At 41.9% G+C, this 72089-nt stretch overlaps 1 protein-coding gene across 1 annotated transcript; it reads right to left on the minus strand.

The window, feature by feature from the left end:
* Positions 1 to 24782: 24782 nt before the first annotated feature.
* IRS2 (insulin receptor substrate 2) lies at positions 24783 to 54179 on the minus strand. The gene is given in 4 exon segments (XM_019644823.1): positions 24783 to 27254; positions 38144 to 38367; positions 49676 to 52471; positions 52474 to 54179. Coding segments are annotated over 3 exon segments (4167 nt in total). The 5' UTR covers positions 53636 to 54179; the 3' UTR covers positions 24783 to 27254; positions 38144 to 38158.
* Between the last annotated feature and the right edge of the window lie 17910 nt (positions 54180 to 72089).

Below are 72089 nucleotides of genomic sequence, written 5' to 3' on the forward strand. Positions count from 1 at the left end.
CTGCCTTTCATACCAACCCACAACTCTACAAACAATCACTTTTTTTAAGAGATCCAACTCTATTGGTACAAAAACTTCAATCAGTGAGAGACCAACATCCCCCTAGATCTCAAGCTGTTTGCTCCTCAGTACCCACATGGCACACCTCTCAGTTCACTCTTTTGGAGTATTTTCACATTTCGAAAAGGATTATCCCTCAGTAATAAAACCATAGTTACCACCATACTCTTATAATCATAACTTATTATTTTGAGTCAATTTTCTAAATCTTTACATCCATGAGAGTCAAGTTTCATGGTAGATGAGACAGTCACTCATTCCTACACTAAAGGAACATACATTTTAGTAGAGGAATCAAACGGCTACCCTAATTCGGGGGCAAATATGGGCCAAAAAAAGTGTTATGGGTCAGTCATGTGTTTGAGAGGATCACAGAAGTCTTCATGGAGGAGGTAACACTGGAGAAAGACCTTCAATGATGGGCAAGCCTTTACCAAACAGAGTTAGGGGACAAGAGAAAGTAGGATGCATGACCATACAGAGGTGTGGTCACCTGATTCCTTCCTGCCACCAGGCTGCTGCAGAGAATGTGCAGATGAGCTACAGGAGATAAGGCTAGAGATGAAGCTTGAGCTGTAAGGCCCTGGAACACTAAATGTGTAGAGTTTGGACTTCATTTGGTAACAACAGGGAACTGTTAAGGTTTTGTGCTTAGAGAGGTGACATAATCTGAGCTGAGCATCAGAATCATTAATCTGGCTATGTGCAGACGTAGACTAAAGGCGAGATAAAGAGGGACAGGAAGTCCAGGTGTAATAAGTAATGTTATCACTGGGAATGGCAAGGAGGGGATGAATTCCAGTGACCTGTCAAAGACAAATTGATTGGATGTGCGAGGGAGGCTGTCAGAAATCAGCCACCCACTCTAAATTTTAGCCTCACTGACTCAGGGAAAGTGGTCAGGAGGTGGAATTGGTTTTCAGGGAAGACAATGATCCAATTTTGGACATGTTGAATTTAAGATACCATTAGGAAAACCAAATTAAGGTATCCTGCAGGCAATTGTATGCATGCGAGTACATGCAAGTTTGTGGCTTCTGGGATTTGAGATGCAGCTGCAGAGAGATGGGAGTAGAAGCCAAATAGCAAGGCCACAAAGGAAGGAAATGAAAGGTCGAGAAGGTCATTGATGGAAACTTGGGATTGACAAGGTTTAGAGAGCAGAAGAAACAAGAAGGGGTGAAGGAGGAGGATAGCTCAGCAATCAGAGACCAAGGAGGGAGGGCACAGTGGCTGTGTGTGCAAGTTTGGAAAAAGACAGACTGAGGTATGAATCCTGCTGCTTTTCTGTGGTCAAGAAACCTAGAGAAATTGGTCTCAACTCTCTGTCAGCATTCCATCATGTTTTCCATGAGAGTTGTTATGGCGGCGAAATGAGATTTGAGGTGTTTGGTGGGAGGTCTAGCCCACAACTAGCACTCAAGGAATGGTGCTGTGACTTCACTATGTAGGGATAAGTCAACAGAGGGAGCTTCTCAAGAGGAGCAATGAGTTATTGTTTGGGTAACCAGAAGGTTGTCAACACAACGGTTTCACTGGCTGGCGTGTCTGCAGCCAGATTGCAAACCTGCAGGGAGGGAGGGAGTGACTAGGGAGGAAATAGACGGGCATTCCTGCCTTCCCTTCTTGACCTAAAAGAAAGCCTTTCTGCCTTCCTTCCAAGATGTAGCTGACAGTTTATCTCTTGAAAGTTTTCCTTCACTCTTGAAAACAGAATTAGCTGCTCCAGCGTCTGGTGTCTCCACGGGTCTTTGTTCTTTATATTAGGTCCCAGTGATACAATCCAGTCATTCATTTTCTGACGTGTTTGTTTTCCACCAACCCACCCACACTGATTAGTCTGAGTGTGACTCAAACAGGAATGATGTCCTTGTCCTATAACAGGTTCAAATTAAGTGCCTGTTAAACAGCTGACTGACTATGGATGAGGCAGAAGGAAGGAAGAAAGAGTATATGAGGAGGAGGGAGAATTTAAAGAGGAGTGAGAAGGGAGCTTCACTTGGTGAATGCAACCGTGTGGAAATAAGGATCACTTGTGCAAAACCAAGGCCACTGTCAGGTGGTTAAGACAGAGGAGGTGGAGTGAGAAAGCTCATGCAGTGTTCTTGTCATGGAACAGGTTCAAATTAAGTTCTATGGCGTCAATAAAAGAGACAAAGAAATAGGAATAACAAAACATCAAAGAGACCAAATTGAGATGAGAAATTATAGACTTGACTTGGATTGTCATCTGCAACCCAAGGTCAGGAATGCCCCTAACAACAGGATGACCTGGGGTCAGGAATCTGAAATCTGTCAGGCCTTTCTTGGCTGATCTCTTAACTCACCTGTACTTAAATATCTGCTTCAGGGTAAACGTGCATAGAAAGGCATGTGAAACCATGGAGAGAGAATGGGCTGGGATAATAGAGAGAAGTGAGTGACTAGTGGTAACCATTGACTGGTGTACAAGTCCAAGAGGAATACCTATTTTCACATGATACTGGAAGCTAAACCACAGAACCTCACTGGGAGACATCAATAAACCTTTACTTTTGCTCTGGAGGTTTTGCTTTGAGTTTGTGAGTTAGTTGGGCGACTTCTAATCTAGACTGGGCTCTCTGATGTGTTTGGGACAACCAGACTGACTGGTGTCTGCACTGTGTGATCTCTCCTCAGCCAGCAGACTAGCCAGGGCTTGTTCTATCATGAGGGCAGAGTTCCAGGAGAGCAAGCAAAGGTTGCCAGGCTTTGTGAGAACTAGGTTTGGGACTAGGACCTGTCATTTCCTCCACAGCCTACTGGTCACAGCAAGTCACAGCCCAGCCAGACTCAGGAGAACTAAACAATTTCTTGATGAGGTCAGGATCAAAGTCATTTCACAAAGGGTCAGAGAGGGGAGTATGTGGGACCTTTTAAAAAAAATTTTTTTTTACTACGTGAAGCTTGAAGAAGAGAAAGAGAACAAAGAAGATTGGTGGAGTAGCCAGGCAAGGGACTTTGGAGTTTGAAATCTTGGCGATGGATCACTTTCGACTCCTGGTGAGGCCCTAATGAGTGGCTCTTGGAGTTGCTAGTTGATAACTGTAATCTGTCATGCAGAATGTCACTTAGTGAATTGGGTAAGAAATCTTTAGCATTTCTTATATGACATTTTTTAATGCTTGTGACCTGTATTATAAAATTAATGAACTTCATGAAAGGCTTGTGCCTGATACAAGGTAAGTGATTAGGATAGATATTTGCTGAATGAATCTAATTTAGTCACCTACAAGATTCACCTATGAGGAAAGTGCTGCCCAGAAAAGTAAGATAATCTGTTCAATGTCACACAGGAGAAGAATCTTTTTCCCGAATCCTAGTTTTTCCCATCTCCTTTTTACTTAATAAGTTTTTTATAAGTGATAAAAAAGAGAAAATGATTAAAGTCACAGTAACATTAAGTCACATAATGATTTTTATTCAGCCCATCTTCCCCAAGAAGTATTGTGGCTAACGTGATATATTATGTGGTATGAAACAGATTATCCTATCATATAAGGAACCAGATTCTATGCCAAATACTTAACATCATGACTTGGGAAATCAAACCCAAGAATGTTGTTCAATCATTTATCATACCCTATTTATTTCAGCCTCAAAACTTCCTATGACAGCCAATTCCATATTTATTCAGAAAGGCTTCTATAAAAGAGGATCTTTGTGTTTATATTCTTAATCTGCTTGTCAGTGTTTCCTTTTGTCAAGAAGCAAATGGGGATTCCGTTCCCAAATTGCATGAGGGCCTTTGGCTAAGAACAGCTCCAGACCACAGAGGAATCGTGCTGCAGAAGATAGTCAAGAAAAGAGGAAATAGCTCAAAGACAAGTTTTAGAATGAGCATGCACTATGGGAAGTAACTGGTAGACAGATGATTTGACTAGAAACATCTGTTGCAGCAGCAGAAGTGATCAGCAAGTGATAGCTGAGGGTGCTAGAATTGGATTTGTGGGCATAAAATTATTAAGAAAAGCACGGGTTGCTGTTTGTTCTATAATGAATCCTATTCTTAATTGTTGATTATATAAATTCATATATTGGTTGTATTTAAAACTTCCATGTCTGTGTGAATATTCAGATATGTATCTATATATGTTTAATTCAAATGAATGGGTAAATATTAATTATCTAATAATAATTAGATCATTTTTTTACCTTTCTCATTTTCAATTGCTCCCATATCTCTAAAACATTTAAAAGTAAATTAAAGTTTGGTTACATAGATCTGTACTTGTATGGATGGCTATAACAAGTGGCCAGCCATTTGTCAACCATGGAAAGGAGTGTGGATTCTGCTTCAGATGTGCTGGAAAGCCACTGGGGAGTGATCTGATCTGATTTACAGTGCATACATCTCACTGGGATGTATGGAGAATGGGATGGAATTGGGGGAAGAGTGGGACAGGGGAGACCACTTAGAAGGCTATTGTGTAGCCCAAGCAGGGAATGATGGTGACTTGAACTATGAGGGGAGGTGGTGAGAAGGGGTTGGGTTAGGGACAGAATATGCTTTTAAGGTGAAGATATCATGATTTGCTGAAGAGTTAAATGTGGGGTATGAGATGGCAAGAAGACACCAAGATGATTCTCAGCTTCTTCTTGGCCTGCAAGTTTGGTGGTGCTCTTTACTGAAGTGGGGAAGACCAGTGGGTGGGGTGGGCTGTGTTAAATAAAGAGGTCTTTTTTGATCATGTTGATTTCGAGGTATGTGTTAGACACGCAGGTGGAGATGTTCAGTAGATTTGAGTCATTGGCATATAGATGATATTTGGGGCCATATGTTTTTGTGAGATCGCCATCCAGATTTCACGTTTTAGAGGGAGGTGATAATGAGGAGGCTGGAGAGAATATTTGGCAAGAATAGCTGAATGGGGGATTCAGGAGGAAAAGCAGGTCTAGGCAAAAATATGATTTGCTTTTTTGACATGTCGAGTATGAGGTGCCTTTGGTACACTCTTACGAGTTATTCTGCTGGGAGTTAAGAACTCATGAAAGTCAGAGTTGAGGACTGGGTATATATAGGACAGGATATAGATTTGAGACTTGAAGTGATGAGGGTGCATGAGGGTGCCCAGGGAAGGATGTTGAGTGAGGCCAACAGTGGGACAGATAACACTGATTGATAGAAGAGGGAGAAGAAAATGCATAATGAAACAAGCTGTGTCACACAAACTCTAATCAAGAGGAAATTGCTTCCCCACATCTGGGATAGTGTCAGCGTCCTTTCTTACCAAGCATGAAAATGCTGGCCATCGAGCAGTACAGAAATAAGAAAACAGGGTTTGATTTAGTAATCACTCCGGAGGTACTTTTGAGTAAATATGTAGAAAGGGAGAAGGTAAGTCATACTCTGACCATAATGGAGCAGGACCCCAGGGATCAGCAGGGAGAGGAAAGAAGTTCTTATCATGACTTTGCGTAACTTCTCATCATTTCTCCCCAAATGCCAGAAAACAACTCTTGTGTGAACCTCTGTGAGTGACATAAGGAGAGGCTTAGGGAAAAGGCAGTTATTCATGGTGGAGGTTCCTTCCTGTTTCAGGGTGCTTTTGCACAGATCCTTTCCACTCCGTGGTGTCATTAGTGGAACAATTGAGTGATTTATGCCAGCAGCACCCAGGCCATCCTGCCTTAGAGGCTACCCAGTAGGGCCAAGGCCCTCAGCATTTCAGTCTCAGAGGAGAGACACTCAGATTACCAATTAACAGTTATCCTAATACCATGTCATGAGTTGACCTCCCAATTCTGCTGTAGTTCATTAGCCTTATTATTATGCCAATTGGGGAAGGCAGATTTTGAGGAAGAATGGAATAAGGTGGAGGACACTAACTTTTAAGAATTAGCTCCTTTGCCCAGTGTGCATTTCCCACTCGTGCTATGCTTCACATTATATACCTTTCCTATCCAAAGTGTGGTCCCCAGACCTGCAACATCAGCATCAACTGGGAGCCTTAGAAATGCAGAGTTTCCAGTTCCACCCCAGACTTACTGAAGCAGAATCTGCATTTGATATCTATGTGCACATTAGTGTTCGGGAAACACAATTATATAATATGAAATGACACTGCACTTATGCATTTCCAAAGAAAAACTTCCAAAGAAACTACACAACTCCTCACCTTTCAGTAAAAGGCTCACATGAGTTATTTCAGGTGCACACCAAAGCAGAACAGTGAAACAATGCAGATTGCTGATGTTCACCTTAGTGGCTGATATGGCCTTAATACTTACTTGTTACAGCACTCTCTCACTCTTTAAAGAGCACCCGTATGTACATTCATTATTCCCCAGACCCCGCAGAAGTCTAAGAGAGTACCCCTCTACCAGCTGCTGATGAGAGCGAAGCTAAGTGATGTTGGCTGTTTGCCCAATGCTGTGCAGGACTTGGACACAGGCTTTGAGTTTATACCCCAGGCCCTTTGATACTGTGGTTACCTGTGATCTTCATGTGCCAGAGAATGAGAAGACCAAACTCTATCACTTTTTGCCACCTAATAGTTATGACTTTTACTTATCTGTGTCAGTTTAGCTACTTTCACGTACTAGTCACAAGTGGGTACTTTACAAATGTCTTAGTTCATTTGGGCTGCTATCACAAAATTACCATAAACCAGATGGCTTCAAAATAGCAGAAATCTATTACTCACAATTCTGATAGCTGGAAGTCCAAGATCAGGGTGCCAGCCTGGTGAGGGCCCTCATCTGAGCTACAGAGTGCTAACTTGTCATTGTATGCTCAGGTGGTGGAAGGGGCGAGGGAGTTTTCTCAGGCCTCTTTTATAAGGGTACTAATCCCATTCATGACCTAGTCACCACCCAAAGGTCCTACCACTGTATACCATCACCTCAGGAGTTCAAAAATGAATCTGGGGGAGACATGAGCATTCAATCTACAGCAACAAATAAAGACTAGAAACTATAGACAACACAAAAACTATTTCAATATATATTCTAAATTTACATACATTTGCATCTTGGTGCAGTTCAAGAATTAAGTCTTACCTTTCTACCTGAACTCAAATACAAAGGAAACATTATTAAAAGTTTTAAATTCTTCCCCAAGATAATAGCTTAGAAAACAGAGTAAGATCTGGGACTGGAGAATGATCCAAGGTGCTGAAGTAGACAAACCCTGTGCCAGTCTCATCCTGTGAACGTATCAAAATTACAACTAAATTATAGAATGATCAACCTGGAGAGCCACCTGAAGGCTAGCAGAACAGAAGTTTTATAACTAAGAATATAAAGAAGAAGCCGCATTAAGACTAGTAGGAAGGTCGGAGACGCAAAATGGGCTAGCCCCAAACCTCTGTGTGGTAGAGGAAAATTGGGAGGGATATCTCAGCCATGGAAGTTCCCCATGGAGAAGCATGAAATCCCAGCCACACACCAGCCTCCCTAACAGAAGTACTGGTGCCAGGAAGAGGAGCCTCCACAACATCTGGCTGTGAAACCATCCAGGCGGGACGAAAGGCTACAGAAAACTCAACCATCCTCCTAAAAGGCCCACACACAGATTCACTCGCTTACAGGTACTCACCTTGAGCTTCAGTGGAGGGACGGTGACTTGGGGGCACTGGAAATATCTGGGGGGCAGATTGAGGAGTGTGGCCTGGGGGGATGCCTGGAGGATAGTCAGCGTTTTTCCTGTGAGGGAGTCTCCTTTCCTGCAGTTGGCAGGCAGGTGTCATCTTTCCTGTGTTGAGCCTGTTGCTTACACTTATGACCAAAGCTGAATCTGACTGGTCTGCTGAGCTCTGCAACTCTGCTGCTGACTCACTAGGACCCCACTCCACCCAACTCCGTACCACAGGAGGCTTTATCTGCTGCCAAACCTTACTGGAGCAGGAAACAGGCAGCAGGCGGCAGCAGGCCTAGCTGTGTCCTGGCTTTTTGTGGAGCTACCCCAGGCCCAGTATTAGTAGCAGACATCCTCAGTTCGCATTTGGCTTCTCCACATGCTTCCAAGAATAGCACAGGCAGTGAACAACTGTGGATCACTCTGTAGCTCCTACAGACCCAGCCAGTCACAGGCAGTGGCTAACCTGGCCTGCGTTGGAGCCCCTTCCAAGAGGCCCCAGAACTAACACACTTAGAAGTTGGCTTCAGACCACAGTAGAGTTCTGCCCAATTAGTCCCACAAATGACACAACCAAAGGGCAGTCTCAGTAAGCACCAGAGCCCAATGGGGCAAATCCTGCTCATATGGTAAGCTCCCCAGAACAGCAGCCTATAAGCTGTGGACATGGCCAAATCCCACAGCCAATCAGCCTGAGGGTCATTTCCACCCACTGATGTATCAATAGCAATCAAGGCTCAAATATAACAGGAGGCCATACACAATTCACACATGGGACACTCCTGGAGGACTCAGAGCATGTGACCAGGAAGACTGTCCCAACTGGGCCCCACAGGGTACCTATTACATAAGGCCACCCAGCAAGAGACGTAACACATCTACTTAATACATAGAAACAGAGTGGTAGCCAAAATGAGGAAACAAAGAAATATGCCCCAAATGAAAGAACAAGAGAAAACTCCAGAAAAAAGAACTAAACAAAATAGAGACAAGCAACCTACCAGAGACAGAGTTCAAAACAGTGGTTATAAAGATGCTCAATGATCTCAGGGAGAACTTCAACAAAGAGATAGCAAGTATAAAAATAGACATAAAAACCATAAAAAAAAAAGAACCAGAAGTGAGGAATACAATCACTGAAATGAAGAATGCACTAGAAGAAATCACTAGTGGACTATTGAATCAGCAATTTGGAAGACAAGGTAGCAGAAAACATTCAATTGGAACATCAAAAAGAAAAAAAAAATTCAAAACAATGAGGCTACTTTAAGAGACCTCTGAGACATCAAGTGTAACAACATTCACATCATAGGCATACCAGAAAGAGAAGAGAGAAAGCAAGGGATTGAGAACTTATGTGAACAAATAATGACTGAAAACTTTTCTAACCTGGTGTAAGAAATAAACATACATGTCCAGGAAGTGCAGAGAGTCCTAAAAAGATGAACCCAAACAGGCCTACACCAAGAAACATTATAATTAAAATGGCAAAGGTTGAAGACAAAGAGAGCATCCTAAAAGCAGCAAGAGAAAAGCAGTTAGTTACCTACAAGGGAGTTCCCATAAAACTATCAGGTGATTTCTCAACAGAAACTGCAGGCCAGAGGGGATTGTCACGAAATATTCAACATGATAGAAAGCAAGGATCTACAACCAAGACCACTCCACCCAGCAAGGTTATCATGTAAAATCAAAGGACAGATAAAGAGCATCCCAGACACGAAAAAGCTAAAGGAGTTCATCACTACCAAACCAGTATTACAAGGAATGTTAGAAGGACTTCTTTAAGAAGTTTATATAGGGGCCAGCCAAGTGGTGCATTGGTTAAGAGCTGGCTTGGGACGCCAGAGGGCCCTGGTTCGGATCCCACACATGAGGGTCAGTGACACTGCCCTCTACAGCTAAGATGTTGAACAACAGCTCAACTTGGAACTGGGCTGCCATGAGTCGCCAGCCATGGCATAGGCTGCAGCCCCTGCTGCAGTGGGTTGCCATGGGCTACCATGTGTAGCCAGCAGCTAGCGTGAGTGGCTGTCCAGAAGCCAGCAACTGATCTGCCTCACCCGGGAAAAGCACAATGATGGTGCCAACTTGGGCCAGTGAAGCAACGTCCTCCACAACTAGACTGAAGAACAAAACGACAGCAACTCTAGCCATTATTTTCACTGTAAATGGATTAAATGCTTTGATCAAAACCACAAAAATATAGGGTGGCTGAATGGATAAGAAAACAAAACCTTTACATATGCTGCCTACAAGAGACTTGCTTCAAATTGAAAGACACACAGACTGAAAGTAAAGGGATAGAAAAAAATTATTTCATATAAGTGGATATTAAAAAAAAAAGCTAGAGTAGCAATATTTATACCAGACAAAATAAACTTTAAAACAAAGGCTATAAGAGACAAAGAAGGTCCCAGTAATCCCACTTCTGGGTATTTATCTGAAGAAACCCAAAATGCTCTTTCAAGGGAATGTGTGCATCCATACGTATTGCAGCATTATTTACAATAGCCAAGATGTGGACTCAGCCTAGGTTTCTGTCAATAGATGAATGGATAAAGAGGAGGTGGTACATATATACAATGGAATATTGCTCGGCCATATGGGAATGGATTCTTTCCATCTCTTGCAGCATGGATGGACCTGGAGGGTGTTATGCTGAGTGGAGTATGTCAGACAGAGAAAGTCAGATGCAATGTGATTTCACTTATATGTAGAATCTAAAGAACAAATAAATAAACAAAACAAAAACACACTCATAGGTACAAAAACCATTTTGATGGTTGCCAGATGAAATAGGAGTTGAGGGGGTGGGTGAAAAATGGGATGGGATTAAGAAGTACAAATTGGTTGTTACAAAGTAATCATGGGAATATAGGTTATAGCAGAAGGAATATAATCATTAGTATTGTAATAACTATGTATGGTGGTAGACGGGTACTAGATTTATTGGGGTGATAGATGGGAGGGGTTTAAGGCCAGGGTGAAAAAGGTGAAGGGATTAAGAAGTACAAATTTGCAGTTACAAAATAGGCATGGGGATGTGAAGAATAGGGAATATAGTTAATAACATGGGAATAACTATGGAGAGTGCCAGCTGGGTACTAGACTGGAAAGGGAGATCACTTCTCAAATCATATAAACGTCTAACCACTATGCTGTACGCCTGAAATTAATATAAAATAATATTGAACGTCAACTGTAATTGAAAAATTAAAAGCATGGGAGAGGTCAAGGGGAATAAGAGGTTCAAATTTCCGGGTATAAAACAAACAAGTCATGGGGATGTAACATGCAGCAGGGGGAATATAGTCAATAATATTGTGATAACATAGTACAGTGTCAGGTGGCTGCTGGACTTACGGTGATCACTTCTTTAGGTATATTAATTTTGAGCATCTATGGTGTATACCTGAAACTGATGTAATATTGTACGTTAGCTATATTTTTTTAATGAAAATCTTTAAAAAAAAATCTGGGGCTACAGAAAGGATGAAGAGGTTTGAAACCCTTTTCTCATATACTTACTCTTAAGCAATCAAAAAGTGCCCATCAGCCTTTTCAATCTGCCAACCCCCTGGCCTCTGTACCCTGCCTGAGTCACCAGGTAAATAGCTACAGGTTGCTATAAGTACTAGGTACCTTGCACAGGCTGTCTTGCTCTGCTGATCACTGCCCTTAGGTGTAGATATTTACTCCCAGAGTTGAGCATATTTTCAGCCACACCTGGATGCCTCCAGGTAATTAGGAGAAAATTTTTAGAGGAATGGAAACAACATATCTTTGAATAGCTGGTATGTGGGAATGTCTGTGCAGGGGAAAGCTAAGTGTGAGAGAGGGGGCTGCTTACTCTCCTCAGAATGGAGCAGCTTTGCTTCCTACTGGAAAAGAGTGCAATTGAAAAAAGTAGTAGATGTGCTACAAGCCTCTTGTGACTGCCTCCTGCAGTATTCAGTTAGGCTTCTAGATGCCAGCAGGGCGCTCCATTACCAGAGCAACTCGAGGATTTAGAACACTGGAAGACAAACCCAGGGGGCTGCCATTTTGCAAACATGTTGTGAAACCAAGGTGGGATGATGGCATGACCGAACCAGATGTAGATGTAAAGTAGTCCTCCTTCATCCACGGTTTTGCGTTCCGTGGTTTCAGTTCCCAGTGGTCAACCACAGGAAAATTAAACGGAAAATCCCCAAAATAGACAATTCAATTCATAAGTTTTAAGTTGTGTGCCTTTCTGAGGAGTGTGACGCAATCCTGTCCCCTCCCACTCCGTCCTGCACGGGACGTGAATCATTCCTTTGTCCAATGTCTCCACACTGCATACGCTACCTGTCCATTAGTCACTTAGCCCCCTCGGCTATCATATCAACTGTCATAGTACCGCAGTGCTTGTATTCAGGTAACCCTTAGTTACTTAATAAGGGCCCCAAAGCACAAGAATAGTGCTGCTGGCAAGTCAGATATGCCAAAGAGAATTGTAAATTGCTTCCCTTAAGTGGAAAGGTGAATACAGTACAATAAGATATTTTGAGAGGGAAAAAAAGACCACATTCACATAACTTTTTATTACAGTATATTGTTATAACTGTTTGATTTTATTATTGTTGTTAATCTCTTCCTGTGTCTAATTTATAAATTAAACTTTATCATAGGCATGCATGGATAGGAAAAAACATGACATACATAGGGTTCAGTACTACCCGAAGTTTGAGGCATCCCCTCTTGCTCTCGGACTGTATTCCCTGAGGGTAAAGGTGACCTATTGTGTTATTTTAATTTTATCGCCATGGCCCAAATTAGACACACTCCCCTTCATATGGAGTCTTCAAAAGTCAGCTAACTCTTAATAACTGTAAAGGGAGGTGATAAGAAAAGGGAACACACAGAGCTCTCTGAGGCACCAAGCACTGTCCCTACTGTTCATGGTCCTTTGTGCATTTGTGGGGGCAGCAGTGCTGTCCTTGGAGGGCTGGCTCTGGCCACTGGCCTGACATCATCGGTTCAGGCCAAGCAGATGAAAGGAGGAAGTGATGACTGTGAGCCAAGTGTTTAATGTTTTCAAAAAATGGACCGGGCGGGAGGAAGGAGTGCGAGTTTGCTTTGAGAGCAGTAAACAAAATCTTGGCTGCCTGCCAGGGAGGAGAGCCTGACATGTCTAACAGATCCTCGAAAGCTCAGACCACTGATGGGGCCTCTTTAGGGCTGACAATGGAGCAGCTGGGCAAAGGCTGCTGGGTCTGGGGCAGTGGGCACCCCTTCTCTTCTTGCGCCTCCACGAGGTGGAGCCATGGGAGAATCTGGATGGGCTTGATGTTTGGGGCTTGATGTTTGGCGAAAAGCCCAACCCAGGCTGAGTGGGATGGAGAGCAGAGAGCATCATTCTGAGCTCTTGCTAGCAGGTGCTCCTGGTTGGCCAGGGAGCTTGTTCACTCCTCAGGTAACTATTATGGGGTCCTTCATGGGCTCGGCTTTGTCTTAGCCAGAGGCTTTCCTCCCTCTCTTGCGAAGAGTCTGAGAGGTGCAACAATAAAGGAGCTTCACAAAGGCAGACCCTGGTGTTCATCATCTACTGCCGTCACAAACTCCGAGCCTCTGTTGTTTTTTAGAGGAAACCTGTTCACCCACACCCAGCACCACACAGTTATAAACCAAATTTCTAATCTTACAAAGTCAATGTGGGCGTGTTGGTCTCTGGGCATCCTCTAGCCTCACTAGATGGTGCAGTGAGACGTCATGTAAAAACACAGCAGGAGAGATGGCACCTTTTTACAAACCTTATCTCTGGTTATTTCAACAGAACGTGCCAATGTCCTCTCCTTAGCATGTCAGTAAATACTCATCACTGTGTGAGAACAGGGACCTTGACTTTTGTGTGTTTTGCTTTCTTTTGGACAGAATGGACATTTTTAATCAATGTCACTGATGATGACAGTCACCATGATATAACAATAATTATATCAGTGGATAAATAAAATATAGAGCCTGGCAATTTTTTATCACACTGACTCACAAAATTATCTTAAATGTGGGGGTGGTGGATTCATTGGCATCAAAATCTTGTTCGCATGGGGCCCAACTCATTCATATCGTGGATTTCATTGGGAGGCCTCTATGTGATTAGCCAATGATGAGATAGCACATGTGTTATCCTGCAGCAGAGACCAGCCTCATCAAGGCAGGGCACTTGGGCCGAAGACAACAGCTTATCAGCACATGCCCACGTGCAATGGCCATGCTTGCTGGCCCTGAGAACCTCGGCTCCTACACACCGTCCTTCAGCCTCTTGGTACAAAGAGGATCATTGCACTGTCAGCTGCGGTTTCTGTGGAGCTCTGGGTCACCAAGGAAATCAAGTACAGCAACACCTTGGTTTGCCAGTATAATTCGTTCCAGAAACAAACTGCTTGTATTGCAAGACATCGCTTGTTTACCAAGTTAAAATGTATTAGAAATGTTTGCTTGTCTTGTGGTACACTTGCAAAACAAGTTATTTGCAATCCAAGGTTTTACTCTACTTTGTTAAAGCAGCAGAGCTAAGGCAGTTCTCCCAACAAAAACCTGGTTCTGAGCACTTCACTATTGCCTGATACTTACGGCCCTTTTGGTGTCTGTGGACATCACACATTCTCTCTACTAGAAGACACACTATCTACACTAGCATCCAGCCCACTATGTCCTACTCTTTCTCGTAGAATAGATTTGCCCCCAAAATGAATAACCCTTCAAAGCCAAGGGAAGTGTCTGTTTGCTTGCTTAATGCTATCCTTCCTCCTATTTCACCCATTCTTTGTGCTAGGCAGTAAAGTGAATCTGTTAATGGTCACATTTAAACGGCAAAACTTTGATAGATTATTTGCATAATTGTTTCTCATTTAAACAGGAGTTAAATAGTGAACTGTAAAGAGTGGAATGGTAGAGCAGGAACTAAGTCTTTGGTCTTCCTCTTGTTTTTCCAGTTGGTCCTGCCCCAGGGCCTTTCCACATGCTGGTCCCTAGGCCTCTGATGCTCTTCTTCTGAATATCCAAATGGATAGCCCCCTCAGGGCTTTACTTAAGTATCACTTTCTCAGAGAGTCTTTCTCCACCACCCTTACAGAAAATAGTGCTCCTGCCGTTCACCTTGACTCAATCCCTCTCTACATATATTTCTTGTCTTGTTTGTCTTCATCTCATGTATTATGTTTGTTTATTTGTTTATCACTGGAAGGAAGTTTGGTGAGTGCAGAGACTTAAGTTTCTTCACTATACTGTCCCCAGTGCCTAGAAGAGAACCTGACATGGAGGAGATATACAGCAAACATTTGCTGAAGAAATGAATAATGAAGAAGAAATGTTCTCAGTGAAGTGTTTCCAATATGCAGGCAGATATTGTGTTTTGCCTTCTCAGTTATCTGAAGGCAACCATCTTCACAGTTGGACAGGGGTGGTTGTGCTTTTCTGTGTCTTCAGTGGAGGGAAGGCTGAGTGAATTTTCTGCAAGGCCTAGCAGTTCCTGCCATGAGTTAGTGTTAAACAAATTTCCCTGTTTGCCTCTGGGCAGCTGGATGAGGGACCAGGGCTAAGAAGGTCCTACCACAATTGAGGTTCACATGTAATTTTAGTAATTTTAAATTTGTACACTTTTCCCTGGGAAAGCTGAGGTGTTCTCATAAGATAAGATTATGCAATTTTCAAGGGACATATCCATATGTATATTTCCTATCCAGCACTGCCTAAGTCAAAGCAAGTGTGTGTTAGTTAAACCATTATTCTGTTATGCCCAATGCTTTTAGAACTTGTCCACAAACACTCTACCTTTAGACTAAGTCCTTCATTCGGTTCAGAGTATGCTATTTTAAACATGCTTGAAAGAAAAGGGAACCTAATAAAAGATATATATATTTTTTTAAGTCAAAACACATGATCAAGTTAACACAAAAGCAGCAGCTCCTTTTGAAGTCAGAGCTAGCTAAATATATGATGTATCAGAGGTTGCATTTGCCTACCCAAATGTCATTCGCCCATTCTCCTTAGACTGAGACCTGATTGTACTTTGTGATGCAATGTTCACAATTCAAAGACTATTTCCCTTGCAGCTTTTATATGTGGCTAACGTTCATCTTGTAAGACTTGAACAGAAGGCTCACTTATAGAGTAGCTAACTAAGCTGGTGTGGCGGGGAGGAGGTGGGGTGTATCTTTTTTACATTTTCCCCATTCATCTTTTTTGTTGCTAAAGCAAATGGGATGGCTGGAGCTGCAGGAGCCACCTTGGGCCATGAAGCAAACTTGAAGACAAAAGATGTGCACTGAGCTTGGCGATGACAGAGGGAGCCTCTGTCTTGGGAAACGCAATGGAAATACCATACCAGCCTTTGAATGCCCATATTTGGTCTAGTTTTACCTGAGAGAATTAACCTTTATATGTTTAAACCATTATTGTTTTGGCTTCTCTGTTATAGGAGGCTAAATGTAATCCCCATACATGTTAGGTATTGGGGGAGCCCTGGGATTCAATACTGGTCACTGTAATTCAGAGCATGTATTTTAATTCCCTGAGTAATGTTATGCCTTCATAAAGCCAATAAACAAGGCAAATATTGAGATATAATGCAAGCACACATTATAATCATTAAAAATAATACATTCACCTAGACTGGTACTATTCTAGTAATACATAAGACAAATGCATTCATTCAAAATATTCAACAAGTATTTGTTGTATACCTACCATATATCATATGTTGTGTTAGTTTTACCAAAACATAGTGGGAAAGAGCTGCGACTTGGAATAAGTGTTTTGAATTCTGACTCATGGTTTATTAGCTGTGTGACCTTGAGCAAGTTGTTTAACTTTTTCTGAGTTTCAGTGTTCTGAATAACACTTAGTCCAAGAGGGTTTGTGAATGTGAAATGAGATTGTGGATAAATGTCAGAGGACAATTGCTTCACAGTTATGGTAACTTGATGGCTTTTATATCTACAATGTGATCCTTCCCATCAGGGAGCTCTCCAATGGGAAAAATATACATAATGATACAGTGAAACCTGGAAGATGCAATAACAGAGGGGTGAGCAGTATGTTTCGGAATCCAGAGAAGTGAGTAACTAGCTCTGCTTAGGTAAGTTGAAAATAGGTTGTGTTTTTATTAAACTGTTCACCAAATATTTCTGGATTTCTTCCTTCTGACATATGGTAAGGTTGCATCCCATGCCCTTTAAGGTATAGCCATAGGATCGGCTTTGGCCAATGAAAACATGAGAAGCAGCAACATGTTTCAAATCTGAGTATATTTTAAGAGGCAGTAAACAATTTACCATGTTTCCTACTAACTGTGATTAGTAGGCAGTGATTGTGGGGGCAAATGATGGTTTCTCCATCAGCCTAGGTCCCTGGCAGCTACCATAAGCCAGACCCCAGTCCTCCTTCCACCCACACACATTGGAGATGTTACTATGAGTGAGAAATTAGCTTCTGAGATTTGAGGGTTGCCTATCACTGCAGGATCACCTAGCCTATCCCAACAGATTCAGGTGATACTTAAAGACTGAGTAACAATTTCCAAGTAAAAAAGTTTTCAATACACTAGGGCAAAGGGGATTTGTTATGCAGAGACACAGATACACAAAGGATTAACATTTGGGGATGAGTTTAGTGCACCTGCTACCAGCACTGGGAGCTTGGGACAGAGAGGCAGAAGTTGAGCTTGAAGTTAGGTAAAGAGGGGACAGTGTGTATAGGGCACTTTAACAAGGCCAATTCCCCACAAATGATCCAACTCAGAAACCATTCAACAGAACCTCTGAATTCAATACATTAAGACCTCAAAACTGAATTAATAAACAAAAATTAGAATAAGATGAAAATGGGGGATGTAGTCCTAACATCAATGAATTGAGGACCAAAACAACATTGGCATAGCACTAACTCACACATTAGACATATAAGGAACAGGGTAGGCATAGCTGAAACCTGAATTACTGATGGAGAGAAACCTTCAACTAATCATGATGAATACAGACAGGTGAAAAAGGAGAAAGACATGAAGACATTTAGAGAGAAGCTAAAGGTAGGGATACGAAGATGTATCAAAATAAAGCCCATAGAAATAATGATTGCTCCTAAAGTAGAAAACTCGATAAATTCAAAATAAAAAGTGTTCAAATGTATAAAACAAGGACATTTTCTTGACATGAAGAAAGATCTGTATGTGCAAGTGCTGAGTTCACAGTATTGCTGAGAGTATTTGATATAAAATACTTAACACTAAGACATACCCTGGTTAAGCTACTGTACTTCAAAGGATAAAGGCAGAACTTTTCAGGCATCCAAATAGAAAGGAAAAATCACTATGAGATCAAGAAATCAGGTTAGGTAAGATTTTTATATACCAAAATTCAAGGTCAGGAGGTAATAGGGAAATGCATAAAATATTCTTGAGAAAAGAACATGTGACCTCAGGATATCCCTTCCCAACCAATTTTTTGCTCTTCTATAAAGGCAATAAGCAAATATTCTCATATATGAGAGAACTAAGGAAACACCATATATAAAGGGTCCTTGAAAAAAGTTTTGAGTTTTCTGTTTCCTTGGTTTTAGTCACAAAATCCAAACAATTAATAGATGGATCAAAAAGTATGCATGTACAAAGGACCAGTGGCAGGAAATGAATCACTTTAAGATGAAGTTGAATATTTTAAAATAATGTTAATTATATTACAGAAGGTATGTATTATTTTACCTTGACAATGCAAAAATAATACTGTAAGTAACAAATATAAAGATGGAAAAAGAGAGGAGATTAGAGAATGTCAGTGGCCTCAGATTTCAAAGGAAGAAGTGAAGGAATAATGTGTACCCTTTAAATGTATATATTTTTAAATGCTTCCAACTTCTAATATTTTGCACTATGGTTTCTTGAAGGATCTTTTATGAAAGAAGCAATATCTCTTAGTAAATAGACATTTATTTCAAGTTCAGCAGTTCTTTTTAGTTTCATTATGTGTTTTCTTTCGTACATGAGCTGGGTGCAATTCATCTAAATTTAGTAAGGCTTAGGCATAGACTCACAGAAAGGGTGGAACATGGGGAAGAGAGCCATGAAGATAAGCCTAAGGAAGTAAGCAGAAGCCACATAAGGAAGCACTTTGTGTCTACAAGGTGAAGGAATTTCGACTTTTCCTGTAAGATAATAGGGGTGGGGGAAGGGTAAAAAAATTTTTAACCAAGGGATTTTTAACCCTGATGGAGACATGTTCACACATTTATAAAGTTAATTCTGGCAAGACGGTGGAACAGATAAACACTGTGCTTGCCTCATTCTGGGAACACATCAAAATCACAACTAAAGTATAGAACAATCAACCTAAAGAACCATCTGAAGTCTGGCTGAAAAGAATCCCTACGACCACGGATATAAAGGAGAAGCCACACAGAGAGTGGGGCCAGCTGAACTGACTGCCCCACACCTGCATGTGGTGGCTGAGAATCGGGAGGGTTATCTCGGCCTCAGGGTTTCCCCCCAGAGGAGTGAGGGACCCCAGCCCCACACCAAGCTCCCCAGCCTGAAGTATGAGTGCCAGGAAGAGGGGCCCCCACAACATCTGGCTGTGTAAAACAGTGGGAATTCCGACCATGCAGGTGGGATGGAAGGCTGTGGGAAACCCAGGCATCCTCTTAAACGACCTACGCACAGACTCACTCCCTCACAGGCACTCACCTTAGGCTCCGGCAGAGAAATGGTGACTTGGGCAGCACTGGAGACATACAAGGTAGCAGACTGAGGTGTGTGGCTTCAAGAAGAGGGCTGGAAGACATTCACCATTTTCCCTCTGAGGGAGCCTCCTCCAGCACAGCCAGCAGGCGGGCACCATCTTTCCTGTTTTGAGTCCACCCCCACAGGCCAAATCAGAATCTGATTGGTCTTGTGAGCTCTGCTGCTCCAGACCAATTGAGATCCTGCCTCACCAACTTGCTTACCATTGGAGGCTTTATCAGCAGCTGAACCTTATGGAAACCTGCAGCTGGCAGCAAACCTCGGAATATCCTGGCTTTTTAAGGAGCTACCCCAGGCCTGGTACTGATGGCAGCCATCCTTGGTTCACAGTGTGGCCTCTCCCACACCCCTCCAGTTCCAGCACAGGCAGCAATCAACCATGGCTCCTACTAGCTGGTATCCGGCCAGTCAGAGGCTGTGAATGACCTGGGCCTGCATTGGAGTCCCTCCCAACAGGCCCCAGAACCAAAATATTATACTTGGAGGTTGGCTTCAGACCACAGCAGAACACAACTCAATTAGCCTCACAAGTTGCACACCCAAAGGGTGATCTCAACAGAGCCCACTGGGGCAAATCCCCCTCAGTGGAGTAAGTTCCCTGCCTAGCAGCCCATAAGCTATGGATGTGGCCAAATCCCACAGCCAGTCAACCTGGGGTCAATCCTACCTACTGACATGCCAATAGCAATCTAGGCTCAAGCACAACAGGAGGGCACACACAACCCACACAAGGGATACTCCTGGAGCACCCAGAACAGGTGACCGGGGAGACTGTGTCAAGGCCCCACAGGGCACCTACTACATAAGGCCACCCAGCCAAGACTGGGAGACAGAGCAGCCCTACCTAATGCATAGAAACAAACACAGAGAGGCAGCCAAAATGAGGAAACAAATAAATACATCGCAAATAAAATAAGAGGAGAAAACTCCAAAAAAAAATAAAATAAACAAAATGGAGGCAAGTAACCTACCAGAGACAGAGTTCAAAACAATGTTTATAAGGATGCTCATGAACTATAAGTATGTATAGTGCCAGGTGAGTAGTAGACTAGATACAGGGGCCATTTCTTAAGTTATATAAATGTCTAACCACTATACTGTACACCTATAATTAATATAAAATAATATTGAATGTTAACTGTAATTGAAAAATTACAAAAGGGGTGAAAGGTGAAGGGGAATAAGAGTTTCAAATTTCCAGGTATAAAACAAATAAGTCATGAAGATGAAATATACAGCATGGGGTATATCGTCAATAATATTGTCATAGTGTGGTACCGTGTCAGATGGTTACTGGACTTATCATGGTGATCACTTCTTTAAGTATATAAATGTTGAACAACTATGGTATACACCTGAAACTGATATAATGTATGTTAGCTCTATTTTTCGATAAAAATCTTAAAGAAAAGATCATTTTGTCACTTTGGCTGCACCATGTTTTATATAATCTCTTGAAGTAACATGAATTAGAGATGCGCCTTCAGCATGATTTTACAAAGCGAGACAACAGTTGAGATTCACCTAAAATCCTGATCTGTCCTTTAAGTTTTTAGATCTTTCCTTCAGATTCTTCAATGCTATTTTGGCACATACTTTCATTACAGAATAAACTAGGTCTAAGGCACACTATAATAATTCTCTTTTTGCCACTGAAATTCAGTGCTAAGTAGTGTGCTTATCCTCAGAGATGCCAGGATGTGAAACAGAACAGGACATATGGGTTTTCAGGTTGTGCCCTGCACAAGGCAAGGGAGCTGTTGACATGAGCACCAAGGAGAGGGACACTACTGTCTCTGGAGTGGTGAAATGTGGAGGCCCCAGTGGGAAAGACTAGTTGAGTTGGTATGGACTACCTTCCACTCTCCCTTCAAAGAAAAAGGGCTACCAAGTCCTGTTTTTTTTAAGGCCTCCAAGGAATGTAATCTAAAATCTAAAATTCTTTGGACATCAATATTGGTATTTAATAGTCTTTTTATCAAATTTTTTCTTGTGGAAAATGAACACATTGTTCTCACTGTCTTTTGTCCCTTTTTCTGGTTATATCTTCCTTCGAGAAGGTCAGCTGACAAATCATTTCTTATCACAGCCTCTAATGTAACTGATGCCGATAAATCACCACAGCTTTCTGTTTTCCAACCTAAATGTTCCTTGCTCTTTAATGCACCTTCAAAGGTCCAATTTTCCATCCTTTGAATCTTAATCTTTCATAAAATAGCTTCCAATATTGCACAGAATTCAATAAGAAAAACAAACATACATGAAAAACACAGTAGTAGAATTACGTCTGAGGTTTTGAAAATAACAATTCTGTAAATATAAGCCAGCATCACTATTGTTTCTGGTAATTCTAAATTAATCATTTTTTCTACTTGTACTTTATTACAAATCTACCTTTTCAAAATCAGTGGACATTGTATGTGCACCGTGAATGGAGAGAACACACTTGAGGTGTAATTGCATTTGAAAAGGGTTTTGATCACACGTTCATTTTCTCCAGTCATAGCAAACACTGTCTCCCAATGGGACACCTCCCACCTTTTGTTCGGTATCTCGCAGCCTTGTGCTTCGTGGGATGCTGACTTCTTCCCAGGCTAGAGAGTGAATCTCTTTTAGTGTAAATCAGCCACAGCACAGCCTCCTTTCCTAAGGACCAATGGGCATGGGATTGGGTTCTGGTCATGGAAGTTGGGCAGAACTGGGTGGAGGCGGGTGGGTCTGGAACTGTTTTCATCACTCCAAAAAGATACCCAAGGAAGAGAGACTGTCTCTATTGGATATTATTATGGCAGGATATACTGTTTGGAGCTGCTATAATCAATTTATGAACATGAGGGGACAAGCCTGAGAGATAAAAGTCGAGATCCTGAGGATGGCAGAGTGAGTGGAAAGATGAAAAGATCCTGGGCCCCTGATGATGTCATTTAGCTGCCTTATTAATTCAACCCTGAACTTCTTGCTATATGAGATAATAAATTCCTTTACTGTTTAGTAGTTCTCAAAGTGTGGTCCCAGACCACCAGCATAAGCATGACCTGGGAAATTGTCAGAAACACAGACTCTTGGGCCCCACCCAGACCTACTGAAGAGAAAGTCTGGGAGTGGGCCCAGCGAACTGGTCTAACAAGCACTCCAGGGGATTCTGATAAGCCCCAACATTTGAGAACCACTGGCTTAAATCACTGAATTGGGTTTTCTATGATTTGCAGCTAAACACATCCTACCTCATGCAGCTTACTTGTATTGTATTTTATGTATCCTTTTCTGAGAAACTCAATTTGGTATTTTTGTTTTATATCAAAGTCATCCTAGAATTTACAATGTCATGGATGGGAAAGTCTGGAGTGATGGGAAAATGTTGTACATTTTATGATACGTGTTGGGGCCACCCAGGTAGCCTGGTCAAGAGTTGAGGTAAGTTTCTAAAGGTATAAGGAATTTTGGTAAGAATTTAGAGCTTTTAGAGTTCCAAGATGAAAGGAGGAAATTCTGAAATAGAGGGGGGAAAAGAAAAACAGGAGATACAGCTCACCTCAGAGGAACCAGAGCCCAGAAGAGAGTAGAATTTTTTTCTACATGCAGTGGAAAAGGCCACGAGTGCTTGAGGGCTCAGGTGGATTCAAGCAAAGTAATTACAGCATCAGATCGAGGAGGTGCTAAGGAAACCACCAAATTGCTACACAGGGTCCTTTAAAGCTGTGAGGTGACAACAGGCTGAAGAGACAAGAACAGAGACACAGCTGAGTCAAAATGTTAACAGATCCTGAAGGGATGTTCAGTGCTTTCGAAGTGTCAAAAACACGACACTATGTAGTTATATAGAGGGACCATATAGAGATCATTGCCAAACCAAGAATTGTAAACATATTTCACTTAGTTGTATAAATCAGAGAAATATGGAAGAGCTGCCCTCCTAGAGCAATGATGAAGATACTGTGTATTTTAAAAGAAACAATTATGCAGTGTCCTTCAACTGGTAGCATCCAAGAGTTGCTGTAAGTAATGCTGCATCACTCAAATACTAGTACATCTGGTCCGCTTGGATGCATAAGTGAAGGAACAGTCTGTTCAAGTCAACCTGGAAACTTGCTAAGTGGTATTTAACCTGGGCCTATGGCTTCAAGAGAAACTAGGTATGATCCTGCAGGTCAGCTCAAAGATATTGGACTTTCGAATATGACAGCACCATAAGCCCATTTGCATCTTCCAAGCTAACCACAGAGATCATCAATGGGTGAGAGTTAACCTTCCAAGTCAATGCAGTGTGATCTTTCTTTCATCTTCATGTCGTGTAACACTTAGTCTCCTCCTAAAAGTTTATAAACTGGCTTTGAGTGAACATTTCCAGGATCTAAGGCTCTTTAAAACAACTACTCACGTCTTTATTTACCGTTGGTTCTTTTGGGTAAATACATTTGCTGATTCCCAGAATGGCATCGATTCCTCTAGAATGGCATCCGTCCTTTGTTCTTTCAACATTAAATTGGTCAGCACATTTCAGGGACTCACCTTGCCTCCTTCTGTGCCTAACAAGAGCCCTCAGAACAATCCGTCTGGGCACACACAGACCACACTGTCACCTACAAGTCCCCAAATACCACCTAGTGCATGTCAGTCACATGAATTAAGAGCCATTATTTTAAAATAAGCTTCCAAGTTCCTCTGCTTTTATTTGTTCAACAGAGATGACACCCATGTTATTGCATTACTATAATTTTAGGGTAAAATGGAGGTATAAAAACATTATTTCTAACAAGGAAGTAGAATTATCCTTGATAAAAATCAACAGGCTTCCTTTTTTATATTTTCTGCCTCCTAAATTACATCTCCTGGCTCTGATGTCTTTACTTCTGTCTTCTTGATGTGTGTGTGCATCGGTTTAATCCTTGTGTGTGCATTTCTGGGCGGCTGCTTGGCAGAGGACAGAAGTGCACAGATCCTGGAGGCTGCACTTCTGGGTGTGACTGCTGGTTCTGCCTCTCAGGAGCTGTGTGTCCTCCAAGTCATTTAATCTCTTTGTGCCTCAGTCTCTTCATCAAGAAAATGCAGATGGTGATTTCCTACCAACTGAGGTTCTTGTGAGCTATACAGGATTTAATATTTGTCCAGCATTTAGAACAGCACCCAGCACCTTGCAAGCGTTCTGTTTTGTAAAGTAAACAAAGTCTTTTTTGTTTTAACACTTTTACTTTTCATAAATTTTGTGATCAATGAGTATTTCCTGGTTCCCAGAATAAATATTTTCAAACTAAGAGGTGTCAAAGTATTTTTAGGAACCAAATATTTACTTATTTACTCCAAAACACCAGTAAAGCAGCTTTCTGTTAAACTAAGAATCCACATAAAAAAAATATTCTCAAGACTTCATTCATTTCATAAATAATGTATTTTATTTTATTGCATATGGCTATTAAGGAGAGCATCCATGATCAATACAGACTAAATACAATGCACTATTCTAGTTCCATTTATTCTTGTCTCCAGCAGCGTCACATTGACCCTTATATACAGCGTGTACAGTGGAAGACAGAGCAAGATAAGGTAAGTCTTTTGTCATATCACAATAGCAAGAAATATATTTAACATCTCGATATCCAGAAACAATACGTACCCCAAAAGAAAACACTGTTTAATAACTGTTAAAGTTTATATAGCAAAAAATATTTTAAATTTAAGGTAAGTCAGGCAAAATGTACAAAGACCCAATATACATTGTGAAGTTTTAGCAAACATAACATTTATACATTTTGGTTCCATTCTGTAAACTAAATTAAAAATGTAAATATTGCATATGCCTTTTTTTTTTGAAATGTACAGGATAGAGAAAAATTTAGTATATTATCAACTTTTTATTTTGCTTGTTGTAAGTTGCAGTATGAACATGAACCATTTGTATAGTGGCATGACTACTCTAAGTATAGAGAACTACTTAAATACGCGCCATACACTGTATTCAGTGGGGTCCATATTCAGTTCTATTGTACCTGGGGAGCGTTACAAAGCAAATACCACCCAACCATTCCTAGACCCAAAACTAAATCAAAACTTTAGGACATTTTATACATTTTTATAAAGTATATATATTATACACGGAAACTGACCTTCAAACTAACATTGTATGGTCTATGCACTGTTGTGATGTGTAATTTTAGAAAAGTAAAACTTTAAAAATGTTCAGGGGGATCACTTTACATTCAACTTTGTCTTGCAATACAATCCTCTGTTCTAAAAGTTCAGCATGGAAGCAGGAAGACTTTTGCATTGCCATTAAATATATTTTTAAGACATTGAATTTTTTTGGTCTTCCTCTTAAAAAAGCCTCATTTTTATTAATGCATTATTCTATAGTGATATATATCTATATATTTATATATTTTTTTTTCTCCAAAAAAAAAAAAAAAAAAAGCTCACACCTCCAATGAACTAGTGTAACCTCTACAGGACTATCAAAGAAGATAGGCACTGGGGACGCACCCATGGGAGAAAAAGGTCTACAGCCCTCCATCACGTGTCAAGGGAGCAGCGAGATGACGTGACATTCTGCTGGTCAAGGGCAGCAGTTTTAGGTGACACCTGTGATAATCGCCACAACACTGGTATTTTCAGAACACTGAAAACAGAAAAACGACGGTAGTCTTGTCAGGAATTTTTCCACAAGTGACATGTCCTGTGAGATTGTTTTTCTTCTTTTTCCATTAATAACACAGGGGCCAGAATGGCTCTTTTATCAGTTTCTTTCCTTCCTTTTTATTTCTTTTTGTTGTTGTTCAGGGCAGCCTCGTGGCCCACACGATAACATTAGAGTAAAGATAATAAATACATTTTTTTTAAAATCTGCTAAACCGGTGACCACCCTTGAATTGCTAACATGCCTACGTGAATTTTTGGTTAAAGAAATGCAAGCTCAAGATTAAGGATAGCAGAGACATTTGAGCTTGTAAATAGGATCAAAGGCTTTTGCAATTTGAAGTACCTACATAAACATCTACATTAGAGAGATTCACCAAGTCTGTTAAAGGTAAAAAGAGATATTCACCCCCTTCCCAAACCCCTCCCCCCAACCCCTACTACCCAATCATACAGTTGATGATTTTCAAAAGTAGGTTGCTTCAGTTACATATATTTATTATTTATTAATCCATCTTCAAAGTCCAATCTCAAATTTCATTTCAATTGAGAACTGTCAGTCCCATACTGGGCTCTGTCTGTGAGTAAACACGCAAGTACCTGGATTGGAGTCCAACAAGCAGCTGTGTACTGGAACCAGTTTAATAAGGCTGATGACCACACTTGCGACACATTCAGCAGAGATACACAGGAGGTCCTGCCGGCCCCTAACCACACAAATCCGGCTTTACCTGGAACTGAGGTAGGACTGTGGTAGTTTCGAGTGTATGCCAGTAAATACCAGATTTTACCACTTTAATGGGTATTGGTAGAATCACCTAGCATGCTGAGGGACAAATTTGCTTTGCCAAAATGAAAGTAAAGAGAAATTAAGACACTGGCCACAATTGATAAGGCCAATGAACACATCCAATTTTTTGGAGAATAACTTCTTCGGCAAATTGTGTTAAGAAAACAAACAAAAAACAACACAAACAGCACAAGGATGAATGCCCCGTATGGGAACAAGCGAGCGAGGCATGTGTTCTTGCCTTGTTGGTTGGTTCCACGTTTAATAAAGTCACAGATGTCTCAAAACCTAGTAATTGCTCAGGTCCAAAAGAAAAATTGTAAGCAGCTTCAGGTTAGAAAAAAAATGCTGAGCATCTTCTTTTTATGGGATTCTCTGATGTGTGATGTCGTGGTGATAAAGCCAGACAGCAGATCTTCACTCTAAAAAAGAAAGAAGTCCGTCATGATTGTCAGGGGAGTTAGAGAAAAGGTCCTTCTTAACCCGCTTTCCCGATTTGTAACATTTCCATGAAACGAAGCACTTTGGGAAGCAAACATTGATCCATTCTGCTTTCCATGGGTAAACGCCTATTCAGTTTCCCTGGAGGCAGAACTATTAGGTTTAGAGTGAGTTGTGAGGTCCATACAGTGAGGTTCATATTTTCAATTTAAGGAACTATTCACGTGCTTTTGTGAAGGACATTCCATTCCACTGAAGGACAGGTAGAGACATAATTCTACCCTTTAAAGAATGGGGCTGTGCTAACAAGCAACGCCCCTCTAACTGTCTAGGCCTTAGATCTTCATGTGCACTGTGTGTGTGTGTGNACAAGCAACGCCCCTCTAACTGTCTAGGCCTTAGATCTTCATGTGCACTGTGTGTGTGTGTGTGTGTGTGTGTGTGTGTGTGTGTGTTTGGGGGGGGGGAGAAGAGGGTGGAAACCACTGCCTTTCTGACAAGGCTGCTGATGAGATTTTTGCAAAAACACTACACATATTAAAGTGCGTTGTAAACTATACCAATTGCGCAAATGTGTATTACAGTAAGAAAGTGGAAGAAGTAACGAGTCCCCACTTCTGCCCTCAGAATGCCCATCCAATTGGATAACCTATCCTAGTTATAAAATGACCCAAAAGCTCCTGTGCTGACACACTTGTCACATCCCCCCCTCCATCGGCCCAATTTCCCCATGGTCCAGGTTAAGTCATTTACTCTCTGCAGCATGTGGCGCGAACATAGCATTAAGACCCAACCAGCTCTAACTGCTTCTGCCCTTCCAGACTGAAGACTCCGGCTCCTTTCGCCTTTTCCCAGTTTCCAGCGCTTTCGGCACTTGATGTGTTCCTTCTTTAAGGGACAGGACCAACTTGGGAGATGGTGACATTTCATAGCATATTACCTTTTTAAAAAAAAGCTTCTAGGCTTTCTAACAAAAATGCCAAGTTGCCTGTTTTCATCCCTCACCACACTCGTAGCTACCTGATCACATGTGAGTGTTGCTGGTAATGCCCTGCCTTAAACCGGTCAACTTTCTTCCTTACGGTTGTATTTACATAACCCACATTTCTGATCATTTAGATGTTCTGATCCTAGATGCTCACCATACTCTCGGGTTTACTTTTTTTTTTATGTATCTAATTCTTTTGAGTTCAGAGGACTGATCCCAGCAAGAGAGAAATTTCCAGTGTGTCCTGCAACTGAGCGTGAGCAAGTGGAACCACACCACTCTGCACGCCAGGCAGCTCCCTGGTACAAACTGGAAGCACAGCATCGTGTGTGCAGCCAGAAAAACAACAGCCTGTACAGATCCGGTGCTGTCAACGTACAACATGAATATTGCATCTCTTCAGGGCTGTTTTTAAAAGTTCCTTACAATGTGACGTTTTGAGGCAGTGCTAACTTGATCTTACTATTGTTAAAAAGCCTTCCTTAGGATCTTCAAAAAAATTAGTAAGTAAGCTGTTCTGCAAATGAAACCTGACAGAAAACAGGGCTCAAAATTTCCTCTGAAGGAAAGATGTGTCCTCCAGCAATTTCATTCATTATCATTGTGATTTCCAGTTCAAAGAGACTGCGGTGAGAGCCTGAACATTTGCATCCTTTAAAAAGCAGGCATTTGCTAAAATCCACCTGGATTTGGCTCTCACCCTAAAATGAGTTTTCATTTTGTCACTCAGGCCTTGATTGTGAGACGAATCCCACCACCACTCCAGAATAAGTAATCAAGACCCTTTGGGTCTGCTTACATAAAGATTTCTACTCACAGTTTCTTTTTACACTAATAATTAGCTACATGTGGCTAAATTGTCTCCTGTTAACTCTAAACCCATTATCTTGAAAACAGCTAAACAAGTAAGTTCTTTAATTCCCCAAACTTAGAAATACAGACATATAAACGGAGGGGTTCATCATTGCTGAAAAATCTACTTTCCAGTTCCATTTGCAAATCCATAGGACCACGGCCGTTTTCACTGTTTTCAAGGATGCTTTACTGCTATGAAACAAGTCCTATCATTAGATGTTCGTGAGCTCTAATCTCATCGAACATGTAATTTTATTTTTTGAAGTACAATACAATTATCAAAGCCTTAATTTCTATGCATTACACTATGAAAGAAAAGAGTTGATAAAAGGCAAGGAAATAATTCATTCACACATTTATTCATGCAATGATCTTTCAGGATTTTTTAAAAAAATTCTACTCTGGGGCAGGGCCTCACCGAGGTGCATGGGATATTGATGAGTAAGAGTTTTCCCTCCAGAATGGGAGTCACATGATAGCTATCCTCCAGGGAGGGAGTGAAAGCAGCCCTTTCAGATGTGGGCAGCACTCTGCCAGTGCCTGGATGGTGAAGGATTGCGAGGCTGCAGATCCCAGCACAGTGGAGCAAGCTATTCCAAAGGCTCAACAGAAGTGAGGCTTTCAGGAGCCCAGGAATGGAGTGTAACACTGAGGCAGTAAGGAACCCACTTCCCCAAGAGGCCAAGTGGCCTCAGGCCTATATGGAAGAGAAGGGGCAAGGACATGATCCTACATGTGGGCCAGTGAGGACACTGAATGCATGCGCGCGCGCGCACACACACACACACACACACACACACACACACAGTCTATCACAGGGAGGTAAATCTCTTTGTGGCACATGGCACAAGAGTGAGCAGGCTTAGGCCAGGGGGTGGGGGGGACCCGTAAGAGGACAGCCACCAGCTCAGAGACAGCTGTTTGGGCATGAGGGATGCAGTGCTTCCAACACATTTTTAAGACACATTTTAGATGCATACTACAGCCAACACACCATGGTTGCAGCCTGTCTCCTATTAGGTTAAAAAACAACTGCTTTCCATGGATGTCTCCTGTCATGGCAAAAGGGGAGAACAGAGACCTGTGAGCCCCCTCACGGCCGGTGGAACTTCCATCCATGCCGCCCAGCAGCCCGCCACTGAAACACCTGCGGTTCACCATGGACTCCTTGGACATCCTCCCCCAAGTATTTCAGTGGGTTCAGGGAGCCAGAGCCAAGTCTGAGAAGTACCCCCACCAAACATAAACAGAGCTAGCCACCAGAAACAATCCTTGTTGAGGTGCAAAAGAAGGAAAGCAAGGAAAAGGCTGTGGATACCCCCAAATCAGACTGAGATGACTATCATTTGCTGAGCAAAAGGACTCCAACAAAATCTATGGGATGTAAATACCAAGAATACACAGAGGAAAAAAAGGGGTCCATTTAAAAAATCTAATTACAATTCTTCATGTGTTATGGAAAGAAGCCCGAAACAGAAGCTGTCTGTCTCAACTGAGGTCTAAAACACCCTTTCCAACGTGGGCCAGCTGTAAACCTCTGATGCCAGGCCAGCAAGAGTTCTGAACTAGGACCACAAGGGAGGAACCGGATGACAGAAAAGGTGGCATGGAAACTAGTCAGGGAAGATGCCTGGGCTAAGAGCATTAGCGCGTGCTGTCATTCAAGCAGGCTGGGCATCCAGACATCAAACGCAGAAGGCCACCTGGAAACCACTCCTGAAAGGGAGGGAGGCAGGAGCTGGGACCTAGGAATGTGAGCACTGTTTGCCTTTTTATTGACTTACTTTTAAAATAAGTGACATTATCCCTCCCCCTGAAAATTCATCGGGTTCATCCAGACTAGGAAAAAAAAGTCTTCCAACACCACTAGCCTGACATCCTTAGCCTTTAAATATTTCTGCTTCCTAATGACGAGGTTCCAGCAAAATTTTATTTATTTATTATCTATGTTAATTCTAGTAGAAGCAAAGAACAAATGATGAATTTTAGGATCACTTCACGCTGAATACTCATTAAGATGTGAAACATTCTTTGAACAAGTTAGGTGCAGCAGCAAAACAAAAAAGAACTACAGCAAGAGTCACGTGTTGCTCACGAATGCAATTACTGAAAAACCTATACCAATTCTACTCCTAGAGGTAATGCATCTAAAAATAATTTAAACTTATTGATACTCATTGAATCTGTCATATAATTACACACTGTACTATTCTGTAGCTCAGACAGTGCTTTGTAAAGAAACCCATTCACAAAGGCATTGATCTAGACTTACTTGATGAAAAAAAAGAAAAAACTGTGAGTGAAAAGATTAAAGTTGTTCCATATAACAGGTCATGCAGGCCAGCTATTCCCCATCTTTTATTTGCTCTGTCACATATGACAAACGATGTTCACATGAGGGGTACAGTCTCATGTACCAGTTATCGTAATTCCCTGGGGGCTTGTGGCAATTCCATGCCTTTTTTCTTCCATTTAAAAGAGCAATCGGAATGCACATGAGCAAGAGTAAAGGTGGGTCTGGTAAAGACCCTTGCCTTCAATTTGCTCTGCTTTAGGAAAGGGAAGGAAAGGGGAGGGGAGGGGAGGGGAGGGGAGGGGATTTCGAAATCACTGAAACACCTCGGCATTAAAACAAGTGGGAAAGCTCCCTTGCCCTGGGACAGCACAAATGTCAAAACACTGACATGTCACACCACCTGTGAGCTGGGCCCCATGATTCCAGTAACAATAATGGGAAATACAGTGAACATCAGGTCTCGAATGTAAGGTTCCATGTAGGGCCCCTGTGGAGCCCAGTGCAGAGTTTTACGTGCAGCCCCCACGTAGACAGGCTCTCCAAGGTACAGCTGAAGGGAACAGGGCCTCAGAGGCCTTTGGTGAGCAGTACACTGGACCAAACAGAGTGCAAATCCATTCCGTAGGTAAAAAGAACTTAACATTTTCAGGCATCTGAATTAACAGTGCTACCGATACTGATTTGCATGACAAAAAGAAACAATATACTTCTTAAAATTAAAGTTTATGCTCCTCATAGCGACTATGATTAAGAAAAAAACAAACTCTCCCGTGAGCCCAAACATGTCCTTCAGTCTCATTTACACTTTTTGTTTAAACATAGAATTATGAGAGAAAATAAACTTTTCAGTTACATGAGAAATTCCTAGAAAAATAAACCTGATAATTCAGTATCTCCTTACTTTACTAAAAGCAAAGTACTCTCAGGACATACCAAAAAAAAAAAAAAAAGGTAAGGTCGGGTATGATAACAAACAAGCCAGAGATTCTAAGAAAATAAGAAAAACGGTCACTTGAATTTTTCTTTTAAATGGGGGGAAAAAGAATCACTTAAAAGGAAACTATGGAAAACAAGTGTCCCAGGACAAATGAGGGCAGTAAATTACTTTACCAACCCTACTTGTGAAAGATTTAAAACTTTCTTTTATATGAGCTCATCACTTCCACTGACAAAATCATTTCATTCTGAATGCTTGTTATTAAAGAAATTTCCAAGCATCAAGTTGTAACTTGATGTTAATGACACAACATGAAACAGGATGAGACAGTCTAGTTTTCATATAAGGCTGGGGTTTAATAAAAGGTATCTCTCCTTCTTTGGCTCCTGTTTAATCCTTCACATAAGACGTTGTCTTAATCACCAAAGACTAGGGCAACCAGGCCTCCTGGACTGTTAACTACTGTACTTCAAATTTCCTCCACACTGTCAGTTTCACCCACAGTCACCTGTATTAATTTTATAGAGTATAGCCTCGGCCGACTTTATATCACAATATTTTAAGTATTCATTTCGTTTCTGTGCTTGTTATTAAAAAGCCTGACATGCATATCCTATAAGCTATTCTATGGCAAGGGTTTGTCACCATAGCAGCAGCAGCAGTGCCCAGTGACATAGGAAATATATTCATGATTCTTCAGTACAACCACCACCTGAGAGGCAAAAATGCCCCCTGAATTGCTGGTGGGCCCTTCTCTTAAATTATGAAATGTCAGACCTTTCTAAGTAAAATCCAGATAAGGGAGCATCAGTGATTTGCCCAAAGCCTATTAGCTGGTCAATAGGAGAGTCTCCTTAACTTCTTTCAGAACTTTCCCCACTGCCATCACTGTTAATTTCTGGAAATAATGAAAGGGGAGTGCGACTGGGGGAGGGGTGGGAAAGAGGTTTGGAACTTTCACTTGCGGACCCAGGTTTAAACTTTTACACAATACCATTAGCTCTTCATAAAACTCTCCCAATGGCACAGAATACTGTACAGACAATGAATTTCTGCTTTGTGCATCTGTCTCCTCTGCAAGTCGAGGAGTTAGTTGGACCATGCCTGTCCCCAGCAGCTGGCACAATGCCTGCTTGGTCCTTATAAAGCTTTGTTGAATTAAACCGAAATAAAAACCCATGTGGTTTATGCCATTTCTCATAGACGGAAAAGCTAAATAAAATCTCCTAAAGGAGAACAAAACTTTAGAACCGTCTGAGGCCCAAGAGAAAAGTCCTCACATGAAAGTGGCATGCTAAGACGGAGGTCAGCAAAGTTAGGCCAAATCTGGCCCATTGCCTGTTTCTGTAAATAAAGTTTTATTGGAACATAGCCATGCTCATTCATTTGCACATGACTGCTTTCACAGTTTAACAGTAGAGTTGAGTGGTTGTTACAGAGACTGTATGCCCCACAACATCAGTAAGACAATGAGGAGAACGAAGGGCAAATTTGTCAAAATAACACTGTATGTTTCCATCTGTATGTTACACCTGGAGACGAACTGATACCCCCTTTGAAAATTATCTGCAAGCTTACGTACTTTAGAAATGCAATACTATATACTAAAAACCATGCGATCCGGTTACAGACCCTACTGAAAATGAGGAAGCAAGTCATGAAATCATTTATGAAGCCAGCACACTTTTTGAATTAATTTCCTTTACCTGTGGTTCTTCTATGTGCTTTTTCATGACTAACACAAAAGTACTGAACAACTCTAAATATATCCTACACTGTCAGCTTTACAGAGGTGAAGCTATAGACATTAGATCTGCAATTCAAAAGGGCCCAAATCTTTTCTCAGGTCATTTCAGAATGTGAATATAAGCATTATGTTTCTGCCCTACAAGATAATATTAAAGGCAAGTGATAATAACTTGCCTTAAAATTGCAAGTATCCTATGTACAGTGTAACTCTTTCCTCAGATTTAACACATTACTTATTTTATATTGATGTAAAAATATTTTATGTACACTATAAAATTGTTTATGTTGCTTCTTGCTGAAGTTCTTGAACCTATATTGTATGCTTTCCCTATGAAATTAAGGTAATGTAGAACAACAATTTATTTAACGTATATCAGTCCCCAGTAGCCTGTTGTGATATCATTACAAATAGATCTTTTTTCCTTCAAATATTTAAATATTTAAGAGTTGCTATTGCTTTTTTTGTTTTGTTTTAGTTTGATGATTCACTTCCTTTTTTGTTTTTACCATTGACATTGAAAAACGCATTTTCTGGAAGTCTGAAATTATGCCCAATACAACTCAAATATCCTCTATAATAGCACTGAATAACAAACATACTCAAGAGTACAGTGAAAAAGGGGTACCTGTGGGATTCTAAAATATACTCTGGTTTTCTCATTTAACAAAAATGCAGTAATTTGAAAATGTATTAAAAATAGGTGTAGTGTAGTACTTGTCTTTCATTATGGGAAAAATAGAAAAAAGGTTAAAGAAAAAAGGGAAAAACTGTGTAATCCACTGCCACTCCCCGCCTCTCACCCTGAGCCAGCCACAGGGCCATCCTCCTCCTTCTAGACACTGAGCTTCAACTGCGCACAAAGGAGCAGTGGCCTTGGCAGTCTCTGCTTCTAAACTGTAGGTAAATCTCCTCCCCGTCTGTAACATCTGCATACTACAAGATGCCAGCTTTGTCTCTTGGGGGGAAGAATGTACCTAATTTAAAAGTCCTGGTGCAAATGGGCACCCAGCCTTTAGGTGTAGGCTCTACCAGTAAGGTCAAGACTGAAGGGCAAACCCCACTCAGGAACTGAAGTGCACACACTCTTTGCGCCAGCATAGGTCGGAGTCCTCATTCCCACCATTAGCCATCTCAGAAGCATTCCCGGGAGCTGAGGGATGACTCAGGGAAAGCTGCCCCCACACCTTAAAACCACATGCCATTCCCGTGGCTCAAGACGACGTGGGTGTGGAAAGCCACGGGCCCCACCAGAGTTAGGGGCCTGGGGCAGCACTTACCAGCCTGTTCTCTCTTATGAAAACCGGGACTTTCTTCTCCTGCCCTGAATCTTACTGGGTCATTGTGAAACTAACAAATGAGATTTTATGTAGAAAATCTATAAATTAATACAAACAATATATATATATATATATATTGTATGTATATATATATATTTTTTTTCATATGCTGAGAAGCACATGCTTTTGGCATGACCTGTATCTTGTGGTCGGATCCCTTTGCTTTCTTCCCGCACCTTTAAACGATGTACACATGTCACCACATGTTTTTTTTTGAACTACAAAGACTTCTGAAGCCTGGGCAGCCCCTCGCTGCCAAGCAAAGCCTGCTTCTCCTGCCCTGCTCTTTGGGCTAATTTGTGGAGCCACAGCCGTGGTCTCTCTGAGCACATGTGCCGTCACAGCTCTCTCTTCATTCAAAATTCTATCCATGAATGACATCATGAACAATTGCAAATTCAGCCGCAAATAATCAACTGATGACTACACAGAAACAATGGCAAATAGCTCCGGGAATAAAATGAATAAACTTGTTTTAATGGGACAGAGGCAGAACAGAAGTAGAATTGTTTTTCTGGGGGTAACTCCAGGCCATTTACAGCTAATAGTTCTTATATGCTGCACAAAGCGCCTTGCCTAGCTGCTTTCTTCACACCCTGTGGATGGGACAAAATGCCCGGACAGGTGTCGCATGTGTCCCTGTGCAGGCAGCTGCACCATCAGAGAATGCACAAATCCCTCTTCAAGCTGCATGTGCCCAGTAAGCACGAGGCATCACCCACTAGCTGGGCTCAGGTTAGTCGGGGCCACAGTCTAGTCTGTTCTCTCAGGTTTATTCACAAAGGAGCACCAAAATGGAGATCGGCTTAAATTCCCCTGCAGGTGAGAGACGTAATGGGTCCGAGTTCATTTATTAAATGTGCATTTTCCTCACAGACAGGCTGGAAGGACAGTAGGATCTTTTACACGCAATGCACTAGCGTTGCTCAAGTTTTATACCCTTAGCTCCTAACTCACTCCATTAGCATGTTCTCGTTGAAGTGGACTCTCTATGAAATATATAGACTAATAAAGGACCTATTATTTTAGATTCCAAATCAGCTAAAGAATCAAAAACCAACTTGTTGTATAGCCTGAATGTAGCACCCCTTACAGGAAAGCAGGCTATTCAGAATGCTCTGGGTCAGGGCGAGTTAGGAGGAAGAGGTCACAGATGTCTCTAAACCAGCTCCAAGAGATTTGTCCATGGTTTGTCCCGGAAGAGGATCTTTCTTTATTTTTTTAAAAACCAATGAAGGCACACTGTGTTACCTAGAAGACACAGGAACCAGGTAGCAGCAGTAAGTAGTGCCTCCCTATAAGCCGGGACAGACTCTCCAGCACGGCCTCAGCAGGCCTGTGTCTAGATGTCTCCACCCTTGGGTTTTTCCTTTAAAAAATAAGGAAAGTACCAAACAAGAACTTGCCCTACAAGGAGGTTCTGAGGACTAAATGCCATTTTAAAATGTTTTATAAATTATCAGGTGCTTTACAAGTGTGTTTGTGTAATCAAGTATGCAATTCTATGACTAAATACTTGCACTTGGATTTCATTGTTTATCTTGTGAGAATTTCTGGCTGTCTTCCCCACTTCAATTATATCTCAATGTCTTCATTCCACTAGAAAATGTTTAGGGTTTTTTTTCCCACATTTTATGTACTATTTTTGAGAAGGAAATTCAAGAGTTGACATAAACCTCACTAAGAAAAAAAAAGACACTATGACAGAAATAGACGACTCCAGTAGAAACGTTTAAAAATGCTCAACATATTGTTCCAAAGAGACTATAGTTTCCTTTTACACTGTGAATATGAACTAACTTCTTTACAATGGCCCTCCAGGCTCTACATGTCATAGACCCTTATTACTATATTTCCCCATGTATAAGAAGCACCCTTTTTCGAAAAATTTGGGGTCTAAAAACTGGGTGCGTCTTATACAGTGGTTGCATGAGCACGATAACAAGCGCAAAAAAAGCGGGAAATGCAAGTAAAAAAAAATCTACCACCACTGTATAAGACGCACCCAGTTTTTAGACCCCAAATTTTTTGGAAAAGAGTGCGTCTTATACATGGGGAAATACGGTACCTCCCTCACCTCACCATGACTCTCCCCCTTCTCCCTCTTTGTCAGCCACATGGGTTTATATTCTTATCCTGGAACTCACTAGCAATCTTCTGCCCCAGGGCCTTTGCATGGTTATTCATTCCCTTTGCCTATATGGATTCTCCCTCTAAATATCTACAACACTTGCTCCCTCACCACTTTCAAGTTGTCACCTTCTTCTTTCTCTTTGCTGATTTATATTTTAGAGCATTTATTCCCACTTACAATACTTCATGTTCTAAACAATTTCAAAATTATGCTTATTTCCTGGGTTTCAAAGGTAGGCTCAGTACCTTCTGTGTCTTCTTTTTAGCTTGGGAACCAAATCTCTTTCTTTCTAGTCTGGACTTTAATATTTTTCAAATGGGCGAAATATTTTAAAAAGTACTTAACATGTAACAACTGGCATCTTTGTAATGAAAAATATGAAAATTTAAAAATTTGATGAAATATGAAAGTTGAAAGATCTAACCCTTTCTGCCTCTATCCCTCCTGCCCCACAGCCCATCCTCCTAGCCTCCCAGGCAGCCCTTAAGTGAAGTTCCTGTCGTTTCTTGTTTGTTTGTTTTCTGGAAAGAACAGATAAAAGGTAGTAAAAAGTAAGAACGACAGGAAACTCACCTGGAACTGACTCCATCAGCCTGATGGGTTGGTAACACAGAGCTGCCCAGCCAAGTGGGACTGCCCTCCTCTGACAACAGTGGCCACTGTGGCAGAGGGCAGAGGGTCCAGCAGCGGTAGGCTTTCAGAGCAGGAGGCATTATGGGTGGAGGGGGCTGCTGGTGGCCAGGAGGCCTCCTCCGCACAGGAGGAGAAGGGGGCTTTCCTGGATAGATCATGGATGTCTGTAAAAAGGACGGGATACACACTTTAAAAAAAAAATAGTTAAAAGCCACCTGCATGTCACTAAAGGTGTGTCTTCAGAAAACACAGCCTTATTTGGAAATTATTAGGACGCCTAAGAAGTAAGCAATTTTGGAGCATAAAATATAAAAAGAGCTATTATTATATTCAGTGTTTGTGGATTACTTATGAGAAAAATATTAACTAAAATCTAAATGTTTCCTTTTTATGGAAGGACAGTCATGTGCAAGCAGCTGTATTAAATACATTTAAAAATGTGAGCTTTCTCACATCTACAGCTATGAATGCACAGGGAAAGGTTCTGAAAGAAGCGATGAGTTCACAGGGAGAATTCATATCACACAGGTGAAAGAGGGAGCATTGTTTTAAAGAAACAGTTAAGGGTAAGCTGAAAAGAATCAGAAGGCACAAGAAAGGAGACCAATAACCTAGCACTGGGAAGTTTCTGGAATACTACCAGGGCCAACAAAGACTGGGCACAAAGGGACACACTGGGATAGTTATGAGGCAACGCAGCCAAAAGCTTAGAGCAGGCTAACATCTAGGCGCAAGGACCCCGGCAAAATGAAACACACCGTTTCTCAGAGAAGAAAACTGATCTGGAAATTGGGCCCTATTGGATGCAGCCCTAGTGTGTGTGGGGAGGGGGCTAAAGCTTTGAGTGATTCTATCAGAATTTTCCAGCAAGGACACCCACAGTCCCAGCAGGGACATCCCATGCTTCCTTTGTCTTCAGCCAAGAATGCCCGAAGAGTGGGCATCTAACTGAAGGACTGAGTGGCTGCCCAGAAAACTGCTTGTGTGGGGTGCTGTCCAAGTTGACTATACAGGCGCCAAATGGACAGAGGCTTGTTTCCGATTCCCCCTGTATCTCCCAGAACATCCACCCCTGTGTTGGAACACAATGAACTCTCAATAACTTGGTTGGCTTAACCGTCAACTGTCTCCCAGCCTTAGGAAACTGCTGAAGACCCCATCGATTCTGAACACTCCGGCTGACCTACAAGGACTCCAGAGTGGTGAAGATGAATGCTTATCACCTAGAGTTATTCTAAGAACTTAATTAAATGCTCCATGCCGCGGAAACTTGGATAATTTACCACAGTGGTTATTTCATTTGGAACTAAGACTACTAATAAACCAGCGTGAATGATAAGCAAAACTGCAAATAATGATAAGAAGAAAAACAGAATTAAGGGGAGTCAGTTCTACTGCATCCTTAAAATTTTGATATGACCCTAAATACCAAAATGTAATTTGGAAGCTACATAAACTTTAAACTTTAAAAGAAGATGCTAATTTTAAAAATGTGCCAAAATGAAACCTACTGAATATTTAAAAATTCATTAATCTATATATTCATAATAGTTGATCAGGCTTTCATATTTAATATTTCTACTTCATTATTCATTTTTCATTATTAAAGTTTTAATTTTTGTTTTTGTTTATTCAACCAGTTCAGGTTAAATTTTCTGAAAATGACTATACAATAAATTTACACTCCTGGATTTATAATATCCTAAGGAAGGAAAAAAAAACAGATTTTGCAACTAATATATTTTGCTAAAGTACACCTGAATATTTTCAGCTGAACTGTACATTTATTAGAAGTCTACTTGGTGAAGTAACAACAGCTCTTTGTAGAAGTTTCACCAAACTTATTTGATATATATAACTGGAAGAGCCTGTGAGTAGCTTATGGATTTGTTTTCTGTTTCATTTGCATATGAAAAGTGTTATTTTAGGTCACTTTTATGCTGGAAAACATAAAAAAAAACACCCTACTATCACAGAAGAATAAAATAGAAGCGTAACATTGCCACAAATCACTTTAGTCATTTATTTATTTTTTAAATGCATCCAGACTGTGGTGTAAAAAACTAACCACTAAAATCTTCCTGTCTAGGAATTTCTGTTGTCTTAGAAGTCAGGAGCTCCGCGGTGCCCATGGTGTATCGGGAGTGCTAGAACCTCCATTTCTGATCTTCAAACAAAATCAAACTGCTCATCACAGTCTAATCCCAGCCATGTTTAATCCTGCTTACTGTCTGGAGTTCCTGAAGTATTATTTGCATCGTTCTTAAATTTAGTAAGAACATCCTGGCCTATTTCCGAACTTCTCCCCCTACCTCACAATTTCCCCCCAATTCTTTCCTCCACCAAGCAGCTCTGGAAGCCTGAAACAAGGCAAGGGAAACAGGAGGCTCACATGGGAACGAGCTGGGCTCTGGCAGGGCAGCGGCTGGGTGGTGCAACTCACACGGTGGTTTGGGGGTGGCCTCTACAACAGAGAACTCACAGGCATCAGATGGTCACTGACTTCAGTCCCTAGTTTCAATGACTTCCTACCACCAGCACTGGGAAACGTAGCCAGTGCTCCATTCCCAGGACCTCAGAGGAAGGCAAGATTTCACAGACGGGATCCAAACCTCAACCAGGGGAAAGCCTGCTGGGTTTATTTATGACGACTCCCCACATAGCACATCAGAATATTTATCCGGTCAGCTTTTCTACCTAACTTGGTAAGTGACCAACAGGCCCAATACTGTAAGACAGGGTATTCTGAACTTTGCTTTCTTCTTAACCTGAAAAGCAGTTTCACCACTCCACTCATCCCTGATAGAAGGAAAAGGCCTTCCCCTATTTTGTTTATCCCGTGCAGCAAACAGTCTCCAGAAATGCTGGCTAGATTACTTGTGCACATCGCTTATAATGGCAGGCGCACGGCCCTGAGGCTGCCATCTGCTAGGAAGGAAGTACTCTCTCTAAGGATGCTGGAGAAACTGACAGCTAATGTAAACAAAACCCTGACTTACCCGCATGTGTGCCGGGCCATAGAGTCCCAATGACACTTTTGAAAACTATGGATAGCTTATGAATTTTTATGTTTGCATACGTCTTCTTTGCAACAGAGGGTTGTAGTCATATCAGTAGAAAGGTAGCACCTTCTGAAAAAACATTTTCTCTTCATATAAAAATCCCGTTAAGTGTTTTTTCTCAGAAATAAAAAAAGGATCTTTAAAACAGTAAGGGCACACTGGTGAAATCATCTACTCCCCAGAAGATTACCACCTAGCAACAACTGATTAGTTACTTATAGGTCCTTGGGCAAATTCTAAATTGGTTAGTTTTCAAATAACTCAACATTAAATAGGTTAATGACTCATTGCTTAGGAAACTGTTAATGGGCTTATTCGCAATGAGGAGTATATGATATTCCACTTATAGAATAAAATGTATCTTGAAGACACCTCAAGCAGTGACTGAAACACAAGTTGACCCCATAGGTACCAGATCAGTGGGCCAGGGTGAATTAATCTACCAAGAGGAAGAAGTTAACATTTTCCCAAATAGGGGGCTTTCAATCTGAATTATCCCAAGAATTCTTTCCCTTCCCCTTCTCCCATTTTTTGTACAAGTAAGCACATGATCTTGAATGTTTACCAAACCTTCACCCTTCTGCCTCATCAGTAACACTGCCCACATGGTCGTTAGCAGCTGTATTTCCCGGATGTACAATCTCCTTATCTAGGTGCCTCTGCATTCTCTATTTCTTCCCGCTAGGTCCCGCTAGCATATCCAGTCTAAGCATGAAGCAATTTACTGAAATGTTACAAAGTAAAAAGACCATGCCACTTTCCAAATACTAAACTGTTCTAGAGAGAACAGGCTATATATCCTGGGAGAAAGTTATTCATCAGTACACAAAAGACTCAGAGAGACAGAGCATTCTCTATCTTTTGTTGATAATATTTACCAACATCTCTACCAACTAATTAAATCAGTGACCTTGGAAAGGATGCCCCACCTCCCTCCAGTTCTGTTTTCATAACCTTAAAATAAGTTACATTATACAATGGTTCCCAACCCTTTTCCCTCAAAATGATCTTACATATTTTTGATTGTCACCACACTGTGTGGAAAGAGTTTTAATGTATTTGGTGGTGGTGATGGGAAGTTATGTTATCAAGTATAATATACAGTTTTCTTTACTAAAACAAAAACGGGAAGGAATATAAGTTTTCCACTTGGCAGACCACTAGAAGTCCAGGAAACGAGACTGGAAACACCCAGAACAGATGACCAACCAACAACTTGATTCAACCCTAAAATTCACTGATAAAATGAGAGCCTTGAAAGTATTATAAAGTACTAAGCTCTTCAAACTGGCAGATGCAAAAACTGGTTAAAAAAAAATAGGGGTTTTCCTCCAACATCCAGTCTTACTGCTTAACTGTCCCCATTTTACTCTCAATGAATAATGTATGGAAGAAAAGAGAAATTAAATAACTATCATCCAAGTGAAATAAAAACGTTAACTTGAAAGTGGACTCAGGTGGAGTTTACAATAAAATCTTAAATGCAACTATTGTGTATGAGCTTCCAAAGCAGACACAATTTGTATGACTCGGAGACAATGTGATATGATATAAAATGCACTGGCTGGGGATGGGAAGATGGTACCAGGTAGAACCAAAGCAAAATGTTGGTAAAATAGCATCTTTTTGTGGTTCAACCCAACATTACTCCTTTTGGCCCAGGAATCCTGGGCAAGTCACTGGGCCTCTCTAAGCTGCAGTTTCTTATTTCAAAAAAATGGGGCTCCAGATGGCCCTGCCTATGTCATAAGGTTTTTGGAGTACTACATGATACTATATGTCTTGAAACTGTCTTGAACTATGTCTTGAAACTATGAAGTGAAGAAAAATACATCTTTTTAATGTTAAACAATTCTTTTGATCCCAAAGAGTGAGGGGCTTGCAATTATCTTTCAATATTGATCAGAATAATGGTTACATTTTTATCATCTCCAGCTTCATTTAGCATTTTTTCAAAATCATTCATTGCCCACCAGTTTTGGGGGTTAGTTACACTTATAATTTGGAGGCAAAAGATAGACTGATTTAAATAACTACTTTTAAATGTGCATGGAAAAGGCATTATGTCATCAATCTTAAATTTGCATAAAAAAGCACTATGTTACATTCAAAAATATGAAAGATTAGGCATTAATACTATGCAAAATAATAAGTTATTTGTAAGATTAAAAATATGGATTTTAAGGTAACACTTAAAATCACATAACATAATGCACTCTATTGTAATACTTATTTTTACACATTGAAAAAATTGAAATTTAATACTACACCACAACAATTCACTGAAATATCTATACCAATACCATATGGATAGATTAAAGTTACAGTTAGACTACAATCATTAGAGAACACATCATTCATTACTCAGTATTTGAGTTTCAATTACAAAAAAATCCACATCAAGACTCTTGGAGCATGACTGCCTGAGATGCTATAGAATAACACACACACACACATACTCCCAAAATATTTATTTCTAGGAAATTTGATATTCTTCAAAATGAATACTAAACAACCCAATATTTACAGAGCGTTATGCATTTGATCGTTTATCTTTAAAGTAGATTACCAATCACAATATTTGACCAAATATTCCAAATTTCACTAATAGCACAATAAATAAGGAATACTTGATAAATCTTGTCTGCGTCCATAAATATTGCATACAGCATTAATAAAGTGGGCCAAATTTGAAGATACATTTGCCTGATCAAGTTTTATAAAGTTTGTGGACATGTAGAAGTGACTTTCTCCAAATTTAATATTTTTCTAGCTCAACAGAAAAGAAATCAGAATCTCTAAATTGACAGCCTGTATGTTTTAACTGAATTCTATTTCAGCAGAATTCAATGAATTCAGTTCTAATAGAGTGCAGAGGAATATTCTTGTACTATTTGTACCCACAAAGCAAAATGCTAGCATATAACATATACTCCAGCTCTCTCTAGTCAGAACTTTCTTTTGTGCCTTTTAGTTTAGTGCAGTTACTATGTCTCTGTAGCTATCTAGAAAGAAATCGAATAATCTGTGGCCATTATCAACCTCAGCATTTCCTCTGCCTTGAGTGATGATTTCACCAGTTCTCATAAAAAAAAACAAAAAACTCTACCACTGAGTTCAATCTACAATAATCTACCTTGAATGATTCAAAATAACCATTGCAATCTCAAAGAACACATTCAAATTAATAAAATTAACACAGAGTGTCTTCATTTTAATGTGGATAGCCCTGTTGTCACAAAACCTGCCACCTCATAAATAACATGGACTGATTGATAATTATGGAAGTTCAGAAACGTTTTTCATCTGTTTATTAAGATGCCAACATGAAAACGCCTTGCCCGTCTTGGATAGAAACACGCATTCTGCTCATGTCTGTGGTCGAGTCTACTGAGAATTCATCTTCTGTAGTGGCCTCTGTGAGGGCTGGCTTTGGGGCAAGGCTCAGGGCTTTGCGTCTCTCTAAGTGTTTCCCCCACTCTGCTTGGCAATGCAGATAAAAGAGTCAAGTTACATTTTCCCTTAAGTTTCTAAGGTGAAACGGGAACATTTGATTCTGTGCTACCCAAAAAAAACAAAACAAAAAAAACCTCTCCACTTGCCAAATCTGATACCAGAAGTTAACCAGCTCTTGGAACTATGCTTCTACAGAAAACGCATTAGTGGGAATTTTAACAGAAAACCCATTATACCCATGCTGTTACTAAAACTTCTGCTAGTCCCCCTTTCAGAAAAAAGATTCATTTTAATACTAATAGTTCTAAAGAATATGAAACATTAATTATCTATTAAAATTCCTTTTGGGGGGAAGTGGGCCTGTGAAGAACAAAATAATAAAAAAAACTAGAGGTTTTCCTATCGCGTTTGACAACCGAACAAATCAAAACAGTGCTGGAGTGACCACCCTAATTAAACCAACCACCGAGAGTGAAACTACAAGGTTGAACAATGGATGATTCAATTAGTGAAAGTTTACGGGTTCTGTTTTTCTTTAAATGCATCCTCCATCAAGAGACAATACTGTAAATTTAAGCAAATGTATATTGCAATTATACATTTTCATCTTGACAAGCTCTCATAATATATAAACAAATCAAAAAAAGTAATCAAAAGTACAGTTTTAATACAGTTTCAGGATTGGGGTGCTAGTTTCCTTAATTGTTATTTTACTATGTAACTTAAAACACTACTTCGTTACAATTGATTATTATCTATGAAAAAAATCTCAAGTTAAATAAAGAGGGAAAAAACAATGGAGACTGGAGTGGGACTAGCAATCAAGCAGAAAAGGCACGCATTTCTCAAGAAGGTATTGGCTCCACTTTCAGACTACTAGGAGTTTCTTGTTTTTGTTTTTTTTAATTTAAGAACCCACTTACAAAAGTGTCTTTCCTATATATGCTCATGGTTTCAAGGTAGTAAGTATCAGTAGCATCACTGGACTTATTAGCACATTTCTTTAGAAGAACTTAACCACTCTCAACGTTTACTATCTCCTAGGCCTCCCAGTGGCCCTGGGACACAGAAGGGAGAGACTTATAATTGGCCCATTTTACAGACAGATAAAGTGAGAAAGAGGGGTTAAATGGCTTCCCTCTAGTCACACAATAACTCATTAAGATCAGCAACTAAAAACCTGGTTTCCTGATTCCTGGTTTAGTGTTCCACATACTATGCTTCCTTCTGCAAAGCACTATTTTTGTAAAGGTTTCTCTTTCAATAAAGGAAATAGAACAAGTCATGTGACTTTCATTCACTAAAGCCTCTGTGTGTTGTACTTAGCACCTTAGTTGTCTGTTCCTGGGGATAGAGTGGGAGCAGTGTACATTACTATCTTATTATGACAAGAGCTAGCCAGCTAAAGCAGAAAGGCAACCAAACAGAAAAAATAAAGGGTATTGGTTTGTCAAGCAATTGCACTGAAGTTCTAAAAACGTTCAAGTTCTTTGTTTTAAGATTACAACAGACAGTATTTTTAAACATAAACTGTGATTGTATTGTTCCTGTGGAAACATTTCTTATTCCATAATTCTTTTACCATAAGATATGAATAACTAGTCCTTTTACCAAATAAGTTTAAATATAGATGCTTTCAGTGGCAATTCTTATCTAATCTGCCTCGTACACACATAAAAACCATTTTAGAATTAAAATCCCACTAAAAAGACAACACCAAAATAGCATATTTTATGGATGCACCAATCTATAATCGTAACACAAAAATTACAAAGTTAATTTTAAAAAGCAGTTTAAATTCAGTAACATACCTCAGGTTCCCCAACAATACACTATCAGATTGATTAGATTTTTCCACATACACACACACAAAACACATGGTAAGTAACCTCCCCACTACTCCCAAATGAGGCATAATTTAAATTTTTATTTATTTTCTCTAGACACATACCTATACTTCAGGTGTACCAACTTTTATATGATTTGGGGTTGAAATTCTACCTCCATTCCCAATTCTTTTGTAAACAACTATCAAACATTGTTGGAACCCTAATGTCACCACTTATGCAAATACCAAACACTACCCTAGTGACCCCAAATTATTCTGTTTCAGCATAACCAATGAAGTTTTTCCATGCAGAACCCGAGAAGCTCGATGTGGAAACATATGCCACTTCTGAGAGCCCGGGCAGTGCACGCAATGACCCAGGAAATTCTTTTTCTTCTATTTCATCTCCAAAGAAATGCTTTGCAAGTCTTCCTTCTAGAAATCATCTCTCCAAGGGCACTTATCTCCTATGAGCTTTCTATTTATGAGCACCCCAAACAAATGTCTATGGGCATATGTGAGTTAAATAAAAGTGGACATTCATGCTGAATTTCTAAATGTTCTCTTTCTGGCTTCACAGACCACAGTTTAGCTCCCACATTAATTAAGATGACACCCTCGTCTTTCCTAGTCTACTGTTCTCTGTGTTCAAATGAGTTTACAAGACACTCATTTACCATGTAGTCCTTTGTTAAAATGTGGTTTTGCCACAATGGATCGATTGCAGTTATCTATTTAGCTTAAAAGGAGCCTTTTTCCTTCTTAAAAGGGTGTTTACCATCATGCTACACAGACTTCAGGAAAACAGCAACCAAAAAACGATCTCTCATCTTTGTTCAGCCACTGTGAAACATACAAACTGCTGTTTTGATTTCAGAATCCTGAATCCTATAGGTTGAAAGGAATTTTATACTGGTGGGAAATCTTAAACAAAACAAGCTAAATTGGGTCTCTAACCAAACTTATCTCTTGCAGTTTAAAATTTTCCCTCGTCTGAAAAGGGCATTATATCATCCATGAATCACGTTTCTGAATGTAGTATCTATGTTATCAGAAAGGCCTTGAATCCTTTTAGGCCTGTAGGCGCAAACTCCAGCTCCCTCCTCCTGTTACTGCACGAACCCACTCCTGGGGCCCTCCTGAATCCAGTCCAGGTTTTTACTGCCTACTCCGCCAAAAGCAGTAAAAGGTGTTATGTTCTCAGACTGTTTTTCTGATTAGCATCAGATTTCAGCAAAATGTACTTTCATGTTCACTATAGCATATACCCATTTGGGCATACCAAATAAATTTGTGTGTGTATTTTTTCCCCACTCAATCTAGTTATGCTGGTATGTTTATATGGTCTGCGTCTTAGACCACAGCGAATCCTACACTCCCTGACACACTAGCAATTTTTCAGATGTACCTATAGTGCTTATTTATTGTAACTCTAAGCAAAGTGACCTTCAGCTGAGAGTCATCGTTTCGGGGACACATTCTTAACAACTTCCAACTGACTTAATTAGATGCCGAAGCACCACACTCCTGATAATTCTCTGTGACTCTTTTCATCTTTTATTCCAGGGTTGTAATACACACGTAAATAGCTTTTCCTCTATTATATTAGAATAATAAGATATTTATCTACCCTACAGCTATACTTTTAAATCCCGTGGACATTATCAAACATATGCTGCATTTAGACAGCATTAAACTAGTCTGTTTAAGAACAAAAGGCATATGGCTCTCCCCACCACCTTGATCATCACCTTGTAACCCTGGCAGACCGTTGACCTTAGGCCAGCATTGAGGACAGCATTCACTTAACACTATCCACTACGGCGTGTGCTGTGGTTCTCACAGAGCCTCTGTCTTACTATCAACACTGCACAGAAACAGCTACAAAACCAAAGAAGAAACTCTTGAATTGAATGTTTCCCCCCTCCCCTCGCCCCCTTAAGCCTCCTTCTCTCCTCTCATCACTCAAAGTTTGAGACAGTCAGAATGCACCACCAGCTGCAAAGCAAGCAGTCTGTCTCTCCTCATGGATATTTGATGAGAATGTGAAGAACAATACAGGGCACCATCCTGTCCAATTATTCTTGAAAAGCCCCATGTCGCTGTCTTTCATTTGTTTTGTCTACAGCACTGATTCTAAATCCTGGCTGCATATTAACATCACCTGGGCAACTGAAAAATGCTCATGCCTGGGTTGTACCCATCAGGTGCTTGAATGTGTCTGGGGCGAGACCTCATAGGTAATTTCTCAAAGCTCCGCAAGTGGGTCTAACCTGGGGTAGGGTCTTCAGAGGATGGTCCCCCAACCAGCAGCATCAGCACAACCTGGAGGCTTCTTAGAAATGCACATTCTGGGCCACACCCCAGACCTACTGTATGCCTCTATTTATATAACCAGGCCATCCAGGTTTCAGCAGCCTCTCCAGGTGACTCCCAGGTATGCTCCAGTTTGCGAATCACTACTTTTAAGCTGTGTTTCAGCAGTGTTACCATTTCAGCCCCTCAGGAGAAAAAGAATGTCTGATGGAGCAGCTCCTACAATTTATGTGTAAACTGTAAATGGTTAACTGTTCCCTGTAGTAGCCACCAAAATGGATGCTTATTTCCTAAGTGACTTTCAGGCCTGTTTTTATAAACTTTGAGGCTCAGCAAGAATCAGCTTGGACCCAACTCCAGGAAAACAAACAGAAAGGCGAAGGCTATAGCCTGGGAGCAGTCATAACTTCAGGGCCCTTCCTAGCAGAACTCTCCCACCTCTCAGATCAGGAAGACAGTGTTTGCCACCTCCCTGGGGTGGCTGACCTGGGGAGCACATCCAGTGTTAACAGATGAGAAAAGAAGAGCTGTGAGAACGAAGAAACGAGTAGGACCAAAGAAACAAATTATGAACTCCTGAGTCGGAAGCTTCACATTCAACTCAAAGACAACTTGACTGCTCTTGGCAAGGTCTTTGGGGAAACAGAATACAGGAGCCAAAAATAAAAAACAAAAAAAACCTCAAGAAACCTGGGCCAATATTTTGGCATTTAGGTCAAGGTACCAAAGAAGGGATGAGGCGTGAACCCACAGACACTCACCCACTTTCCCACCCTTCTTCCCACCAACCACAAGGTCAAAGGGCCTCACCTTTCACAATGGTGGCCTCCTTCAGGTGGTGGGACAAGAAGTCAATGCTGGCATAGGTGTTGGCGGAGGGCAGGGCGCCAGGGCCCGACCCCCCACACACCCCACCGGTGCTGTTGGTTCCCACAGCGCTGATGAGACCGCCGAGACTACGGGTCCGGCCCCAGGCGCTCTTGTCACCTGGCTGCGGATGTGGGTGCTGCTGCGTATGCGGGTGCTGCGGCGGCGGCGATGACAGCCCTGGTTCATCCCTCACATCGATGGCGATGTAGTTGAGGCCATTCTGGAAGCCGGCAGACGTCTCCCTGCGCATTGGAGAGCCACTTCCCCCAGGGCAGCCAACCAGGCCCCCAGGCTGACTCGATGTCCATGGCCGCCCCTGCTGGGGGGGCGGTGGCTGCAACTGGCGGGGGGATGTGGGGGGCTCATCACCTCCACCGAGGACGCCACTGCCGCCCCCTTCGCTGCTTTTCCTGAGAGAGACATTTTCCACGGAGGCTGAGTTGTGGCGCTTCGAGTTGTGGGCGAAGGACGGGGACACGGGGGTCACAGTGGTGGTCGAGGAGAAGGTCTCGGAGCTGTGGCGGCGGCGGCCCCCCTGCGGGTCTGCGCGGATGACCTTGGCCCCCCGGTGTGGGTCTGGGGGCTGGCCAGCCTGCAGGAAGGCCTCGACTCCAGACACCTGATCCATGAGACTCAGCCTCTTCAAGCCAGACGTGGGGCTGGTCACGCGGGCACCTTCCGGCTTCGAGGGGGCCACGATGGGTTGTGGCGGGGTGGCAGCCACGCCAAAGGCCATCTCGGTGTAGTCACCATTGTCCCCAGTCTCCGAGGACGAAGAGGAGGCAGCGCTGGGGCCCTGGGACGTGGATGCTGGAGGCAGGCGGTACAGCTCTCCTGGGGGTGGCGGTGGGGGCGGCTGTGGTTGAAGGGAGGAGGCGGGGGCGGCAGGGCGTGGGGGCAGTGGTGGGTACCGGGAAGAGGCCTCGGGGGACAGGAGGGCATCCAAGGAGCCCACCGGGTCCCCGCTCTGGATGCCCGGCTTGGGTGACTTGGGCGAGCTGAAGTCGAGGTTCATGTAGTCAGAAAGCGGGGAGCGCTGCCGGCTGTCGCTGCTTGTGCCTGGGGTACCAGAGCCCAGGGATGAGGCTGGGCTGCTGGCAGACAACAGCGAGGAGGAGGAGGCCGCCGAAGTCAGCAGCGGAGGGGCAGGTGGCGACAAATGTGCTCCCGCCTCACCAAAGTCAATGTTGATGTACTCGCCCGGGCTCTTGGGCTCAGGCGGCAGAGGATACTCGTGCATCCTAGGCAGGGTCTGAAGCCCCTCCAGGGACAAGCGCGTAGGACGCACTGCCCGGCAACGCTGGTTCAGGAAGCCTTCTTGGCGGCCACCGCTGCTGCCACTCAATCTCCCAGGCGAAGGCACTACAGAGTGAGGAGGCTGGGTGTGGCCACCACCACCCACCCCAGCCACGAAGACGCTGGCCGACTGCGTGGTTCCCGAACTGGCCTGCGGCTCCGGCCTCTCCTCTTCCAGGATGCGTCCCACGGGGGAGCTCATGAGCACATACTGGTCATTGTCCCCATTGCAGGTGTAGGGAGCCTTGTAGGAGCGGGGCAAGGAGCTGTAGCAGTAGCCAGGGACGCTCCTGAGCAGCTCTCCACCGCCATGAAGGGCTGCTGAGAAGAAGTCAGGCGGGGTTCCCGATGTGCCCGCGTCACTGGGGGACATGTTGAGGTAGTCCCCATTGGGAAGCAGCTTGCTGTCTGTGTTCTCCATCGACAGCTTGGAGCCACACCACATGCGCATGTATCCACTGTCCTCAGGGGAACTCTCCGCCGGGGAGCTAGCCTTGTAGCTGGCCCCGTTCACCGGAAAGGCCCTACTGGCCGCAGAGGCAGGCGCTGGCACTGCAGCTCCCGTGGGGGGCAAGGCCACAGCAGCAGCCCGTGGCTGCAGGATCTGCTTTGGGGCAGACACGCTGGTGGGGCTCATGGGCATGTAGTCGTCACTTTTGCAGCTGCCACTGCCACTACCCATGAGGGCTACGCCAGGGGTCATGGGCATGTAGCCATCGTCCGTGCCCAGGTTACTGCTGGAGCTCCTATGGGACCCAATCTCAATGTCGCCGTAGTCCTCGGGATAGGGGTGGTAGGCCACTTTGGGAGAAGACGCAGGGCAGGACGGGCAGAGGCGGCCTGAGCTGCCGGAGAAAGTGGCCCGCATCAGGGTGTATTCATCCAGGGATGCGGAGGAGGGCTGGGGCACCGGCCGCTGCCTGGCAGGTGTGGTCAAGGAGTAAGTCCTCTTCCTCAGCCCTCTCTCCAAGTCCTGAGCTCCGTCCCCTGAGATTCGACGGTAGGGACGGCCACAGTGGCTCAGGGGCCTGTCCATGGTCATGTACCCGTACAATTCGCTCCCGCTGCCCTCCCTGGCCGGAGGGGTCTCGGCGATGGACTCAGGCGTATTGCTCCTGTGGCTACAGAAGGCTCTCAGGTCCCCAGGGCTGGAGCCGTACTCATCCAGGGACATGAAGCCGGGATCACTGGGGGAACCGGAGGCTGAGGCGCTGCCGCTGGAGGGCCGCTGGCCCGCGTGATGGTGCAAGGGGTGCTGCAGGTGCGGGTGCGGGCCCGGAGGCGGAGGGTAGGAGCCAGAGCCGTGTCCGCTGCTGGACGACAGGCTACCGGGGCTGGTGGCGGCCGGAGGCGAGTGCGCCACCGGCATGGACATGGAGCGGCTGTGTTGCAGGGCGCCCCCTGCCGGCGCCAGCGTCACTTTGCTCGCGCGGCTGCCGTCCCCGCCACAGACACCGGCCTGCCGCCCGCCGCCCCGGCCCCGGCCCCCGCCGCCGCGCCGCCGTCGCCCTCGCTGGCTGTGCGCACCCGGCAGGAGCTGCACTTGGCAGCCGGCGGGGTGGCAGCCAGGCTGTCGGTGCGCGAGCGCCGCACCAGACCCGTCTGGCTGGGGGGCAGATTGACCAGGTGGTGGTGGCGGCGAGCGCCGGGGACGCTAATAGGGTGCGTGGCCGACGAGCCCGACGACTGGCTCTTGCTGCGCGGCCGGAACTCGAAGAGCTCCTTGAGAGCCTTCATGGCCTCCAGGATGGTCTCGTGGATGTTCTGTGCCACCACCGAGTCGTCGGCCTGCATCCACAGTTCGCCGGGTCCCGTGACAGCCGAGCGGCCCACCTCGATGAAAAAGAAACTGTCCGAGTGGCCGCAGCGGCGAATGTTCATGAGCTGCAGTGTCACCGACGGCTGCTCGCAGTTGAGCTTCACGAAGCCGATGGTGCGCGCCGACAGGCACAGGCGGTACACGCCTGTCAGGTTCTTGCTCTGGCCCAGGCCCTTGGGCTTCAGGTTCACCTGCCACACCTCGCGGTAGGCGGCCGTGGCGGGTGCCACCAGCCCGTAGCTGTCATCGGCGCCGGCTGAACCGCCCAGGGCTCCGGGCAAGGAGGCGCTGCAGGACCCGGCGGTGGCGGTAGCGAGGGGCGCGTCGCCGGCACCCGCGCGGCCCTCGCTGACCAGGTCGGTGAGCGCGCGGTACCAGCCCTCCTGCTCCTGCTCGTTCTCGGCCGCCACGGCGAAGTACTCGTCCTTGGTGTAGAGGGCGATCAGGTACTTGTGCTTGGCGTCGGCGCGCTTGTTGATGTTCAGACAGCAGTCGAGCGAGATGACCCGCTTCGGGGCGCTCGCCTTGCTCCGCCACTTCTTCTCGCTTTCGTAGTACTCGAGCCGCGGCGGCAGCGGCGCCGGACCCCCGCCCGCTGTCGCCGTTGCCTCGTCGCCGCCCGCGCCGGGGCCGCGCAGCACGAAGAAGCGCTTGTGTCCGTGCTTCTGCTTGCGCAGGTAGCCGCACTTGCGCACGCTGTGGTTGTTGTTGTTGTTGTTGTTGTTGAGGTTGGGGCCGTCGCCGCCCGCCGGCCCGGGGGCGCCGTGCAGCGGCGGGCTCGCCATCGCTGGCACTTCAGGCCGCGCCGCCCGGCCCGGCGTGGAGGGGCTCGGGGGAGCGGAGGGGGTGCGGGCAGGGGCGGCTCCCTCCACCCCTGCTCGCCCGCCGGAGTCCGCGTCCCTTGGGCCCAGGAGATGGGGAAGGTTCGGGGAGGCCCGCGGGGGCCGGTACCGCGCGGTGGCGCAGCGCCCTCCGCGGCCCCAGAGGATGCCCAGCTCCGGCGGTGGCCGCCCCCTGGCCCGGCTGCCCGCAGCCGCTGCCTCCCGGGCGGCGCCTGGGGACTCGCTGGCTGAGTCGAGAGTCGGGGTCCCTGAGCCGCGGAGCCGAGCCTAAAGCTCGCGCGGCCACACGGGTCCTGCCGCCGCACCGCGCTCTGGGGTGCCGGGGTGCGCCTGGGCACTCGAGGTCCGTGCCGCCGCCGGGGCTGCTGCTGCTGCCTCTGCTGCTGCCAACGGCGACCCGGGCTTGTCGCGGTCCCCGCCGCACAGTGAGTAACACATCGCGCACCGAGTGACTGAACTAAGAAGAGCAAAACAACATGTGACTCGGCGTTACGCAGGCACACACGGCGCGGCCGCCCCGCCCCGCTGCCAGCATTGGCGCCGAGTCCCCGGACGGACGGCGCGCGGACCAATGAGCGCGGGGGCGCGGAGGGGCGGGCAGCGCACCCCCGCCCCGCCCTCCTTTCTCCCCGGGTTGTGTTTCCCGCCGTCCCCTCCCCCCTCCCGCTGAGGCAGGGGCCCGGGCAGGGTGGGGGCCGGCGGGAGCCTCATTAATCAGAGGCTCGTTGTTGATGCCGGCGGAGGAGATGCCACCCAGGGCGGGAAAAGGGGCGCGCAGAAGGAGCGGGGGGCGGCCGTCTCGCGGAGGGCCCGTCCCTCCCGCCTTTGACTCAATTAATTGGTCTCGGAGCTTCCGCGGGAGAGGGGCTCACGGGAGGGGACACTGCGGGGGGCGGGGCCGGCGGCAATCCGGGACCCAGACTGTTCGTGGGGGCTGGGGGCAGGGGATGGGGCGATAGCACCCCATTTGGGCCCCATGTCGTCCCGCCGCCATCCCATTCGCGGGGAGCAAGAAAGAGCAATGAACTTGGCTGCCCTCTTGTAGCCCCCCTCCCCCCAACACACACGCACACACTTCGGCGAGCGGATCGCTCGCCCAGGCTCTGGGTGGGCGCGCGCCTGCCCGCCGCAGTGGGTGTGCGCCTGGGTGGTTCCTTGGTGCCCCGCCGGCGGCTTGTTTACGAGCATCACATTAGTCACCGGTGAGCTCTGGATCGATAGGAGCTTCGTGCCCCTTCCTGGAAGGAGAGCGGGTGCGGGAGGGGGCGCGGCGCCCCAACTCCGGGCCGCGCTGGTCGCGGGTGCCTCCCGGGGTCCCACACACTCGGGGTGCCCTTCCCCCGCATCCGGGTCGTGGGCTTGTTCCCGGGCGTCATCAGCGCCATTCACTTGGCAGGTTCTCGGGAAGTTGAAATCGTCTGTTTGGGATGTAATAGGAGAAAGAGAAGGAGGACGAGCAGGCGTAGAAAAATGCAGTTTCCATAGCGCCGGAAAGAGGGCGGGCTCCAGCGAGAAAACAGCCCCAGGAGCCTGAATCCCGCGGCGGAGTGCCCCCCTCCCACCAGACCCTCGACACTGAGCGGGGAGACGCAGGAGATGGGCGGCTCCAGACCTGTGCGTCTTTACCAGACAGCGACTGCTGCGTTGAAGATTCCTTTAAAGAAGTGCTTCGAAATTTTACATCTCCCCGGCTTTCGTGACTTTCAAAGTCGATTACAAATAAGGATCCATACAGTCGCTTCTCTTAAATGACAAAGTGAGGGTTGCTGGTGAGGGTGGGAGTCCCTGAGTTTAGATCCTAGCAGGCTCCGGGTCTTGCAGAAACTAAGAAGGCTAACAAAATACCCCCCGCCCCCCTTTTTAAATTTGTGTATCTTCATGAAATAATTTGAAACAATAATGTTGGCTAGTTTTCATGAAGTCCTGGAAGTTTGCCTTTGAATAGCCTCTGTAGTATATAAACATCTTTATTTTATTAAATGCAATGAAATCTTAAATCTAAGGAAAATAACGAAAGATTTAATTTTTAAAAGGATGATGTATTTTAACATATTTTTTAAAATGTGACTTAAAGATGCTGCTGGTCAACATTATTTGCCAAGAGATCCCCACTTACACAAAGATCATAGTGTTTTAATTTTTTAGCATGTGTGCAGTTATGATGAGTAGCATAAATTTGGGAAGAATAATCAATGTGGCAAATATCATGATAGAATTCGCTCAAAGAGGTATATTTGAAATTGAACCTCCATTTTAAACCGTGCTTTAAAAAATAATACCTCTAGGAATGCTGTTTTTATATAAGCGTGTGTTTGTATGTGTATGTATGCATTCGTGTATGCATGTGTGTATAAGTGTAATGTATGCATGTATATGTGTATGTATGATTTTGTGTACGATTTTGTGTATGCATAGGTGTGAGTGTGTGTGTATATGTGTGTATGTATATGTGTATGTACGTGTATGATCATGTGTGTGTTGGTGGAATCACCTTTATGGACATTGTACTCTGGTTTTCTGTTCTTTCTAGATCTTGTTGCTCTTTCTCTGTTAACAAATGTTGCCTAGCAATATGTCTGTCTAGTCAGAAAAGAGAGATGAAGGGATTCTTATCTTGGAGCTTGAAAAAAATGTGGTGCAATTTTATTGGCTTTGTGATGAGTTAGATCGCATTTTATGAGGGTTGTAAATGGGCCTGCTATATGTTCAGTAACGCTAACTAGCAGACAGTGATCATGGGGCAGCCTCTTTTCAGCATCATGTGATAATGGTTTCTTCTGAAAAGTATCTCCCAATTATTCCATTCATTTCTTTTTTATTTTGACTTTAATACAAAGTTAGATTTTCACATAATCATTGAATATTTACTTTCTGTGCCCATCAGGTATTAACAGTGTCATTTTGGATTTGTCCCCCCTCCCCCCAATTTAGGACTATTCTAATGTTAAAAGTCAGCATTCAGGTTAAGCTGTCAGAAGCTCTAAGTTGGCAGTTGGCACTTTCCCTATGTATGCATATGGCTTCAGTCACCAGTTAGGAGCAGAAGAGGGAAGGGTGAAGAATTATCATCTGTATCAGTGGACTCATGCAAGACTATCACAAATCTACAGCAAAACTGCAAACTAATTGCCATCCTGAAGTCTTAGAACCTCTAAATACAATTTCCATTCTCATTAAGAAGTCAGTCCATGAAGCTAGCAGTAAGGAACCCTAATTAGAAATATCCCAGTCTTCTTCCTCAACGAAGGAACTCGTCTTTCTCCCTTTCTATTGCCAAATAAGCTATTTATTTATTTAAAGCTTGTTCGACACCTTGTGATTTTCCAACTGTTCTCCCATACTTTTTCAGCAAAAGTCAGCTAACAACATCTGCCAACCTGCTCTCCACGCAGGGACGGGTACTGCTTGCATGGCCTGTTGCCAGCAAGCATCCTAGATGAAATTTTTTCTCATGGTCCAAAATCTTTCGCTGGAAGTTCTTTCCTTTCATGGATAACTAAAGGGCCATATCTTTTAGCAAGGAGTGTTTTTGGTTTGTTTAGTTTGCTTGTTTGTTTTTTGCATAAAATTGTATGCAATGATTCTTTGATTTAAACAAAAAGTCCTTTCTGGAATAATCTGATTACCTTTCATATAATAGTCAATTTCATAAAACTGTAGATATTAATAATGTATCACAAATCCACACTATTATTACTAATAATAGTAAGCATCGTTTATACTCTTCTCTATTTCATTTAGGAAAGGCATGTATAGGAGGAGAAAGGTAGATAACATTTCAGTGCTTTTAAGTTTTTTTTTCTTTTTAATTCTCATCCCTGCAGCTATTTGACAGTATTTTCTATCTATTAATAGATGAATTCTATCTAAAAATTGATTAGGCAGATCATTAAATGGAATACTGTATGACCAATTAAAATAGCTTTAATTTAAAATGTATTTTAGGAGATATAGATTTTAACTTCAGAGATTATGTCAGAGGATATATTTAGTCTTTTAAAAGAATGGCAATATTTCATCACACTTTGCTTTATTAAATAATGCATGTCAGTAGCTCATTTAATAAATTTCTCTTTCTCTGATGAATGAACCACGCAAAAACAGACTTTTCCTCACTAGGATTCATAAGGGGACTTCCTGCATTTTAGTAGCTAGTTTTGTTTTTTTTCACAAGTATATTTGCTAATATGTTCCAACTGAAATTTCACAAGAATTTTGTAACATACTAATTCTATGCAACAGAATGATTTACATGACAGAATGCAACTGCTATTTGGATCACTTATTATCTATGTATGTCATTCCAAATGTCTAAAGAATCAGGATTTGTTAATAGATTGGGTCAGTTCCTTGGAAATTGTAAAGGCTGTCCACTTTAGTATTTATTTTGTTCATTAAAAATACTGGTATATTTTAAATAGTCTCTTTCTTAAATATTTATTTAGGGAGGAAGGATTTTCTAAAATACATGACTATTTCATGTGCATATATGGTAGAGCAAACTACCATAACTTTTATAATAAGAATTCTGTAAAGTGTACACATGAGTAGAAAAATGTTCATTTACTCAGTAGGCATAAGGACAGCTAACCCAATATTCAAAACATTTCCATTTCAAATGTAATTATGTTGAAAAAATTTAAACATATAAGCAACCAACTACAAAATGACTGCAGTTAGTAACTTAAAATTCTTATTCATTCCTGGATTTTGTTGTGTTTGAATTTTGAACATGTATTTCTAAATTTAAAACAATTTTTCCCCAAAGACTTTCCATGATTGAAATAAAAATTTCGCTTTATTGACTATATAACATTGCTGAATTGTTTTTTTTTTAAAAAAAGGATTCCTTCTTAGAACATCCCTCTTCCTTGGAATGCTGGCCCTGTAATCTAATACACTCAGGTTTTGCATGACTAAATCGAAGCCTTATGTAGTGCTTGCTGTTAGTGTTCTAGCTGCTGGATTAAAATGTTTGTTTGTTGTTGTTGTTTTCTGTCAGAGCAGAACAAAATTGTCTGCTTCTCAATCTGTAGCTCATAAGTAAATGACAGGAGAAAAAGTCTCTAAAATGACACAGCTATATTTTCTAGGAGAGGGAGGAGGATGAGCAGTGAGGATGGCTGGGAGTGTCCTTGAACAGAGAACAAATGTTAGGAAGGGGAAAGATCAGCCCGTGTTCATTGATCCCACTGTTTGTTTTAGGAGCAAGCTTTCACCCTGTTTTTCTAAACTGCTCAGGAGGTAAATAGGACAGGAGCCACCCTGCTTTTTGCCAGATGCTCTAGTGTTTTGTGGAACTGGATTGTAGTCAGACATCTTCCACTTTTCTGCAATTCACGTGCTGTCTCTAGGCTTGCCTTTGAGTGTGTTTTCTAGAGTTGTTTTGAAATCCAACCCAAAGATAACAGAAGAAATGTGACCCGCTCTTGTGAATGCTGCCACCAACTGGCAATGTTTTTTCCTAAGACAAAACCAGGCTCTTCTGCAAGTTCTTACAGCCAGAATGGTGATTGCTTTTATAGAAAGTTGGTTACAATCTAACTACATTTGCTTTGCACAAGTCTTTCAAATAAATTGATAGAGACAATTTGAGACAAAACAAAGAAACATTGTGACAATGAGTGACTAAGGGCAATATCAGATGACAAATGAGAAATAGATACATTAGTAAGTTTAAACTTAATTTTTTATGATTGAGTATCAAGCTAATATGTTCACATTTTTAAATATATTTCATATCTCACTTTGCATATTTACTTACCAAGAACAACTATTGTATCAACTATGTGTATCAATATCCATTTAAGATTTTAGAAAACTATTTGGTCAACAAAATAAAAACCAACAAGAATCTAAACTCAGGATTGTTTTGGAATGTTTCCTAAAACAAACATACGAGATACAATCAAGATTTGCTTGTCATGCAGATAAACTTTATTATATTTCTCCACTAAATTTGCCTATCAGTCTCATATTTTTAGAATGAGCCAAAGCCTACTTTAGAGACATTGGAAAGCAAAATTTGAAAAGCTATGGATGGGAAAGAAAATATAGTTTTTAAATTATAAATAACAAAAATATTTTTAAACTATAAATAACACATTGGCAATTAATAAGTATCAAAAGTGGCTCTCTTTTTTATTAAAATAATTTGAACTTATGTACTCATGACTTATTTATCAACTATAAATGTATAAATTAGATCTTCTTAATGGCTTTAGTCTAAATCATTAGGCAATAAAAATGATGAGATATTCAAGTTAGTGATCATATTTAGAGCTAAGTTATCCAAATAGAGTGAGGGGATCAGAAGACTTGATTTGTTTGCTACCAAACATGTCCTTCAGGTACCTTCATTGGGGGGTGGAAAAAAACAAACTGGTATATAAAATAGCAATAATAATAATAATAATAATAATAATAATAATAATAATAAATAACAACTAGTGAGAATCGTTTATTAGTATATTTATGTATGTTAAGACATTTGCTTCTTACCAGTCTGGGATGAATAAAAAAATATATTAGTCTTGCCTAATGCCGATATTATAAACATATGATTCTAACACAACTGAGAATAGAGTTTAGATATTTTAATTCGCCTACTGGGTAATCTTTAATAACCTGTCCTATGAGCCCTCATACAATGTTTAAGAAGAATGCTTAGCTATTTACATAAACATTACACTGTTTGCCGTGTTTAGAACACTTATGATACAAATGGTATTAGCTAAACTAAAGTAGCTTTAGGAAATACAGTTTAGTGAAGTTCATAAGAAAATAAAGCACCAACTTGTGAAATTGAAGCAGATGCCACTTATTGCCATTTCCCGTGAACTGTTAAATGTTAAATGGAGATTTCAGTTTAGATAAACTCATTCTAAGAATTACTGCTGGAAGTGTAAACATCAGCCGGCATTTTCATGTTTGCTAGTTCTTTATTAAGATGCCAGCCTATCGTCTTGCTAAAAGAGAGAAAAAAAATTAGAATGATATTAAAAATTTCTTAAAATTACATTTTATACTGCAAGAGTATCTTTTTAGGTAGTAAATAGTAAGAATTAAAATGCCATGTTTTTCGCTGTTATTAAAAAGTACACAGAAAATAATATATATTGATATTTTGAGACATGATATTTTTCTGTTTTTATTTTGGTAAATGTGTACCTAATTTTAAAACTTGTACACACTAAAAGTGTATTAAATTTTCAAAATAACACCCATATCCCTCACAGTATAAATTAAAAGAAAATGTCATTGAGTCTCACTGTTTAAAGTAATTATTTTTCAGTTATAGAATAATTTTTAAAAAGTAAGATAATTTATTATTCAGGTGAATTTATATATTTCTCAATTCAAAATAAGGAAATCAGCAAACATTGAATTATTAAACATGTTTTAGTTATTTGTTAAGCATCAAACAATTTTTTAGGAATTATCTAGAATAGGTATTTGTCCCTTGAGTTTTCTATCTAAATAATATGGCACTATTTTCCTTAAATTACTTATGTTTGAAAAACTTCTATTTCTTGTACCTCTTATTGCAATATTGCCCATGTAATTTGGAAATGAAAATCATTATGTGTTATTACAACCATCATCCGGCATTTTTGTCAATTTTCTTAAAGGTCTATTTTAATTCCTAATGTTGCTATACTTGCCTCTTCTTACTAGTAATGCCTGGTAGAAAAAGTGATTTTCATCTTTGAGCCTAGGAAGTTTCACAAAGCGTGTTATATCACATCAGATTACATATTCAGAGAAATTCCAGGAAAAGGTAATATGAAGATGTGGTAAGAAGAACTGAACTTCACCTTGGTTAAATAGAATGAACTTCTAATTAAAATTTTGTTTGCACTTAGAAGAAAGGGGATAAATGAAAACAAGTCAAAGGTGAAGCGAGGCGACTTTAAAATTAATCTCGTTTTAAATGCCTTTTTATTTTATTGTATTGAGCAGTTAACATGTAAAGTGATTTGCAAGTGACCCAGAGAGCTGTCTCCAGTCCTGCAGCTTTATGTGGTATCTGACACATCCTCCTGTGCTGTTAGATATCGCCAGTGTGCCCCCACAGAAGCATCACTGTGGTTCTTCCATTAGTCAATGTTCAGTTAGAGAGTAACAACTCCACTTTTAATGCTATTGAAATCCCTGTCATTCATTTTGAATTATTCCTTAAATATAATCAAACAATCTGCTCACGTGTCTCACTGTTGTTTCCCATTGGTTCCTTTTTTCCTTAAAGCTCTTCAACAAGTTCACTTTTCTCCCTTCCAAATGGTGTTTGCAATCTAGCTAATTTCATAGGAGGGAGGAACCCTTTTTAGTCTTCCGAAGTTGTTTTTATGGATGGAATTCCTAGTCATGATTGGATTACAATTTCAAACATAAGAATGTATAATTACAACATTTTAGTGATAATAACCAAGTGCCCGTTTTATAAATAAGGCACATCCATTTAAAAACTATTAAGGGTGCTTAAACCCAGTGCGTGCTTTCAAAGTTATCAGCTGAATACTTCACAGGGAATGAAATTATAAATAAAGCCTCTAAATTTCGTTTCATGGAAATTAGCTTTAATTAGTCGAACATCAGTAATTCTATTTAGTCTATTTTTAGGTTCTTTTAATTTTTTTAAGTTAATGTTTTAGACTCCTGATCCTGCCTAGGTCTATAGAACACAGAATCTGCTTCGTATGGAGTAATAGTGACTTAGGTGGTTCCTAGTTATATAGTCTGGTGATAAATTCATACTAACCCCATGAAATATTTTATTCCATTAAATTTATCAATATGTTTCAAGCATCTACTTTGTGGTAGACACTGTGTGTGGTCCTGTGGGCACCAAAATGCAAACCTACAGCAGCCCCCCAGCTGTTCCTAACTGGGAGGAACATCTTGCATGGGTTTTTCTGGTTCCCAAACCTGTTGCTGGATAAATGAAATATGCCAGTCCCTGGCCTCCCTCTACTCAAGCCATGTCATGGGATTGCTTTTTCAGTCAATCACCCTAAGGGATATAGTGATGGCTCCCTCCAGGACAAATAGCTTATTTGTCCTTATTTCCTGCTACAGAAGAGATGGATTCCCCAAGCTGATGTGTCAGTTGTGACAAACCCCCCTGCAGGGATAGCATCAATTGGGCCTTTCCATGTCACCCACATAGCACTTGTGGGGCAAGAGGAATAGAAGGGAGTCATGCTGTTTCCTGTGCCAGGAGTCTCTGATTCAAGATGCTCAGGTACTCTGCCTGCCTGCATGTCACAGCAGCAAGCAACTGATCAGTTTGTAAGGAAAGTGAAATGAAATCTCAGACCCCAACAGTGCCCTCAGGAAGCTCGCAATCTAGTGGGAGAGAGAGAACCTATAGGCAAATAGCCACATCAAAGGGCCAGTGGTGTTAAGTTCAGAAATAGATCTAATTACATAGAGAAAATGAGAGTATTATAAAGTTGACATTTTATTTCGTTGGGGGAGAAGATAGGTTATGGGGTTGGCATAGCTAGAAAATATATATCTGAAGATACGTTGAAGTTGGATCCTTGTCTTCCACTAAATATCAGGTGAATAAAAGATTTAAATGTTAAATTAGAAGAATATGAAAGAAATATTGATGAATATATTACTTTTGAAGTAGAATTCTATGGGGAAATAATACAGTAAAAACAAAGTGCAGATAGTAAACTAGGAAGACGTTGCAGCCAGTATCACAGATGAAGTACTATGTATGTCTGTTTTTATTTCTTCAAAAGGCTTACAGTGGAATGGACACTTGAAAGAACCTGCTGGAAATGTTTGGGAGATAAAGGAGAAAAATAGGGTGATATCCTCTCTGTCCATCCATGTTATCACAAGTGGTCAGACAGAGAATGACAAATACCATATGATTTTGCTTATATGTGGACTCCAAGAAACAAAATAAATGAACAAACAAAACACAAACAAACTCATAGATACTGAGAACAAATTAAGGGTTGCCAGATGGAAGAGCCATTTGAGGACGGGGAAAAAATGGTGAAAGGGATTAAGAAGTAAAAATTGCCAGCTATAAAAATCGTCATGGAATGTGAAGTACAACACAGGGAATATAGTCAATAATATTGTAATAACTATATACGAAGTTCAGACAATTGAGTTCACGAACTCATCCTAGAAAAAGTGCAACATATCTCATTGCTGAATATCACTATTGTCATCTTTGAAGTACTCCCCTTGGGAAGCTATGCACCAATGCCAGCACCTTGTCCACCCTTCAAAGCAATTTTGGAACTCTTTTTCTGGAATGGCTATCAGAGCTGTCGTCGTATTACCCTTGATGTTCTGAATGTCATCAAAATGTCTTCCTTTCAATATTTCCTTTATTTTTGGGTCAAGAAATAAGTCATTGGGGGCCAGATCAGGTGAGTAGGGAGGGTGTTCCAGCACAGTTATTTGTTTACTGGCTAAAAACTCCCTCACAGACAGTGCTGTGTGAGCTGGTGCATTGTTGTGATGCAAGAGCCACAAATTGTTGGCAAAAAGTTCAGGTCATCTAACTTTTTCACGCAGCCTTTTCAGCACTTCCAAACAGCAAACTTGGTTAACTGTTCATCCAGTTGGTACAAATTCATAATTAATAATCCCTCTGATATCAAAAAAGTTTAGCAACATCATTGCAACAAGTTCGGGAATTTAATTGTCAGACTTCGTATTGTGTCAGTTGTGTACTAGGCTAATTGGGTGATCATTTCATAAATTATATAAATGTCTAATGTTGCAACCCTGAAAATAACATAATATTGTATGTCAGCTATAATTGAAAAAAAATTTGTTTTATAAGGAGGAAAATAGTACTTAACTGGTTGAAAGGCAAGGACCAGTTAGGCTAACCCTGTGGGAGCACGTGGATGGCTGGAGGGGCTTCTGCTGTGGGCAGAAGAAGTATGATGGATGGCAGGTTGAGTTTTAATACCTGAAAAGCTCCTGTAAGACAATAATAAAGAGACAAAAAACACATATAGAATTGGGTGAAGAATCTGAACACAAAGTTCACAATAATGAAAATAAATGCAAGGAAGTGTTAAACATATGAAGGATTGCTTAACCTTTCTCATTATAAGATAAATGCAAATTAAAACCACAGCATGGTACAATCATTCACCTATCAGACTAGCACAGATTGAGAAGTTCGATAACACAGTATGTTTGCCAGAATGTCAGGAAAGTTTCCCACACAGGGTTGCTGGTGATACAGATGGAAACAGCATCTATGCATGGCAATTTGACTATATCTATCAAAATGACAAATATCTATGTTTCTTAACCCACAATTTAACTTCTAGGTATTACTTGTGAATCTATGAGATGAGTTCTTGACAAGGTTATTTATTGCATTATTGTTTAGAATAAAAATTTATACACATGTATCTTTATTACAACCTTATCTAGAATAGCAAAAATTTGGAAGCAAGTTGAATGCCAACAATTTGAAACTGGTTAAAATTCACACACACACACACACACACACACACACACACACACACTCACAATGTTCATACCAGAATACTATGCAACTGTAACATGAATGAGGTAGCTCTATTCACATTGACTCATGATAATACTGAGGATGCAATATAAGATGGGCATGTAAGTCACAAAACAATGTGTATAGAAGAGTGCTACCATTTTTACAAAAAAACCCCAAATATGTGCATACCTGCACAGACACTCGGAAAGCATACTCACGAGCTGGCCAGCTGCAGACCTGGGAAGGGCAGGGCATGGGAGGCGGAGAGGACTCACATTTCACCAAGTTACTTTGTAGATTTTCTGAATTTTGTAACACAGAATCTATTAAATATTCGAAGTGTGCCAATAGTTCATTTGAATTGTTAAAAGCTCAGTAGACCTTGGTGATGGTTTGGGTGTGAGGGAGGAAAGCCAGGAACAGGAATGGCTCCTGAAAGGTCTTGCCCAGAAATTGGGTGGATAGCAGCGCCCTTTCCTGCCATAGGGGAGAAGGGCCCAGGAGAGAGGAGAAATGAGAGACTGACTGTGTGACACAGGAGGTTTGTCATTAACTGTCAATAATCCAAGAGAAGATGTTAGGTAGACTCAGGATTCTGGGTTGGAGATACCTGTTTGCGAGGCAGGGGCATACAGCTGCATTTAAGTTTGTGGGATTAGCAAAAATCATAGTGCGAGAGATGAAATAGAGAAGCGCACCCAGGACTGTGCCCAGACCAGTCTAACACAAAACGTCAAGGGCAGGAAGATGAGCCCGCAGAGAACACTTGGAAGAAGCAATCTTTGAAGCAGGAGAAAACTAGCAAGTGAGGAATCACCGGAGTGAGCAGAGGAGCGTGGCGGAGGGATCAGCGGGCCACCGTAAGGATGCTGAGCAATCCTGTGAGATGGCTCTGGCAACATGGAAGCCGCTGTTGATTTAGACTGGCTTAGTTTCCTCAGGTGAGGTGTCTGTGGTGATGGGGAGGTTGGAATGCAGCCCAGAGATGGCATGAAAGATGGCCAGCGTCCCTGAGGATGCAATTTAATGAGTGAAACACATTCATTTTATGGGTTGAAATTACCCTGCTGTCAGGAAAAGTGGGACCAAGAAAGGAACTGAACTCTGGCAAAAGCTGAGGTGGGGAATAGCAACATCTTCCAGGAGCAAAGGGCAGTTGGTGTCCTCAGGATGGAACCGGGTTTCAGATGAGACTCAGGTGTGTAGTGGGATGAACACTTGAAAGAACCTACTGGGAGTGTTTGGGAGGAAAATGGGGCTGGTTGAAAGGCAAGGACCAGTTAGGCTAACCCTGTAGGAGGAGGTAAATGGCTAGAGGGGCTTCTGCTGTGGGCAGAATTATGAAGGATGGCAGGCTGAGGTTTTAGTGTCTGTGAAGATGCTACTTAAGCTATAGCCAGGAAGGGAGGCCTGGTGTTTGTGAGGCACTCAAGACCCTTTCTTTCTGTTGCTTGTGTTGGCATCCATGACAGGTGCAGCAAAAGCTGTCATGGGTGAGCAGAGAAGCTCCAGCCATGGGGTCCTTAGTGTGGCACAGGGAGAAACAGAGATCCACACATGTCTGGGATCCTTCTGTATAAGTCAGTGTCCCTGGGCTCCCCACCCAGAGCTGTTAGAGGGCCTCTGTCCTCTCTGGACAGTGGGCCTCCATCATTCTTCTCAATCTCATGGCTTCCTTGTAAAGTTTAGAACCCTCATTACTGACTTTTCCACCAAAGTAAATATCATTTTGTCTTTTCTCTTCAAGCTTTCTCAGTTGGGAACATGAGTCAAAATCCCCCTTTCCTTGATTCTCAAGCTGACAGCTTGTTAGAACTTGTTTCATATAATACCTAGGAGTGGATGCAACTTGTTTATATTCAGAAACTCTCTTTGAATACCTTCAGGTCAAGAATTTCCAGAGATTGCTCCTTTAGAAGACAGAGGCCACCAAACATATGGAAACGAATGTTGACGTCATTTGCAATAGACCTGAAAATTAACTCCGACCTTTCCTTCCGTACTCAGTCCTGCAGACTGTCCCTTCATCACTGCACATTCGCAAATAACTTCTCCTGACGGCCCCTTGAACTTGCCCTGGACATTTGTTGATTCATTCTTTACTCTTGATACGGTTTCTTAAAGAACCTACCACATAGCAAACGCTCAATACATTCTTGTCACAATTGTTCCTCTGCATTTTTGTATTATACTTGTATACATTTTCTTCTAATTAAACATTTTTGTGGTTATAAAAAAACTCAAATGAAATAATGTATCAAGCTATGAAAATATATAAATGAACCTTAAATACATATCACTAAGTGAAAAAAGCCAGCCTGAAAAGGCCACACACTGGATGATTTTCAACTATATGACATTCTGGAAAAGGCAAAAATATGGAAACAATAAAAAAAATCAGTGATTGCTGGGGTAGAGGGAGAGAGGAATAGGCAGAGCACCGCAGAGGATTTTTAGGGCAGTGAAAATACTCTATGATATTATAATGATGAACCTGCATCATTATCTATTTATCCAAGCCCACAGAATGTACAACATCAAGAGTGAATCCTAGGGTAAAATATGGACTTTGGGTGGTTATGATGTGTCAGTGTAGTTCATCCTTGGTAAAAAATGTACCATTCTGGTGAGTGATGCTGATAGTGGGGGAGGCTTGCATTGTGGGGGCAGGGGGAATCCTTGTGTCTTCCTCTCAATTTTGCTGTAAACCTAAAACTGCCCTAAAAAAATGAAGTCTTAAAATAAAAAAAGTAAAAAAAATCTACCATGAGAAAGTACTGAAAGTCACTGAATTGTATATTTTAACATAGCTATTTCATATAATGTGAATTTTACTAAAAAAAAAAAATCTGCCATGAGTAAAGCTCTTTACCCCTACAGAGAGAGTTCAAGTAATGCATGGTTTTTCTACTGTAATGAATAGACAAACCAAAATGCAATATTTATTCCAAAACATGTCCTTATTTCAAAAAGAAGAAAGGGAAGAAGAATAGAAGAGAAGGATACAGAAAATTTAAGAAAGACGGGCAAAGGCAGGATGAACATGCAAAACTCTGACTTTCCAAAATGAAGAAGAGAAAAACCATGTAGTGCCTGTAAGCCCACCAGAATTTTTTAAAAAATTATTCCTGATAAATTAACAAGCCTTCTTTCTTAAGGTGGTTTTGTGTCAGAATGTGCTGTGCTGAACACTAACTTTGAATCACCTGGGATGCATTGAAAGGAAAGCATTATAATCATGCCTTAAAAGTGTCTGAATGAAAGCTGTAATTTGATTGCCCAAAGAGGCTTTTAAACCCCAACCACATAATTATGTCATAACAAACATACATTTCTCTTCCCCATTGATTTCCCACACTATCTCACAGCACATGCAGTTTCATGGGTGGTTTTCCAGACCACCATACAACTTCAGTGTCTTAACAGACCCTTGAAGAGATTGGCAATGATTTTAGTCGCCATATAAAATGCCACGTTTTCTGATTATTGAAGAAATGCTTCTTGTAGAAAACATTTACACTACAGAAAAGTGAATAGAAGAAAATTAAAATTAATGATAATTGTACCACCCAGAGATGACCACTGTTAGCACTTTAAGGACTTCTTTGCCATCTCTTTATACACATATATATTACTGTGTAAAAGAGGAGCTGTGCTGCCTAGGCAGATATTCGTCTGGCTTCACATGTCTGAATGTCATCAATGTCTTAAAACATGATTTTGTATGGCTATATACCATTCCATGCTATTGTATCATGATTCATGTAATCACTGCTTTATTTGCCCATTCTTTTGTTGCTGCTAATTTCTTACTATCAAAAATTAAACAGCACTGGGGTCAGCCGAGTGACACGTTGGTTAAGAGCTGGGTTAAGAGTTGGTTAAGAGCTTGGGACACCAGCTCTGAGCAACAGGGCCCCGGTTCAGATCCCACATGAGGGCCAGTGACGCTGCGCCCTCTACAGCTAAGATGGTGAACAACAGCTCAACCTGGAGCTGGGCTGCCGTGAGTCACCGGGCATGGCGTAGGCTGCAGCCCTTGCTGCAGTGGGCTGCCATAAGCTACTATGTGTAGCTGGCAGCCAGCGTGAGTGGCCGGCAGCCAGTGTGAGCTGCAAGAGCCACCATAATTGGCCGTCCAGAGGCCGGTGACTGATCTGCCTCACCCTGGAAGAGCATAATGATAATACCAACATGGGCCAGTGAAGCAACGTCCTCCACAACTAGACTGAAGAACAAAAGGACAGCAGCTTGTCTGTTCCCCTCCCCCGATTCCCCAGTGCTATTCTCCTGCCCCAATTCCCCAATAAAATCTTAAAAAAAAAAAATTAAACAGCACCAACTAAACATTACTTTGCGGTGTTCTTTATCTTGGTAAGTAAGTCACCATATATTTGGTTATGCAGCTAAAAGCCTACAAGTCATTCTTGCCATGGCTCTTATTCCCAACCCCAATCTATCACCAACTCCTGTTCATTTTCCATCTCAAATGTCTCATAAATCTATTCGCTTTTTTCTACCACCACTCACCCCTGTGTTGATACCTTGTCTTAATATTTTTGAGTTTCTTATTGGTCTCTTTTTATCTCCTAAGTATCTCATTATCTCTTTTATTCTTCACACTTACTCTAAGAGGAAGGTATCATCCCTTCCAACTTTTGTCTCACATATTTGATGGAATTTTGTTTAGTTTATCTGAAGAATTCTTTTACATTATACAATAGAGTACACACATGCATAAGGATGTTTAACCTTTATGTCAACTATAAATAATAATGTGAAATCAGTATAATCAGCTCCAAGCTTAATAAATAGACCATTACTGATATTTTGAAGTCCATTGACTGGACTTATTACTATCCTAAATTTTGTTTTATTAGTCTTTGATTGTCTTTATGATTTTACCACATAATGCACATAAACCTAAATAATGTATTTCTGCATTATGCTTACATTTAAGCATTATACAAGCATTATCATACAATTTGTATTTTCCGCAACTTGCTTGTTTTACTCAACATTATATATATATTTTTTTGGTTGGGAGGGGATGTTAAAAAGAATTTCCCTATCCCTAAAGTCACAAGCATTTATTCCCATATTTCCTTCTTTTCTTCCTTCCTTTTTCTTTTTGGCTTTAAATCACTTTAAAACTCTTATTATATGTTTCTGTATAGTGTATAATAGGGGCTCAATTTCATTTTTTTTCTTATTCTTTCTAAAGCTTGTTTTGGATATTTAGCTTTTCCCCACCCATTAGCACTTCTCTGATACAGCAAGTCTCCTTGTTTGCACAGGTAAATACTGTGCTCTCTCTTTCCTCCACTTTTCCATTTACTTTTCCCTATGCCAATATCACACTATATTAATTACTGTAGTTTGTGAACCAACCTCACTGGTAAAACATTTCCTTCGCCTTCCTCTTCAGGAGCGTCTTGAATATTCATAACCCTATTTCTTACAAGTTTTAGAATCAGCTTGACAAGTTTAATAAATCACCTTGTTAGAATTTAGATAAGTTTGGCAAGATTGGACCTCTTTAAGATACCGAGTTCCTCTATCCATGAATATGATACATCTCCCAATCTATTCAGGGGATTTCAAAATATCTCTTAATAAAGTTTCGTAATTTTCCTTGGAGATTTTAAACATATTTTGTTAGATTTATTCCCAGCAACTTATATATTTTGTTGCTATTGTAAATAGCACCTGTATTTAAAAAATTACATTTTCTCCTTGTTGCTTGGTTATAGAAATCAACTTGATTTTTAATGTATCTTATATCTAGCAGTTTTGTTAAACCCTGTTATTTATTTGAATAATTTAAAGATGTTTAGAGGGAGTATCTTTGTAGATAGTATACAAACAATGGGATTTTGGGGTGTTCCTTTCAAACTCTTATGTCCTTATTTTTCTTATCTTACTGAACTGTCTAGAGCCACCAGTCCATGGAGGAAGGACAATCTTGTCTTAATGATTTTTAAAGGGAATGCCTTACATTCTACAGTTTCATACAATGTTTGCTCTAGGATTTTGGTAGATTCCATTCTTCTAGCTTAAAGAAATTCTCTTCTACTTCAATAGGCTGATGGTTTTAAGCTGAAGGGATTTGAACATTTATCCAATATTTTCAACACTTACAGAGATGACCTTAGATTTTCTAGTTTAATTTAGTGGTATGGCAAACTACATGGATTGATTTTCAAATGTTAAATCAAATTTGCATTTCTGGAATAAATCTAACCTGGTCATTTTTTAACTTTGGGTTTCCATAAAAACCGACCCTGAGATAAGTTCTCTGTGCCTGATAAATCCAACATCTGATTTTGTGTGTCTGAATCGTCATCTCTTTGTTTGTTTGCTGACTGTCAACCTTTGTGCCTAGATGTCTAAGTTACCTTGTCTCTCTTTGAGGGACAGATAGGTTTTCATGTCCATCGTCTTGCTGAACTTGGCTCTTGGAGTTCCTGGCTGCGTGAGACAGTCCGGCCAGACTCTCCCCTTCCAAGAACCCTAGGTACTTTTTTTCTGCTTCTTTGTCTATTTTAAACCCAATGCACAAAGTTTCAGAATATTGGCAGATACCTCCAGGGAGCCCTTATTCATAGTGCTGGCTCACCACTGGACTCTTGCCCATTTGGTTTTGACCCCTGAGGATTTCTCTTACTTTCTTTCAAGCTTGTATAAACTTAAAAAGATGTGGATTTTTATTTTATTTTATAATAGGCATTTTGTGACAGAAATGTTTCAGGATATCAAATCTATAAGCTTGCTGGAAAGGGAAAACCAGAGGCTTTCACATTTTTAAATTCAATATAGAAACCTGTCTTATGATTTATTCCTTTGTTTTTATACTTATGACTTATAGATATTTTCATACATATTTTT

The sequence above is a fragment of the Hipposideros armiger genome, unplaced genomic scaffold (genome assembly GCF_001890085.2).
Source record: "Hipposideros armiger isolate ML-2016 unplaced genomic scaffold, ASM189008v1 scaffold_91, whole genome shotgun sequence".
NCBI classification, from domain to species: domain Eukaryota; kingdom Metazoa; phylum Chordata; class Mammalia; order Chiroptera; family Hipposideridae; genus Hipposideros; species Hipposideros armiger.